This window comes from Quercus robur, chromosome 5, assembly GCF_932294415.1.
Source record: "Quercus robur chromosome 5, dhQueRobu3.1, whole genome shotgun sequence".
Lineage (NCBI taxonomy): Eukaryota > Viridiplantae > Streptophyta > Magnoliopsida > Fagales > Fagaceae > Quercus > Quercus robur.
The window spans coordinates 70041823-70097232 of NC_065538.1; the positions used below are offsets into that span (position 1 = coordinate 70041823).

Consider the following 55410-nt stretch of genomic DNA (forward strand, 5'->3'; position numbering starts at 1 on the left):
ATAAGCAAAAAGCAAAAATGTCCCACATTTCATAATACATTTTATGAAAAATATATTACATTTTTTTGGTTATTGAGAATACTTTTAACTTTAGCAAGTCAATTTTCAAACTTGTGCACACAGCACTGCAGTGACGGAACCAAAGCTTGCTCAAGCGGGCCCAGATAAATATATAAATAATTTTTAAATCCACAAAATAACACTTTTTTTTTTTTTTAGAATCCACAAAATAACACTTATACATTGTTCATAAAAAAAAAATAAAAAATAACACGTACACTCACCCTATATATGTTTGACATAAAGTGTGTATTTACCATGATTGGTCATACCATTCAAAAAAAAACATACATGATTGACCGTATGTATTATTTTCTTAAATATAAGAAAATTTCATCAAGTTAATTATGTAATTCGTGACAAGTATTTTATATCATTAAAAAGTCATGTGAAAATCATCCATTTAAATGATGGAAGATGTCAACTGAGTTATAAGACTTTTGACAAATATGAAATGAATTGAATCATTAAATAAAATTTACACAAATTTTTATTAGTAAAATGGAGGGTGATGGGAGGAATTAGAAAAGTCAGGGAGCATTGGCCCCACGTCCACCCCTATCATGTAGGGTCTATTTGGATACTATTTATTGCTGAAAACATTGTAGCAAAATAATTTTTAAATGATAAATAGTACCTATGGGTCCCATGAACAGTTTTTAAATGATGAATAATTTGTATTTTTCCATACAGCTGGATCCCATGAACAATGCACGGGACCCAGCTACTGAACGCAAACGCTAGACGTGATGAGTTTGGAATGAAATCCAAACTCACACGTAGTATGAAAAATTAAGATAGATTACAATATAAACAATACAATTATAGAATTTGTAGAAGAATAAAATTTAAGTACAATACCTTAGGTACTATTCATTAGGTTTCCCTTTTAAGAATTAGTCATGTGACTATTTAATTAAAAAATACACTTCCATCCCATGTGAAAAATCCACATGATAGAATTTTAAGAAAGGAACCTAAAAGCATCTCCAATCAGAAATGTCATCCCATCTTATTTTACCATTCCAAAAAACTACTTTATCAATTATATCATACTATTTTCTAATACTTCCAATATCCCAACTTTTATTTTACAATATTAAACACTAAAATAATATAAATTATACAATAAAATAATATTTAAAGGTTATCTATCACTCCTCTCTCTTCATCCTTGTGCCTGCCTCTCTGAGTCTCTATCCCTTTCTCAATAACCAAACAACTCAATCATCACCACACCACCACCACCATGCCTACCATGCCACCATGTCCACTGCCCACCAAAATCCCATTGGAACCAAAAACCCAAATTCGAGGAAAAAAAAAAAAAAACCACAAGATCACTGCCACATCCAACCCATCTGAACTCAAAAGATAAAAATCAATCCATGCCTCACTGCAAAACACACACAAAACCCACACAAAACACAGATCGGCGAAACCACAAAACCCAGATTGGCGAAACCATTTGACCCACGGTGCCACTAGATCAACGCCGCCACCAATGCTGCCAACAGCACACCACATCCAGCCCATCATCAGTGATCTTGAGCAACCCATCATCGACGACATTAGCAACCCACCAATCTGCACCGATCCAAACCCACACCACCACCTGACCTATGATACACCGATCCACCGATCTCCATGTCGTGACCACGAACCAAACCCAGCTCCAATGCAAGCCTTGAACGAGAAAGAGAGATTTGAGATGAGAGAAAGAGTGAGGAAGGAATCCATAACAAACCCATCGGAATCCATAGCAAACTGAAATGAGATAGAGAGGAAGGAAGTGCTGAAATTGTATGGGTTTTGAGTTTGAAGAGGAAAGAGCAAAATAAAGTAGAGAGAAATTTGAGAGAGAAAGTGAAATGAAATGAGAGAGAGGAGAGAGAAGAAGCATCAGACAAATAAAAAACTAATTTTTATTATACAATACTGATGCAGTACCATCTTACACATAAGATGGTACTGTAGCAAGATTGTAAATTTTTTTGCAACGGGATGATTTTGTAAGTCCGGTTGTTGGGGCTTTTAAGGCTTAGATGCTAAATACTAGTGGCATATGGCATTTGCAAGTCCCACCGTTGATGCTCTAAAGAACAACACTTAAGTATTATACCTAAGTCTTTTCCTTTGTAGAATATGTGTAAAAAAAATTATAATTTTTTTTATGAAAAAAAAAATTATAATTAAGACATAGTATTTGTTACAGGAAACTAATATGTCTTAGTGTCTAAATTATTATAAAATAAATAAATTATAATTCATACAGGTATAGAAAAAATAAATAAATTATATGTATAATTTTATTTAGGGAGTTTCAACCTATGGCGTCTGCTCCTGATAATAGCTCTTTATTATCAGACCAAGACATCAAATCGGTTTTTTGGTGTAGGCGGGGATTGAATCTCAAATCTCTTATTCAACTATCAGAGATTTTACTAGTTGGGCTAACTGGAACCCATAATTATATGTAAATTTAAATATATATCAATATATATACACACACTAGTCTCATCACACGCTCTTTACGCGTGCGATGAACTTTTTTTTTTTGTCTAATGTCATAATTTTCCTTTTTAAAAAGAAAATGAATTTGGTTAAGTTTATTTTGAAAACATGGATTAGTATGAGAGTGTCCTATTTTGTAGGCATTTTAAGTAAAGTTGGAGTTATATTTTTACCAGGTTGTTCTCAAGTTTTTTTTCCTATTAAATATAAGGTTTAGGGGTATTTTTGAACCACAAATCCAGTCCAAAGAGAGGAATCTTCTTATAAATAGTACTGATATATACACACTCAAATTTGGGGCGAAGGGGGGTGAGTAAAACCTGTCCTTATCCCATCACTTTTTCAGAGCTAGTGTTGGTTTGGATAGCACTTAAACGTGCTGCGTTTGCGTTTTCTCTTTTTTTTTTTTTTTTTAATTTTTTTTTAGTCGCAACTGTTGACCCGGTCTTTTGTGAACAGTGCACTTATGCATTGTTCACGGGTCCACAAACTCCACTTTTTATTAACTTTTTCATTAAAAATGGGTCCTACGGTACTATTTACACATTTAAAAATTATTTTGCTACAATATTTTCAATTTTCAGTTTTCAGTTTCAGCAAAATAAATTCTATCCAAACAGACCCTTAGTAAAGTCCGTGTGGAATGGAGCAAGACATGGCAAGTTAGGCGGGGACATTTTTGCCATTTTGATTTATAAAATTTGCTCCTAGTATTTTCTCATTCCTTGGAAATGTGAATACCCATTTATTTTCAAAGGAATATTTCCACAAATGTGAGAATTGAGATTATTTGGAAATGCTTATGAATTCTTTTAGAACTTCCAAGAATCTTAAAAGATTGCTCATACCAAAATTCAGAGCATATTTCCTGATTAGAACTTGATTTAATTATATCCACTACTGTTCATTCTCTCATTTGCTACTTTGATCGCATTCAAATTTATTAGTTACTTCCAATCTTCACAAATGAAAGTTTTTCTAGCACCATTCAAAGCAAAGAACACAATATTGTACTTTGTATGATACAAGCCACTCAACACTACCATTATTCACCTTCTTAAATTCATCCAATTGCATTACATTCTTTTTTTTAATAGGTAAATTCCCTTCTTATAATTTTTTATTTTCCAATTGTAATTGTTACAAGATATTTTTATTTTTGATCCAACACCACCAAACCATTAACCCTATACAAGCTCTACATGTATAACAAACTAACACATGATCATGTAATAAGGGAACGAGAGAGTATAAATGACACTTGCAAGACAAGATTTAGCCAAAATAGATACTTGAAAGAAAGCATATTATTTGTTACACTTATATATTTAACAAATCCAACAAATCATTTTTTTTACTGTTTTGAAATTGTGTCAAACTTTTCTTTTCACAGGTCCGGCTATCTTATTATCAAACTAAATCTAATTTTGTATGATATAATTTTAAAATCATGCTTGAAATTAAATCTTAAAATCAACTTCAGAAAATTAAAACATTCTACTCTCCGTTAAATTCCTTAAAAAGTTGAAAGTACAGTTCCTACTCTCCCCATAATCACAACAATTCAGACTTAGTCCTAAAATTTTAGAGTCAGTTATGAATTCTCAATAGACCAATTAGGATTAGCATGTGTATTCTTTTTCGTCATTCTATTAAATCCAAAGTCATATTTTTTGTTACCTCCTTAATTGATAAATCATTTTTTTCCCAATATTAAAATTAAACTTAGCCTAAACTTTCATTTCCTCGACAACTTGAGGGTCTCTTCCAAAAAATGGAGTAATTAACTTGAGTTCTCCACTGTGTACTCCAATAATCAAGCATAATTATAGTACTTACACTTGTTGTTTTTCGATGCTATATTGAATTTCCCATTGGTTATGCTAATAAGAGGACAGGATGAGTAGTATTCGACCATTATGCAGTCATGCAATCACTGTGGCCTACTGGCCTTGCCATTGTCATTTTAACCCTATACTATGTGCTGCTAGCACAATATCCTTCTTTTACAACTTCACTGCATGCTTAATTGAGAGAACTCTTTCTTAAGTTACTTATGGTCTATCCCAAGTCAGGATGTCATACAAACCTTTTGTATATTGGGACTGCTAGATACATTTGAAAGGAGAAATGAAGGGTAGGGTGATTTTTCTTTCATTCTCTTTTCCAGTTTGGGTTATTTGTTGGTCCAGACTGCCAAATTATAGAAGTGGTGGTTAACTAATTAGAGATTGTGCTCCTCTCTCTCTTTCTAGGTGCTGAAGAAAATGTCCACTGAAAATTCTATGATCATGAAATTGCTTGCCCTTGTTTCTTTTTATTGAATTACTGTATTTTTTTTTTTTTCTGATAAACGGTCAGAAATGAATTACTGTAATTGATATATATACTAAGACAATATCCTACATATGGTTCTTACAATCAATCATGCCTAAAATAATCTGATTGTGTACATATGTGGAATCTTGAGCAAAGCGTGAACTTGTAAACTATCATAATTCAAGCAGATTCAATGTGGTCAAATCCTAAAACTCACAAACCAGAGGTGCAACTATACAACACAAGCATCAGAGCTGCAAAATTACAGACAACAAAGCAGTTCACATGCACAGTAAATGGAACTTTCCACAAACTACATAGGACCCTGTTTTGAACAGAATATCTTATGTTTCTACCCAACATCCTGCCTGATAGCTCAAACAAATAACATGACTAGATGAGAAAGCAAGTCTTTGCACAAGTGTTGACATGCTTCAAACCATCGAATAAACCAGAAATTCTGAAATCCAATCAATAAAAATAAATAAACAAAACTCACCATTACTAATTGCAAACTGAAACATCCAAACCATAAATTCTGAAATCCAAATAATAAAAAAACTCAAGAAAAAGAACTCAAAAGTCAAATTAAGTACTATGCACACTGCACACCATTTAAGTATCTAATGCAACTAGACTTTTTCAACCAAAAAACAAGTTGATTTCATATTACTAGCTAGTTGCTTCTCCAACAAGCTAACAGTTAGTCGATCCAGACTTCTTTTGGTGTCTTATCTCTTTAAACATATATTTAAGTTTCTTACATTCTACCAATCCATCCAGAATCTTATCTTCTAAGACTTTAGGTGAGATTTTCTGCTGATCATCACTCTGACTCGAAGAAGAGAATAGTAACTCAGACAACATGTCTTTCTCAAATTGTAGATTATACTTTTCCTCTTCCTCTGCCCCGGAAGCAATAAGATGATAGATGTACACAACTTTTCTCTGCCCAAGCCTATATGCACGACATACTGCTTGCCTTTCCACTGCTGGATTCCATACCACATCCAGTAAAACAACCCTTGAAGCCCCAACCAGACTTATACCTTCAGAACAAGCCCTTGTTGATGCAAATAATACCTTTGCTTCACTGATTGGATCATTGAAAACGTTAATTGAAGATTGCCGCTGCATAATTTCCATCTTTCCATCCATATACAATACCTCATTCCCTTCAGTCCAACCAAAGTGAGATTGAAGTTGGTCCATTATTAATGATAATGGCTCAAGATGTTGACTAAAAACCAAAACTTTTTCTTTCAAAGCCATAGAAAGCCGGATGAATTCAATTAAAAATTTTGTTTTGACTCCAACCTCAGCATTCAATCTAAGTCTTTCTAACTTCTTTTGCTTGTTAGAAGGAAACTCTTCTTTACCACACTTGAGCAATAGTGAAGGATGGACAGAGATTAAAGATTTATAATGATCATATTTTAAATGGTTCTTTGTAGTACCATAGTCATTCTTGAGATCTTGCAAGAGACTCTTCTGCAGCTGGGTTGGGTGTAATATAACCAAAGAGTCCCTCAATCCAGGAAGTTTTTCTTGTAGTATGGAACCTTTGTGCACATGCACAAATGGGTCAATCATATCTCTTACCCTCTTCAGCTTCTCTTTTTTCACATTTTCATTAGTGATGTTGGTGAAAGAACTTGTAAGAGCATCCCATTTACCTTTTTCGCGTGAAAACTTTGGCCTTGCCAGGCAGAGTGAATTATATAGCTCCTCAAAATTATTTTGGAAAGGAGTTCCAGAAAGGATGATGCGCTTCTCTGTTTTGATATTTGACAAAACCTGAAAGATAAGACTGTTCTCATTGCGAGGGATGTGACCTTCATCAAGGACTACAAGACCAGGATCATCAAGAAGTATTTTCCTGAAATTGTAGTCACGTGCGGTAAGTTCTTCATATAGTGTGTAACTCATCCACAAGATGCTTTTTTCATGTTTCCAAGAATTCATCATTGACTTACGAATATCATCTTTGCCAGACAACTTAGGGTGACTCAGATTGTGAAATGGTATATCAAACTCCCATTTCTTAAACTCATTTTCCCAGGTTTGGAACATGTTACAAGGAGCAATAATGAGTGGTCTGCATGTAGGGTATAGTTTCAAATATGTTCGAAGAAAAGAAATGGTTAAACAAGTTTTTCCTGTCCCAGGAGCATGTGATATAATGCATCCGCTTGCACCAGCAAATGTTGTTTGGTTTTTAAACTTTTCAAGATGGATTCCTCCCGCTATATTCTTCCAAATAAACTCAAAACCTTCACATTGATGTGGATACATATAGGTTTTTAAATTAGGAATGATGTCCCACACAGTGCCTTCAGCAGGAACCTCAGGATCACAACCAGAATTGAAAGCAGATCCCGAATCTTGAGACTTTAACTCATCAGAGTGGGAGCGGTTCATTTCACGTGAGTCTCTCCAGCCCAATTTTCTAAGACAAAAATTACTCTGCAATATGCAAAACCAAGTTTAAAGAAAAGAAAAAACAGATGATAGTTTATACAAAACTCCTCCATTATCAAATTAATTGGTATGGATTTCCAGAACTGAGAGATGTGTAAAAAAGTAGACTATGATCTTAAAACAGTAAAATTAAATAAGCAACTAAACTCAACTAAGCCTTAACCAAAATTTGGTTTGACATAAATCACCAACCGTTCAGCTAAGTGGAAGAGAGAGATAGAAAGAAAGTAACATAAAAAAATGTCGATTAATTTAAATGGGAATAAGACAAAGTTGCATGACTTACAGAAGGTAATGTGATATCCTTAATCTCTTGTGCCACATAATTGCAATATCTACATATACGTCCGATTTGTTCATCAAGAATTAAGTCATGATCCCCTCTGAATGGACAAAGGGTAGCTCTGTCAACTTTCTCATTGTCTTCAACCTATTGATCAACATTAAACAATAAAGTTTCACCAAAAACAAGTGCACACACATAAGTAATAAGTTGCTAACTATGTGAGGCAGATGTGTTAACAATACCTTAAAGAAATAAAAATACATTGAATGCATCCAATCCATTTTGTTCACCAAAAGACCTTACAAACGGGTAATTATTGGATACTTCTAGAGTATTATAAATGCATACTCCCTCCTCTCACATAACTGTGAGTCCCATTAATTAAATTTATGGTAGGACCCACAATTTATATGAAAGAGGGGAGTATGCATTTATGGTACTCCCGGAGAATTTAATAATTTTCCCTTACAATAACAACTCTAAATTTAAAGAAACTTGCAATTTTAGGTTTTATAGTTAATGCTTATTACACATATTTATATACATGTCATGCACATATAAGACAGCAAGTTACTGCTCTCCTCTGTGAGTACTTGAAACCAATATGGTCAAAACTGCAAGATTTGAATTAATTATGTACCACCGTCCAAGTTCAAGGATCGAAAATACAAGCAAAATGATATTTAAACAGACATTAAGCAAAAATATAGGCTAAAATTTGCTCTAAAGATAATAAAAAATTAATGGATCAATTTGCAATTAATCAATACATGAATTTAATTGCATCCCCCTTCTTTCAATTAGAAACTGTTACATGCATAATAAATGCTATAAACATATTTCTTCAAACTCATTGAATTATGTAAAACAATTATTCCAATTTTGATATAAAAAAACCTAATAATTGAAACTCGGCTATTTATTAAGTGTGGTTTAATTATTGTCCATTAAATTTATAAGACATTTGGTTATTAGAATTTAGAACTTGATAGGCAAGTTTTATTCCTATATATTTCAACAAAACACTACAAACTTATAGTCTTTGACTTTTGGGCTCCTCAAAGCAACAAAGTTAAGCAAGAGCACAATCAAAATGGGATACTCAAATTTACAATTTCAGCAAAACTGAAGATTCTTTTACAAATAATACTTGACAATTCCAGTTTCTAAAATATGTAAATTTTCAAAAATTGATCATAAGATAAATTTTAAGGCAAAATAGACAGAAAACAGAAGTCACTGGACGTGGCTCACACACAGCTTTGAAGCATGAAAAGCTTTAAACCAACATACCTTATCAGGATCATCTGAATCAATTTCAGTCAATCTAAGACAATAATCAAGCTCATCCCAAAGTCTATCCAGTTCTTTCTCCTCTTCCGTTTTCTCCGGTGGCTCTGGCTCTTCTTCGACGCCAAAGGTGAACTTCAAAGGCAGAGTCATCTCAGCAGCCGGTGGATTGCTGTCAGCATCTCTAGAAGGAGCTGACTCTTGAATAGGATTCTCTCCCTTATCATCAATCTTTTCCGCTCGCTTTCCTTTGCTTTTGTTTGTCTGTAATTTCTTTCCAGTTGAAACCACTTTGAAATCACCAACATCATCACTAATATCATCACCTTCATCACTATTATTTTCCTTAGATGCTTCCTCCTCATCAACAATAATTGGACAACTTAAAGTTCCCAACTTCGTTTCCTTCTTATCCCATTTTGAATGAAAATGTGAGCGGGTTCTTTGTGATGCACATCTAAGATTTGCATTGTCATCAACAAAATCTAAGTTAATCCACATGTCCAATCCGTCTATCCTCCTTTTCACTCCAAATACAGCTCCTTTTGGTCTACCACTTCCTCTATTCATATCCACATTTTCCACATCTTCTCGCCCACCATCATGAACATCCTTAGCTTCTTCTCCCAAATCAGCCACCGCATCCGAATCATCACAAAGAAGTTTGTCAGCTCTATCAGAATTCAGAACACAGCTTTCCTTCAAATCTTTCTCATCACTCAAATCATCTTTTTCATTACCATCAATACAAATAAAATTTGTATCACTACTCTCCGCCCCCAATCTCAGCACTTTATATTTTTTCCTATTCCTACCAGCCCAGTCAACCCCATTAATCTCCTTCCTTTTCTTCCTCTCGCTTTTCAGAACTTGCCTGTTCCGGGTTCTGGTTCTGGTGGATATAGGCAACCCAAGTGCTTGCTTTTGCCTGGTTCTGCTTGCTATGGTGTCCATTACTCGTCCAAGTCCCAATCTAAAAAAAAGACAAAGAAATAAAAAAACCAGTACACAAAAAAACACACACATATACATATAACAATTCAGAAAACATTCTAAAAAAACACGTACCAAAAGTAGTCCTAATCTTTCTAAAAAAAGACAAAGAAATAAATAAATAAAAAACCAGTAAAAAAAACACACGCACGTATAGAGACTGCTTCAGAGAAAAAAAAAAGTTAGCATTCAATATTGAATGCGAGTTGCTGCAATAACTTATATAGCGAGAGGAAGGAAAGAGAAAAGTGACGAAACTGCTTTTGCTGCAGGTATTTATTGTAGGTAAAGGAGAAGAGGAAAACAATCAGAGTATTTTTCTTAATCTTCTAGTTGTTTAGGATTCAGTCTGTCTACTAGTTAGATCTTTTTGGTTTTTGCTCTACTTCTGATAACCAAGTTTACCGACTTCGTAGTTCGAATAAAATAATATTAAAAAAAAATAATTGAAATACTTATCATAAAAGATATGCATGGAAGGTATAATTTTTTTTTTTTTAATTTTTTATAAATGTTTGAGATACATTAGCTCAATAGCATAGCTCAAACTTAATTATACTTTGTGTGCAAACCAAGTCTCCTATTTATATTAGAAGTCTATTAGTTTAAGGTTTAGTCTTATATATATATATATATATATTAAAGATTTAGCCCTTTAGAGTTTCCTCCCTAAACGTAGTTTGTAAGACTAAACCAGGTAACTCTCATGTTCTTGTATTCCTGTTTAGAAGTTACATTAGTTATACTTCCAATCTAATTATATATACTCAGTCATATATATACTTCTTCTAACCTAAACTAATCAGTAATGTTTTAGGGAGTTAGGGACCCTATTTTTTATTTTTGATGCCCACAGAATGTGACATCTGAGGGTTTATGAAAAATAATGTACAACTTTTACTACATGGAGCTTACAAATTAATATGTTACCAATTACCATAAATATTACCATATTAGTTTGCAAGCCTTATATAGTACAATTTGTAGTAACTTAATGGTGAAATGTTTACAAGTTGATGTAAATTTAGGGTTTTGTGTCTTTCGCTTTAATTTCAGTTATGATTTTTATTTGTGCTATATGTTTTGTTGCATAGTAAGCATAGGATGTGGATGAGCAGAACTAATGTCGATGGAAAGTTGCAAAACTAACAACCCAATGAATACCACTTTTTCATAAGTACCACAATTTAAATAAATAAATAAAAAAGTTCTTTCAGTCATTCTACTCTTTTCACCTTATAAAAAATATAGAAACATTGAAAGGCACTATAGCCAATTAGCCATTCTGCTAATTGGTAAGCTTGATTAGTTTGAATTACAATGCACTTTTACATGTTTGAAATCTTGAATTTTATCTCAACACAAAAATTTGTTATCTGTTGCTTATGTAACAATCTCGAATTCTACCTTAACACCTAAATAACAATTTTTTTTTTTTTTTTTTGAGAACAGATAGAATTTTATTGATTGTAAGTGTAACCGTATACAACAAGGTAAAAAACAAGCCAACTATGCTTGTTTCAGAGAGACAGTAGCAAGCTCATAAAACGCAAGAAACAAAAACAGAGGATGCACATTTCAAATTGCTTCTTGAGTTGCAGAGACCCGCTTGTAAGTTTCATGTTCGTGTTTCGTATATGGCCATCGCCCCTTCCAAAATCACATTTGGATGTGTTTGGAGTTTCTCAAAGTAGAACTTATTTCTTGCATTCCAAATTGACCACGACAGCACTGCCCATTGCAGCATTGCTCAAGCTCCATCTAATTAACAAAACCTTAACACCTAAAAATTTGTTATTGGACTACTTCACGATGAGTTTAGACAACCAAATATAGATTAGTTATCAATATGTAATTAAGAAATTATAATTATTTTAATTTATTGAGAAATGCATGTCTACAAGATTTACATAACTCACAACAAATCTTAGGCAATAGATTATTGTGGGAGGAGTAAGATCCGAGCACAGAATAGAGCCCGTGGACCTTGTCTAAGGAGAGGGAAGGACCCACCCGCATGTCAGTCTTGGTTCGACACGTAGATGGGAATCCAAGGAGGAAAGGTGAAGAGGCCAATCCCTCCCCCGAGGAGCCCGAAGACCGAGCGTTTCTTGGGAAGGGTCGAGCAGGCTACTTGCACCAAAAGACAAAGTACTAAATAAGAAGGTAGATATGTGCAAGCAAAGAATAAAGGAAATGTCCTGATAAATTACTCATGACCTTCGCATTCAATGCACTGCACCAACTCAATTGGCCACATTAATGGTGGAATGACTCTGAACAGTACCCTCATAGCTTTTAACACCTTCAGCAGAGCCCTAATGGGACAAGTATCCAAAGAAAAATTAGTAACTGTACGAATGGAGGGTTGGGATGTAATTCAGCTGGATGTATAAAGAGAGAAACCCCTCTAGAGTGGGGGACAAAAAAGGGAAAAAAGGAATACTGAAATTGTATAGCACTATCCTGTGACTTGAACAATATATGAACAACTGCTCTTTGGTCAAGCTCGAGAAAGTGTTAATTCCAAAAATTTGTTCTTCTCTCTCGAATTATCTAACTTTTTCCCATCCATTAAGATTAAATCATATTAGTATATTAAAGTTGACATTGGAAGCCCACCCTCTAACAAATTAATTGTATTGGGCGATCTAACCTAAATCTACTATTCTAAGTGGGCTTAGCCTATTGGACCCACTTACAATTATTATTGACTAACTGCTATTAGTGGATAAAAAAGTAATTTCAGTAGTGAATTTAAATTTGAACTAATAACAACTTATCACCTAGGATTTTTTTTGTGAAAATACACTTTTCCAATTCATTAGCTATGTTAGAATTTAAACATGAATTTTCAATGAGTTAAAAGGTAAAATTCAACTCACCAGAAGTAGAATTTATCGTCAAAGACAAACAATATATTTTAAAAAATAAACCAATACTTATACCAATCCAAACTTTTTTTAATAATCCAAACTAATTTATTAGGCATTATTCATTCGCTATATAATAATTTATTCATGAATTTTAAATGAAAATCTATAATTATGATAGTCATTATTAGGCATTTATTATGATTGTATTTGTATATGGATTATATATTCTAAAATTAAAATAAAATATGATATGCCAAGATTTTAATGGAGATTTAAAATATAAAATGAAATTTAAATTCAGTTAATATATATATTGTGGGGTCCCATTTCTAAACAAAGTGAATGCGACTAATTAAAATTAGGCACATGTAATAGTAAAGAGCCATGCATGGTGACACATGTTCAGTACATTAATAGCACAGAATTCCTTGAACATTTACAACCACAGGGTTCTCTATAAAAGGGGGAGAGACCATTTGGAAAAGAAGATGCTCTCTCATTCTTTTTAATTCTCTTAGAGTTTTGAACCTTTGAGGGATTATCTCCCTTTGGCTAAGGAGATTTTCCGGAACACTTTCTCAGGCCCTCTCAACTTTAGCATTCCTGTGAAACTCTTCTAACAATAGAACCTCTTCCTCTCGTACTTCATTGTTTGAAGAGGACGCCCTTGCTTGCTTTTCTTTGCCCTTAGCATCCACGCAGGCATACCACTCTTTTAAAAGCTGCTTCTTGTCTTCCCTGGTAGTCTTAGCATCACTCAACATTTCTCTCATCAATTTGACTGGGTAATGGCGTTTGAGTTTCTGAAACTTGTGTGTATTTTGAGGTCGAAAAAATTCTCCGAAACAACAATTATCTTTGCAAGTACTCTCTTTGACTTGGTTGAGGTGCATCAGGCTAAGGACTCCCTTTGGCTGATGAAAGTCTCATCTTTGCCCCTAATCTCATCTCATTCACACTAACAAGCCCTTTATAGTTCTTCTTATTCCTACCAGCCCTGTCAACCCCTTTAGTCTCCTTCCTTTTAGTCTCCTTCCTTTTCTTCCTCTATAAGAGAATAAAGGGAAAAGAAGCTAAGCTATCACAGAGAAAATGAGAGAGAGAGGTATAGAAATTTCTGAATTGATTGAATAAATGAATCTGTACACAAAACAGAGTTATATACAGTAATCCCTAACCTCTGGACCTAAACGTCCATAACAGAGTATAACTAATTAACTAACTATCCTAATTATGAGGAAATTAGTTACAGCACGTGCAAGGATTAGTAACAACACGTGTGACTCATCTGCTACTGAAAACAATGCCTAAACTACTTGTAGCTTTGGCTATTCATTTAACATTCTCCAGCTGCTGTGTCGTTCTGTTCTTCATTCCTTTCTTCTTATTTTCTGACTTCTGATTCTTCTGATTCATGTCTGCCTGATATTCCCCTTCAAGATGAGACTCGCTGCTGTGTATGTTCAACACATTCATCTTGGAAATTAGGAATCTCAACTGCTGACTACTAATAGCTTTAGTAAACAAGTCAGCTAGCTGTGTATGTGTAGGAGTGAAGAACAAATGTATCACCTTGTCTTGTACTTTATCTCTAACCAAATGGCAATCTACCTCTATGTGTTTTGTCCTCTCATGAAAGACAGGGTTCTCTCCAATGTAAATTGCAGCCTGGTTGTCACAGAAAAGCATGCCAGGTTGTGGATGTTCAACTTCTAAATCCTTCAATAATGACAGTAGCCAAGTCATTTCACACACTGTTAAAGCCATCGCCCTGTACTCAGCTTCAGCTGAGGATCTAGAAACTATAGATTGTTTCTTAGATTTCCATGAGACCAATGAATCTCCTAAGAACACACAAAAACCTGTGGTAGATCTTCTAGTGTCTACACAAGAAGCCCAATCCGCATCTGTGTAAGCTTTTAAGTGCAAATCTGATTTTGATGATAAGAGAATGCCTTGACCAGGGCATCCTTTAATGTACTGCCATACTTTGTAGGCTGCATCAAGATGTGGTTTTCTAGGCTTAGCCATGAATTGACTAAGTTTGTGGACAGTATACATGATGTCTGGTCTTGTTATAGTTAGATAGAGCAGCCTCCCAACTAGTCTTCTATAGACACCAGGATCAGGCAACAAATCCCCTTGAAACTTACTCAATTTCAAGTTTTGTTCCATTGGCACTTTGCTGGGTTTACAACCAGTCATGCCAGCATCTTTAAGAACCTCTATAGCATACTTTCTTTGGCATAATGAAATCCCCCTTTCTGATCTAGCCACCTCAAGACCAAGAAAGTATTTCAAAGTTCCAAGATCTTTCAACTTGAAGTCATGATTCAAAGAACTTTTGAGATCTTCTACTGCCTGAATATTGTTACTTGCAATTAGGATATCATCAACATACACCAGCAATGCTATAAAAATCTGATCATACTTCTTAGTGAACAAGGAGTAATCGGATTTAGATTGCTTGAATCCATACTTCAAAATGGTGGAAGAGAATTTGGAGTACCACTGCCTTGATGCCTGTTTGAGACCATACAAAGACTTGTTAAGCTTGCAAACTAAGTTCATCCCCTTGCTGTGAAAGCCTTGAGGCAATTGCATATAAACCTCTTCATGGAGATCACCATTTAGAAAGGCATTGTTCACATCAAGTTGAACTAAATGCCAGCCTCTCACAGCAGAAATAGCAAGCAAAGTCTTGACAGTGGTGAGCTTAGCAACAGGAGAGAAGGTGTCAGTGAAGTCCAGACCAGATTGTTGGGTGAAGCCCTTGGCAACAAGCCTAGCTTTGTATCTGTCCAAGGAGCCATCAGCATTGTACTTAACCCTATAAACCCATTTACACCCAATAGCCCTTTTCTTAGCAGGTAATGGAGTAATATCCCAGGTCTGATTTGCTTCCAAAGCAGCAATTTCAGATGCCATAGCAGCCTGCCAATTAGGATCCTTGACTGCTTCTTGGTAAGATGTAGGCTCAAGGATGACAGAAATGAGAGAACAAAAATGGGCATAATTGGAGGAGAGTTTGGAGGAGTTAAGGTAAGTGGATAAGGGGTAGTGTGTACTTGACTTGTTGGCAGAAGAAGTGAGAGGATCACTGACAATTGTGCTGCACTTAAAATCATCCAAGTAAGCAGGTGTTTTATGTACCCGAGAAGACTTCCTCAAAGGAGCAGATGGAACAATGGTGGGATGAGGAATAGGTGAAATAGAAGGAGGTGGATTATGGGTTGATAAGTCAGCAGAAATGACAGTAGGTAAATCTGCAGAAGACTGAATAGAGTGAGAAGGAATAAGGGCTGATGAATCTGCAGAAGTATGAGTAGGTAAATTGGCAGAAGCTTCAATAGGGGAAGATGAATTATCTAAGGGAAGAATGTGATTAGGTGGAGTATCAGAATGAGGAACTTGTGGCAGGGAAGAAGCAGGGTTAGAGAGAGGAAAATCAAACAAAGAGGTAGATGGTTGAGCCACTGATGGGAAAAGGTGAGGTAAAGGTATGTTAGTGTGAGGAGAGAAAGAATGAGAAGATGAGACAAAAGGAAACACTGTTTCAAGAAAGTGAACATCCCTAGATATAAAAATCCTTTTGGTAGTTAAATCAAGCAACTTGTAACCTTTAACACCAAATGGATAACAAAGGAAAACACAAGAGGAGGATCTCGGGTCAAATTTTGATCTGTTGTGAGATAGAGTAGATGCAAAACATAGGGAACCAAAGACTCTCAAATGAGCATAGGAAGGAGGTTTACCATAAAGCTTTGTAAAAGGAGTTTGTTGTTTCAGAATTTTGGAAGGCAGCTTATTGATGATATGGACAGCAATTAAGACACACTCACCCCAATAAGAGATAGGAACATTAGATTGAAACTTTAATGCCCTTGCAATGCCCAAAATGTGTTGGTGTTTCCTCTCCACAACTGAATTTTGTTGTGGAGTGGCAACACATGAATGTTGGTGGATAATGCCATGATTGGCATAAAAATCTTTTAAGAAAAATTCATGAGCATTGTCAGTTCTAATGCTCTTGATACTTACATGAAATTGTGTTTTAATCATGTTATAGAATGAAATCAATAGAGGTCTAGTATCAGTCTTTGATTTCATAAGATATACCCAAGTGGACCTAGTTGCATCATCTACAATGGTAAGAAAATATCTATAACCATCATGAGTAAATTTTGCAAAAGGACCCCAGATATCACAGTGAATTAAATCAAAGGCATTGTCTGAAATATGATTAAAAGAAGGGAAAGGTAATCTTTTCTGTTTAGCAATTGGACAAAGAATACAATTTTTATTGCTGTGAAAGGCATGTACATCAGGAATATAGCTGTGTAAAGCATGCAGCTTATTATCAGATACATGTCCTAATCTCATATGCCACAGGTATGGCTTAGTAACACTAGGAATGGACATAGACTCTGACACAGAATTAACAAAGGAATGAAAAACAGACTCAAGAATTGAGGAAGCTTCTGAAGCAGACTTGCAAGATGAAGTTGTATGCAGTAGATACAAATTGTCATGTAATTCACCCATTCCAATCGTTTTCCAACAAGTAAGGTCCTGGATAAAGCATAAATTTGAGAGAAAGACAAGGCAACAGGATAAGGTTTTGGTTAATTGACTCACAGAAATCAAATTAAAATTGAATGTAGGAACACATAGGACATTTTCAAGCTTCAAGGTTGAAGTAACTTGAATTGTTCCTATATGTGTGACAGTGACCTTTTCACCATTAGGTAGTTGAACAAAGGTTGAAATTGAGCTAGTGATATGTGTAAATAAGGATAGGGAATGGACTATGTGGTCTGTGGCTCCAGTGTCAAGAATCCATACATTATTACCATAAGCATTTTTGTTGACAGGGTTAATAGCAAAAACTGAATGATGCAAATCTAAGGAAACATGATCAGACCAAGTATTACAGACATTACCTGAAAGAGCAGAATTTGCTGAGTGTAAAGCATCATTGGCACCACCAGATGTAGATGCCTGAGAGCTGAGCATTGAAAGCAGCTGTTGATACTGCTCTGAAGTGAATGGGAAAGAATTAATCTGCTGAGTACCAGAATTGGTTTGATCATCTTCAACCAAGATTTGATTTGCCATAGCTACTCTTCCTTTTTGCTTGTAGCCAGGAGGAAATCCTACCAGTTTGTAGCATTTCTCCATGATGTGATCGAGCCTCCCACAGTGACTACACATAGTCCTCCCTTTTGCATTACTTCCTTTGAAGTTCTTACTGTTGTTCCCTTGGAACGAATTTCCTTGGTTGAATCCTTGATTCTTGACTGCAAGAGCAGTTGATTCAACAGAAGGAATAGCAGGAAAACCTAAGCACCTTTGCCTTTCTTCTTGAATCACTAAGGAAAAAGCCTTATCAATGGAAGGACTAGGCTCCATCATAAGGATTTGAGTTCTGACCTGAGAGTAAGAATCATTCAAGCCATTCAGAAATTGCATGAGAGAATCTTGATGTTGAAAAGATGCAATTTTATCATTTACTCCACAGGTGCATTTTCCACATGAGCAACACGGTAAAGGCCTGAAATTCAACAATTGATCCCATGCAGCTTGAAGATCAGTGAAAAATCCTGTTACAGTAGCAGCACCTTGCAACATAGTTGTGATTTGCTTCTGAAGCTGAGAGATCCTTGGTCCATTTGCTTGAGAGAATCGTTTCTTGAGAGTATTCCATACCTCAAATGCAGTGTCTCTGTAAATCACACTAGCAGTAAGGTGAGGAGAAACGGAATTCAAGATCCAGGATGAGATCATTGAATTGCACTTGGACCAAGCTTGCTTCTCTAATGGCGTGACTACCATGGAAGCATTGACAGTGCCATCAACAAATCCAAGTTTGCTCTTGGCATCCAAAGCCATTCTCATTGCTCTGGACCACATAGGGTAGTTATCCTCAGTTAGTGGCTGAGTAACCAGAATCGCACCTGGTGTTTCACCATGGTGCAAGAAGAATGGGCTTCGTGGATCTTCCATTGGAGTCAGCTCTCGCTGAGAGGAGGAAGATGAACTGGTCTGTGTAGCTTGAGTATTCGGCGCCATTGATGAGGGCTCGAGCTCTGATACCATATAAGAGAATAAAGGGAAAAGAAGCTAAGCTATCACAGAGAAAATGAGAGAGAGAGGTATAGAAATTTCTGAATTGATTGAATAAATGAATCTGTACACAAAACAGAGTTATATACAGTAATCCCCAACCTGTGGACCTAAACGTCCGTAACAGAGTATAACTAATTAACTAACTATCCTAATTATGAGGAAATTAGTTATAGCACGTGCAAGGATTAGTAACAACACGTGTGACTCATCTGCTACTAAAAACAATGCCTAAACTACTTGTAGCTTTGGCTATTCATTTAACATTCTCCAGCTGCTGTGTCGTTCTGTTCTTCATTCCTTTCTTCTTATTTTCTGACTTCTGATTCTTCTGATTCATGTCTGCCTGATATCCTCTTATCCTCCTCAACCACAAGAAACTCGTTTTTTCAGAACTTGATGTTCCGGGTTTGGTGGAAATCGGCAACCACAGTGCTTGCCTTTGCTTAGTTCTACTTGCTATGGTGTCCATCAGTCCCAATCTTTCTAAAAAAAAAAACACAGAAATAAAAACCAGTACAAAAAAAAAGTACCAAAAGTTAGAGAAAAACCAGTACAAAAAAATAGTACCAAAAGTTAGAGACGGCTTTAGAGACAAAAATAGTTAGTATTCAATATTGAACATTGGTTGAGTTGCTGCACTAATTTAGAGACAAAAATAGTTAGCATTCAATATTGAACACTGGTTGAGTTTCTACACTAACATATATTGCGAGAGAAAGGAAAGACAAAAGTGATGAGACTGCTTTTTAGGTGTTTATGTAGGCAAAGGAGAAGAGGAACAACGACCAAAGTATTTCTCTTAATCTCTATTACGTATGTAGGTTTATCAAATTCTAGTTGTATTAGGATTCCAGTTAGTTGCAACTTGCTGCTAGCTAGCTCTTTTTGGTTTTCTACTATACTTCTGATAATTATTAGTTATTTCTCCAACCAAATAAAAGTCATTTAGTCCAAACTCTTTTTGGTATCTAATCTCTTTAAACATATGATTTAAGTTTCTTATGTTAAATTCATCTAAAATCTTATCTTCTAAAACAGATTTTATGCTAATCACCCTATACATCCTTCTTAACTTGTCAATTATACTTTTCCTCTTTTACTAATCATAGATGTACATGCGATCAATTATATTCAAAATCTTGAGTACCAATATTGGAATTAGATTTTGAATGTTGATGCTTTAACTTAGGAGCTCTCCAGCTTGTTTTTTTGAGACGAAAACTACTATGCAATATTGAGAACCAAGTTTAAAGAAAATAAAAAACAAATACTAGATAGTTTATACAAACGTACTCTATTATCAAATTAATTAGTACTATTTTAGTTCTCGCACGGGGTGAGGTGCATTTTGTTGTTAGTTTCCTCCAATATTTCAATAATTTTCCTTGTAAAAAATCTTAATATATAGTGCTCCATTTTATAGACATAGAAAGACCATAAGAGTGGTGTAGAGATTTGATCTTACTATATGTGTTTACAATTTGAAATTTGCATGATATAATTACTGATATAAATAGGCATATTTCATACCTACTCAAGAATGCAAATATTGTTTTGATGGTGTGTTATTAAATTTATTTATTTTTCTTTTGTTAGACTTTGTTTTAACTATTGCAAAAACAACTAATTTGAGCAAAAATACCATATTTCAAATCAATTTTTTCGCATATAAATCTTAACAAGAAGACATCAAAATTTCGTTATATTTAAATAATTAAGGCATCACTTAAAAAAAAAAAAATCTAATAAAATGAATGTATTTATTCTATTAGTAATCTTTTTAATTAAGTGAATTCATTTTTATATATATCACAGTATAAATTATAGATTACAGATTATTATAGATGATATATTATGACATGATGTGTTAATTTTTTTAATAAAAAAATCGAAATACAAACTTTTGATGTATGATGTCAAGAGCCTTGTAATTCAACTAGTTGACACATTCTGGTATTTTCAAATGAAAACATCCAGTGTTCATATAAATTTTAAATTTCTTGATAGTTTTGTTTAAGGGAGGCGAAATCCGACACAAACTATGAACATTACACGACATGACACGAAGTTAGCAAATAATAGGTTAAGGCTTAATGAGTTTGTATTATATTCGGGTTGATATGACTGACTTATTTAATAAATGTCTCGTTTTTTAATGTTAATTATTATTATTATTTTTTAAAACCATTGTACACACAAAATACATGCAATGAAACTCTTTTTTTTTTTTAATAATAATTCAATAGTTTTTTGAGTTGAAATAATTGGATAGTTACAATGCAATGAAGTTAGTCTACTTCATAATGAAAGTAAAAATCTTTGTTTGGGGGGGGGGGGGGGGAGGGAGAGAACTAGGAATGACAATGGGTCGGGTTCAGGTCAAGTATTTTGATACTCAGACCCGACCCGCGGGCCCTCCCCTATTACCTGAATCTGGCCCGTTTAATAAAAGGGTTTTTTTTTAGCCCCAAACTCGGCCCTTCAGGTCTCCGCGGGCCCCGTCCAGCCCCTTTTAGGCCTAGTCCGTGGCCTAATTTGACCCAATCTTATTTAAAAAAAAACAAAAACAAAAACTCAAACACAAATAGCAACACAAATCAATCAACATTGTTATCAGTCTTGTTGAAATGAGATTCTTAGACAGAAAATAAATAATAAATAAACACAAAAAATAGAAGAAACAAAACTTCATTTATCATTTATGGACCGATAATCACAAAACTTCGATCATCACATCTCCGATCATCACAAAACTCCAATAACAAAACTCCTCTATTATCAAATTAATTAGTACTATTTTAGTTCTTGCACGGGTAAGGTGCATGTAAAATATCTTAATATATAGTTCTCTATTTTATTGACATAGAAAGACAACAAGAGAGGTGTAGAGATTTGATCTTACTACATGTGTTTACAATTTGAAATTTGCATGATATAATTATTGAAATAAATATGTATGTTTCATACCCACTCAGAAATGCAAATATCATTTTGATGGTGTATTATTAAATTTATTTATTTTTCTTTTGCTAGACTTTGTTTCAACTATTGCAAAAATAACTAATTTGAGCAAAAATACCATATTTCAAATCAATTTTTTATCGTATAAATCTTAACAAAATAACATCAAAATTTCGTTATATTTAAATAATTAAGGCATCGCTTAAAATAAAAAATATAACAAAATGAATGTATTTATTCTATTAGTCATCTTTTTAATTAAGTGAATTCATTTTTATATATATCACAGTATAAATTATAGATTATAGATTATTATAGATGATTGATGTGTTAATTGTTTTTTAAAATCGAAATAAAAACTTTTGATGCATGATGTCAAGAGCCTTGTAACTTAACTGGTTGATACATTTTGGTATTTTCAAATGAAAACATTTAGTGTTCATATAAATTTTAAATTTCTTGATAGTTTTGTTTAGGGGTAGCTAACTTTGACACGACCTATGAACATTACATGACACGACACGAAGTTAGCAGGTAATAGGTTGAGGCTTAACAAGTTTGTATCATATTCGGGTCGATATGACTGACTTATTTAATAAACGTGTCGTTTTTGAATGTTAATTAATATTTTTTTTAAACCATTGTACACTCAAAATACATGAAATGAAACTCTTATTTTTTTTGAAAATAATAATAATTTAATAATTTTTTGAGTTGAAATAATTCGATAGTTGCAATGCAATGAAGTTAGTCTACTTCATAATGAAAGTAAAATCTTTATTGTATCTTTAACAGGGTTGAGTTTGTAGGCCCAAAGGCCAATTGGGAGAGCCTGATAAATAAAGGCCTGACTAATTTGAGTAGAGTAGGTCCGACCTTGAAGAACCTCGAAGACACACCAAGGGGGAAAGAGATAAAGGCATAATCATCTAAAGGTCGACCACTCTCAACGAATCTCAAAGGATCACCTTATCCTTTGTTGCATGTCAAGAACCCCCCCCCCCCCCCCCCCCTCTCCCCCTTCATGATGGCAACGAGAAGGCAAACAAAGGATTGTATGAGTTAAATAGTGAACAAATCTAGAGGCCTAAAGAAAAAAGCATTTGAGCTAAGCAACCATCCCCTCCACATTAAATGCGATCCACCCACTAGCAAAGCTATATTTATTATTGAATGATCATCATAACAGGGCCAGACACCCCATTTTCCACCTAGTTTTACCTTAAAAGAATGGGGAGAGAAGTAGGGAATGAGACAAGTATCTACCCTACGCCATATACACCCTATAGGTGGATGGTAAATGATGAATAGATCCTAGTATAAATAGGGGCAAACTCCCTGTGAACAAGGGCCCGAAAATTTTGAGTAAAAAATGTTAAGTGTAATATCAAGTGAGAGGGAAAAGTTGTATTGATCATATTCATATCCATTCTCGGGACTTCCAAGGGTATATTTTTTAACCAAATATTAGTCTTTTTCATCATTTCTATTGTACATTTTGTCTCAATCCATTGAGCTTTCTTTTACTGGTTAAACTCTTAACCCATACTTACTAAATTAATTCTAACGGTTATTTAAGTAATTCTTCCTAAAAGGTATTTTTTTGACCCACACATTTATTTATTGAAAAATTATATGGTAGCTCTCTGTTATATATTTTTAAGTGATTTAAGCTCCATTATTTCTTATCATTGATTACATAAATAAGGATAAAGTTTAGTTATAAAATTGATTGTAGTTTTAAACTACAACTTTACTCAATAAAATAAAAATTAATATAAATAATTAGTTTAGCAATTAGTTTACTTCTCAAAAAAAAATTGTAGTTAAATTTTATCCTATAAATAAAAGGAATTTATTTTTATTAAAAAAATTAAAACATTAATATAAATAAACGAGAACAATAGTAATGGATCCAAATTTGGTCTTAAGAAAAGGGAGGAAAAAAAGAATAAAAAAAAAAAGCGCATGAGGACGACGTCGTTCCACTCTTTTCCTTGTCATTCGATTTCCCAAAGAAACGTTAGTGCCCTAACCCCAAACACACTCGCGTTCAAACACAGAGAAAAGAGAACAACACTAATCAGAGCAACAATGGAGGCCACGCAAAATGACGAAAATGCCCTCTCACAACCACAACCACAACCACAAACTCTCTCGAAGAACGCTCAGAAGAAGCTGCTGAAGCAGCAGAGGTACGAAGCGAAGAAGGCAGAGAAGAAAGCGCAAGAGAAGCGGCAGAAGAAGGAAGACGCGGAGCGGAAGAGGAAGGAGTGGGAGGAGACTCTGGCGAGCGTCACGGAGGAGGAGCGAGCGAAGCTGATAGAGTCGCGGCGGAGCTTGAGGAAAGAGAGGATGGAGAAGCGGTCGGAGGAGAAGGAGAAGAAGATGGAGAGGCTGAATAAAGCGATGCAGTGCGGACACAAGATCGTCGTCGACCTCGACTTCGCTCACCTCATGACTCCTTCTGAGATTCAAAGCCTCGTTCAACAGGTCCCTCTCTCTCTCTCTCTAATACGCTGTCGTTTTTAGCAGTAGGTTTTATAATTCGCTGTCGTTTCATTTTTTGCTGTGGTTATTCATGAGACGTAATGCTAAAGTTATCACCAATTGTAAAAAGTTTACAAATTGCTTTTTTTGTTTTGTGTTTAAAAAATGAACACACTAGTTTGTACTGCTTATGTAGTAAAAATCATATTTGTAATTTTGTAGAATGAGGGGTGCATTTGGTTAGTTTCCAAGGGCTTATGAATTTTTATTTTATTAATCATTTGTTACCTATATATGAATTTTTCATGTGATTTTCTAGCTCAAAACAAGTTCTTTTAATTGCTGTTTATCGCGTTCACTATCGTTATTTGAAGTTCCTTATATTTGTTTTTATTTTTTATTTTATTTAAATTTTGGTTCATCATTGAAATTTAGTGCAGGTTTGATTTCTATCCTTTAAATTTAAGAAGGTGCAATTTTTTTATTAAAAAAGAAAAATAGAACTTGTTAATTTTTCTCACATAATGAAAGGTATGTTAGTGATGGGTCTATGTGGAAGTAATGTGTCATGCCAACTCTAGTTTTCTCACATAAGCAATTCCTTTAATGACGATAAACGAAAGGGCGAAAATTGCATCTTTTCAATTTTACAAGGATGAGAATTGCAGCTTTTTAAGGAACAGAAATTGAAACTGGACGAAATTTAGTTTTGGTTGAATCTTTGTTCAAAATTAATAATCTTACATAAGGGTCTCTAATAGTTGAGGTCCAACCTTATCTCTTGGATGTCTTACATATACTGATATCATAGCGCAGAGGGTCACTCCTTTTGTAATTGAATCCTTGCAACTTAGAATTGATATTTGTACTGATCTCATTGTCAGCCTCTGGTCATAAATCAGTGCATTCTTCTTTAATGTTATTGGTCCTGTTAATGGGTGATTTGTTTTGTTGTGGAACAGTTCAATATTATTATGTTTTTTTTGGTAATTTATGGAATAACTTTATTATTGATGAAACCTGCAGATTATGTATTGTTATGCGGTGAATGGAAGATGTGCTAGCCCTTGTCATCTCTGGTTGACTGGATGTGAGGGAGAAATGGGAAGCCAATTGAAAAGACTCCCAGGGTTTGATAATTGGATAATTGAGAAAGAAAATCGACCATATATTGAAGCATTGCTAGAGCAAAAGGAAAATCTGGTATATCTCACAGCAGATGCAGAAACTGTTCTGGAGGAACTTGATCTGAAGAAAATATATATTGTTGGTGGATTGGTGGACCGTAATAGGTGGAAAGGGATTACCATGAAGAAAGCAAAAGAGCAAGGAATCCAAACGGCGAAGCTCCCAATTGGGAATTACTTGAAGATGTCAAGTTCCCAGGTATAGTTAGTCTCAAACTCTCAATACTTGTTTTTTCATTCTCTTGGAAGGTTGACTACCATAGCACTAGCGCTTGTTATAATAGAAATATAATTTGCAAGGATTAAGTTTCAGTCAATCTGGAATTGGCATATTGACAGCAAACATTTGTTACTGTTCCAGTTTCTATGGGGGAGTATATTCATAATTTGAGAAGTACTCTCTGTGTCAATTTATGGTCATTACTTAGCTATGAAATTAGGAAATATGCATTGGCAGATATGTTCATCCAAAACTGCATATTTGGTTCTTATAGGAGTTATTCAAATACTCTCTCTCTCTCTCTCTCTCTCTCTCTTGTGGTGTGTGTAAAATCTGATGTGTTGAATTATGAACATGATGAGAGTAATGCATGAGTGATGATCTACATCATGTGATTACGATCTTGCTACTTTCTTTTTGATTCTTGTTTCTGAATCTTTTTAATTGTTTCCTTTTATTTTATTAAATTGTTAAACTTATAAGAAAAGGGAGTATTTCAAATTATGGTGTATCATTTAGCTAAAGTGACCTATGTCTCAACCTTACAATTAAACTGGGGTTTATCATGTTCTCTTTCAAATTTATTTGTAGTAGAACTTATGAAATATTGCCATTACATAATGTTTGGCTACAACCTGTTGGTCAATTCTTATGTTGCCTCTAGCAAGTTTGTGATTGTTTTCCTTCTCTCAAATCTCAACACTTCACATCTTGTTTATTTGAGTGCAGGTCCTTACTGTGAACCAAGTGATGGAGATACTCCTCAAGTTTATTGAAACAAAGGATTGGAAAGTTTCTTTCTTTCAAGTGATTCCTCAAAGGAAAAGACCTGAAGCTGATCCAGAAGGATGTCAAGTAGAAGGGGAAGAAAATGAAGGGAAAGATGATCAATTGGATAGCAAAAAGAAGTGTGTTGAAGTACCTTCTCAAAGGAAAAGACCTGAAGCTGATCCAGAAGGATGTCAAGAAGTAGAAGGGGAAGAAAATGAAGGGAAAGATGATCAATTGGATAGAAAAAAGAAGTGTATCGAAGTCCCTTCCCATGGATAGAACTTGAATGGGTCCAAGTTCCCATTAATGTGTTGAATTTGTAAAAGGGAAAAGAAAAATTTTGTCACATAATTGATTTTTCAACCAGAGCTTCACACTTTGCTAGCACATACCATATCTTTTGCACTTTTACTGTAATCACGAGTGCTAGAAGCAGTAGACAGTAGCTTGTTGGTTTTAGTTGCCTTTGTTTGAATGCGCATGCACACCAACGCTGTTTTGTTGTACAGTCCTTGTGCAAGAAAACAACTAATCATGTGCATCAAGCACTGGAAGTTTGAGGCCCTTATATCATTCTTAATGATATTGGCCTATTGCTGCTCCTGCTTAAACCAGGGATCTCTACGCCTCCACCCTATTAGTCTATTACACTAACATCTCCTAGGCTAATGCCCTTTATCAGAGGTAATTTGCAGGCTAGCATAGAGAGGGGAAATAATATAATAAGTTAACGGGCATTTGGAAGAATTTTGCAAACTAGCATCTCGAGTTTTGTAGACTTGATTTCAGTCAACAACTCGAGGCCTAAAAACTCAATTCCCACTTGCTGAGTTGGAAGTATGATGCCACATAGATCTTGAGTCTTATAGACTCAAGTTCTAAAAGCAAAACCGAGTATTTGAGACTCGATTTTTGTCAGGAAAGAACAGATCTGAAGACTTGAAGAAGAACAAAGGAAGAGGGAAAATTATCTGAAACGATTTGGAACTCCGAAGAACAAAGGAAGGCAATTTGGTTGGAGAAGAACAGACTCTAGGTGGACGATCTGCAGCGCCAAAGAAGAACAAGGAGATGTTGGGTGGGCGCTAGCTGGAGAAGAACTCTGGGTGGATGAAGAAGAACGAACAAACATGAGGAAGAAGATGGGAAATAAAAATGGTGGAACTCGAGTCTTAAAAACTCGAGTTCCATGTGGAATTTTTTCCACGTCAGCTGCCATCACTTACTAATCGAGACTTAAAAACTTGAGTTTTATCTTAGAACTCGAGTTTAAACACTCGAGATGCTAGTTTTTCAAATTGTTTTGAAACATGACAACTAACGAAATTGTTTGATATTTAAAGTTAAGTGGAAAAAAAATTCCCCTTTATTATCTCAGTGTGAAGGCATGCTAGATGGCTGTGTGGAACCTCCCCTATTTACAAATAATTTTCTGCATTTCAGTTTACTCGTTTTCTCTAAAGTTAAGCCAAATTATCCACTCATGAGATTGGTTCTGTAATTTTAGCTGGCATTCGGGATATCAACCTATTGATGAAAAGCAATAATGTTAGCTTATCATAGCTGATTCACTATAAACATAAAGAACTGGTGCTTCTTGTAGAATTTGAGTGTTGTTAAGGAAAAAAGAAAAAAAGACGAGGAATCTTGTTTGGATGTTGGCCAAAAAGTTTCAGTGTTGTTAAGGAAAAAAGAAAAAAAGACGAGGAATCTTGTTTGGATGTTGGCCAAAAAGTTTCAAATTTCAATTATAGCACACTCTAAAGTTTGTACAACAATTAACAATTACCAACAGTGTACAAGATGTGAGAGAGAAGGTACAGTTGTAGTCCTTGCATTGGGTAAGAATTTAAAAGTGTTAAATAATAATTGTCTCCAGGACCACCAACAGCGTGGCTTCCATAGCATAGTGGTAGTGCGTTCGCTTCGTAAGCGAAAGGTCGCGAGTTCGATCCTCGCTGGGAGCTCACCATTTCTATTTTTCCGTAACTTTCCTTTACTCGATTGTCGTTTTTCATAGGCCCTTCAATAGTAGTCGTCTACTGATACCATTTGTCGTTTTAGGCAACATTTTCAGTATGTATCAATTTCACCTATTCTATCCTTGCTGGTGTTGCCATTTCCATTTCAGAATTCTAGTCAATTTATTTATCATAAAAAAAAAACCAATTGGCTTTGTTACCTCAAAATTTTAGTTTATTCCAATCCATTAATTCTTGTTAGGTTGGCATTTTTCCTTTCCTTATTCATACTTTTTTTTTTTTTTCCAAGAGAATTTTAACTTATGACGTTAGTTTTTTATAATAGTTCTATATCATCAGATTAAGAGACCAATAATTTTTTATATAAGTGGAGATTAAATCTCAAATCTCTTATTTAACCATAAAAAACTTTACCATTTAAATTAACTGGAATCCACTTATTCATACATCTATAATAACTTTGGACGTATAATTTTTTCCTAGTTCTTTAAAAAACACATGGATATTATTATATTTTCTTTTTCTTAGAAATTAAGCACCTGAAAATTGCAAACTAAAATTAAGCAATACCTCAATATAGAAACCATGTTATTCACTTTTATTCCACTGCATGATAGGTTCAAAGTTTCAAACCCCCAAATGTCTCTACGTTAGTGCATTACATAATCATAATTATCATCATACCATAGCATATATATATGCATCGATCCATGCACACACACATATAGATATATATATTAAATTTCGGGTGATCTTATCTCACTTATACTGCCCAAGTGCTTCACCACTGGCCACAGCAGCCTGAGCCGAAGGTCCAGCCACATTTCCACCAGGTGCATCCTTCAAGTTCCACCCACCCATTGCAGCACCAAAAAACCCATGGTGATGCCCCATATGAAAAGCTGGTGCAAATGCAGCAACCCCAAGTGCCCCAAAGTCAACACTGCCACCGCTACCCCTTTTTCCTAGCGGTTCACCTCTAATGGAGCCACGGTCACCTTCCATCTCGCGGTAGCGGTGGAGGTACAATGTGAGTGGCTCAATGTAGTCATCGAACCCGAGCTTGCTCATGGCCCAAAGCACATCCTCGGCAGTGATAGTCTTGCGTTGCTCGCGCTGGCAGCGCTCGTTGGCTTCCCCAGTGATGAAGCTGATGTACTCAGACACACATTCTTGGATGGTCTCTTTGGCATCATCAGAGATCTTGGCGTGTGGAGGGAGGATCTTGCGCATGATCCTTATCACGTTCGCGATCGGCATGAACCTGTCTTGTTCTCTCACCGTGCATTCGTTGTCATCCGTGGTGGTTGTGGCGGTGGTGATGGTGGTGTGGTTCATCTCTGCTAGCTGCCTCATGCTGATGTTTGTTAGCTTCAGGCCTGGGACAATGTTAGAAAAGCAACAATATAGCTTATGTTACAACTGTTGGAAATATTTTTTTCTTTAAGTAAATAAATAAGTTTTGAGAGATCGTGGTTTGTTTGGTTACGTTGTTCTAGTAAAGTTGTTTGTATTTTTTGAAAATATGTATTTATAAAAAAGTATATAGAAATATGTGTAATGTTATTTAAACACTGAAAATTATTGTTCAAAATATGCTATCAAACAACATCTAACACTAGCTTAAGAAATATATATGTTTAAAGTGCGTGCGAGACAAATGTTAAAACTGTTATCAATTTTATTACAAAAATACTGTGACATTACAAAAAAGGCACATTATAATGCAGTAAGGCGAGCATCTCAAACCGATCAACAGAAAAGTTAAGGTGATGACATGAGCATCCTCTTTATTTAAGTTTGAGAATGGCAATGTGCACAATTTAGGCATGGCAAATAGAAACTCAATATTTTAATTTAATTGAATGTGCTGTGTAACTGTGTAACGTGTAAACTACATTATTGTGTGGAAACTATAGCTTCAATGGGCCCCCCCACATAAGAAATATGACACGCAAGGTTGGGCATAAATGTGATGTGGCTTTTTTAGAGGGAGACCAAGTGGCCCTTTTATTCTCCGCATAAGCATATATGAATGAACAACAAATCTAATATTTAATTGGGCGACTCTGCAAATAATAATAAATAAATAAATATATTATTTATGTTTTTAATAAATAAAAATAATAATAAAAAAATCTAATATCTAATAAACTACATTATTCATGTGTTTTTTTGTATTCATCTATCATAACTTAAAACGCACCTCGAGAGCTTTTGTAGGTCTTCTGAGCAAACGAGTTAAGAGCATCTTAACTCTGCTAGCTCAGCTCCTAACTAAATCTAAAATTTATAAGCATAATACAGAAATTTATGAGATAACTAGTTTATAATAACAATTAACGATACTATATTTTAAGAAAATGATATATCTACAATATTTTTACAATCTTTTTATAATAAATCTTAAGTGGTAGATTGTTTTTAGTTATTATTGGTGGAAAAAAAAATTAAGTTGTAGATTCAAATTAAAACTAATAATAATTTATCATTTATGATTTGTTGTAAAAATTAATACTATGAATGTAGCATTTCTTACGTTTAAAGTAATTTTTATCGATCACAACTTAATATGTTAATAAGTTGGAAAAAAAGAAGAAGAAATTTTTTGTGTCTCTTAATTTTGACTCAAGTCTAAACTATCTCTAAATGAAACTTAATTGATTAATTGGAGACCCAAGAGCAAAAAGAGTATGAGTGTTGGTATTAATTGTTATGTGAAAATTTTAAATTAATTCCTAATTTTGTTAAAAAGATTTACAAATTGATGTGATAATAAATATAATTATATTATTTTTTTAAAACAACGTTTAAAATTGGAAATTTGAAATATTTTGCAATGGGTAACACGTTGGTTTATAAAAAGTATGCAGAAAAGTTATAACATCCCTAGCATATTCATTGAAGGTTGCAGTAGGTGGAGAATAAAGTGGGGGTCCCACTTATGCTTGCTTATGCATGAAAGACACATGGTGTTGTGGGGTCCTAGATTGCATGCATGATACATGCCACTTGTACAACAAACCCTATTTCAAAGTTTCATCAGCTGTTACCTTTCCACCAACATCTTATAGTCCACAACACTCAGATGACAAATACTAAGTCACGTCTGTATAATAGTGTGTGTAAAGCATTGTGTGCAATATATTTCCCCCTATTATTATTGAAGTGTAAGGTATCAAAGCAACAGATCAATCAAATAATAATAAGTATCTTTGTTGCAGATGATCAGATATATTTAGCCCACTGTAAGTGAATAGATAGTCGGAACATCCTGCAGAATTTAATTATGGAGAGAGAGAGAGAGAGCAAGAAACAGTTTATCTGCATATTACTGTAGAGAACTAAAACTTTCCCAAAAGCAAAAAAGAGTTACACAAGCAAATATAGTTGCATGAATTGAAAGATCAATAGAGAAACCCATTGAAGTGAAAATAGAGGGAAAAATTATGCTAAAATATCAAATAATTAAAGAGCTTGAGGGTTATTAAGCTTGAAGGTCCTTGCTTTAAGGTCTGTTTAGATTGAAGTGGAGGGAGGGAGAGTGAAGGAGCGAAGAGTATAAAGTTGGCTTAAATTAGACCAACTCTATTCTACTTCTCCTCCTTCTCCCTCAATCCAAATGGACCTTTAGGGATTTGTGTTCAAATCGTGGTGCCAATTAGGGGTTTGTATTCAAATCGTGGTGCCAAGAATTTGTCACATGAAAAGGTCGATCTGGATTTGAAAGCTTAAACTGCAGCTAACCTATTACTTTGCTAGCTAGCTAAGAGGGGCTAAGCTTGATGATACATTCCTTTGTAATATTCATCAAAAATGATTTAATTAAAAAAAAAAAAAAAAAAAGAAGAAGAAGAAGGAAAGGAAGAAAGAAAAATACATTTGCATGCAAGAGAAGATGAACATTAAGATAATTGCTTTCATGCAAGAATAAAAAGTAAGATCTTCGAGAAAGAGAAGGTCAAAAAAGATCACAGATAACAGAAAATGTAAGCATATTATAAAATGTACACAACACACACACATATATAAAAAATGTACAACACATATAGCTATAGCAAGAATATATATATAAGAAAAATAAAAATTACAGTGACAAGTAGTTGTGTTCGTGTAAATATTGAGTTTACCAGAGTTTGTGTTGGGGATCTTGCGGTAGCCATGGAAGCCTCCACGTTCCATTTCTGATATCCCCACTAAAGCTAGCTCCTTCTCTCTCTGAAAATTTTTGATCAATCTGTGGTAGCTAGTGGCGTGAGAGCGAAGTTGAAGCTAATAGTACTTGGCAAGTGTCAAGTTATATAGTGCCAAATTAAGTATATAAAACGTCTATCAAAAAAAAAAATTAAGTATATAAAACGTGCCAGAGGCGACGTGAACGAGGAACCCCCTTGTAACCGGTCGCATTAACAAGACAGCACTCAGTAGTCAGTAGAGGCAAGTTGATATGACCGGCACTCGCAGGTTGCTCCCGCATCCTCAACCTACACTTGCACAACCCCACAATTCTGTCACGTGTGTGAGGCTCACTTACATAGAAGCAGGCCTTTCAACTTGGACCACCCCATCTTATGGGGCCGTGGGCTCGTGTCAAAAGTGGGGACTCCAAATTCTAGAAAAAAGTATTTGAATAATTAAAAAAGCAATATGTTTTTGTCAACAAAGTCTAAAATTCTAAAAAAAAAAAAAAAATACCTTTCGTATATGTTCTCCTCATAGTTAGTGGGTTTTATTAAAAAGTGAGATCTATCAATATTTTAGTCAATAAAGTCTAAAATTCATAAAAATATACCCTCCATCAGGTATGTATTTCTTCTCTCTCATAGCTTGTGGATCCTATTGAGAAGTGAGACTCACCAACTCTGAGTGAGGAGTAATGTATACTCGATGCAGGTTATACATTCTCCTAAAATTCATCCACATATCAGGTTATGTATAATTGTATAAAAATATATATTTATTATAGTAATTGTGTAAATTTACATTGACATTATTTATTAAATAATGTCATTTAAAGGGGTTATTTTACATTTAGTTATTTCAATTCAGCCATTTAAAGGGGTTTTTTTAAAATAAAAAAAAAATCTTTTCTAATATAGTTGGGGGGGGGGGGGGGTTGTAAAAGATCAGTAGGCCCATGTCAATGTCTATATTGGGCCAAAGGCCCAGACAAGGGAAAAATCCATTTTCGGTCGCGGGAAGGAAAAGCCCTTCCTTGGTCACGGGGAGAGCTCTCCTCGGTACATTATAGCCGAGGATGGAAGAAGTAACCCGCCACCGGCAGTGACACTTTCTATCATCCCACGAAGCGGAAAGAGTACTAAAGCAGGAAAGGACAACAAAAATGTTTAAAGGAGAGGCTGCCATTATCGCATTCAGTGCCTTGCGCCTGACACGGCCATACTTTTCTGTCCTTATAACTACTCCCAACAACTAGAGGGAAGGGCTGATGGGACAAGTACCTACCCTAGGGACCCCATTTAGGAGGAATGAAACTACTATAAAAAGGGAGTAAAGAGAGACAAAGGAGAGGGGGTGGAGACCCCCCAACACAACAGAGCCATCAAAAAAGGCTCCCCAGACCGTGGCGAGGATCAATCCTCTCTGATGAATCCGAACCGCCTCAATCTGATCGTAAAGAGCACCATGATGATCGTTGTTCATACGCTAAAACCTAGCTCTTTGGCCCATTCCCTACAAATTCATTGTACCGGGCTCACAGGTCTAAGATCTCATTCATTTTGGGCCTGACTTGAAAAACGTGTCCCTACAATTGGCGTCATCTGTGGGAAGAGTTTGTGCATTGGCGAAATATGACGGCTAGTCACGATCAAGCTACTATCAACAAGAGTCCCTCGGGAGGACCATTTTGACAGTGGTGCAAGCTGCGCGAAAGCCCCCCCCCCATCATTTCCAGGAACACACCACCATTATCATAGCTCAGCCTTCGTTTTGGGTCACGCTTCGAAATGTTCATTACGAGGGAAGGATTGCTAGACAGTGCAGCTTTGGACGTCAGATATGCGCCCCCATGCACCTGTCAAGGGGCTAACTCTTGAGACCCCTAATATTCCGGTCCGCCGAATCCCCTACGGACAGGGGAACCGAGGGCTAAACTAGAATCTCGCTAAATGTTAAATAGAACTAAGGTCTTGCATGGTCCTCGGACTCAAACCTATGGAGAAACTAGACACTCCAAAGGGCCTAAGTGCTAGACAGAATCAAGGTTTTGCATGGTCTTCAGACTCAAACCTATGGGGAAAACTAGACACTCCAAAGGACCTAAGTGCTAGACAGAACCAAGGTCTTGCATGGTCCTCAGACTCAAACCTATGGGGAAACTAGACACTTCAAAGAGCCTAAGTGTTAGACAGAACCAAGGTCATGCATGGTCCTCAGACTCAAACCTATGGGGAAACTAGACATTCCAAAGAGCCTAAGTGCTAGACAGAACCAAGGTCTTGCATGGTCCTTGGACTCAAACCTATGGGGAAACTAGACACTTCAAAGAGCCTAAGTGCTAGACAGAACCAAGGTCTTGCATGGTCTTCAGACTTAAACCTATGGGGAAACTAGACACTCTAAAGAGCCTAAGTGCTAGACAGAACCAAGGTCTTGCATGGTCCTCGAACTCAAACCTATGGGGAAACTAGACACTCCAAAGGGCCTCAGTGCTAGATAGAATCAAGGTCTTGCATGGTCCTCAGACCCAAACCTATGGGGAAACTAGACACTCTAAAGAGCCTAAGTGCTAGACAGAACCAAGGTTTTGCATGGTCCTCGGACTCAAACCTATGGGGAAACTAGACACTCCAAAGAGCCTAAGTGCTAGACAGAACCAAGGTCTTGCATGGTCCTCGGACTCAAACCTATAGGGAAACTAGACACTCCAAAGAGCCTAAGTGCTAGATAGAACCAAGGTCTTGCATGGTCCTCGGACTCAAACCTATGGGGAAACTAGACACTCCAAAGAGCCTAAGTGCTATATAGAATCAAGGTCTTACATGGTCCTCGGACTCAAACCTATGGGGAAACTAGACACTCTAAAGGGCCTAAGTGCTAGACAGAATTAAGGTCTTGTATGGTTCTCAGACTCAAACCTATGAGGAAACTAGATACTCCAAAGGGCTTAAGTGCTAGACAGAATCAAGGTCTTGTATGGTCCTCGGCCTCAAACCTGTGGGGAAACTAGACACTCCAAAAAGCCTAAGTGCTAGACAGAATCAAGGTCTTGCATGGTCCTCGAACTCAAACCTATGAGGAAACTAGCAACTTCAAGAAAGGCCTAAGCCCTAGGCGGAATGGAGGTCTCGTATGGTCCTCGGCCCCCAGACCTTATGGGAGTTAACATACAAGGGTGCCTTTCTGAGTGTTTAGACTAGGTACAGTCATGCCTCGGTCCTCGGACCAGACACCTAAAGCAAGTTAAAGCTACGAATATCATCGGAAAAGTGGAAAAGAACCCTAGTACCCAGCGACCCCTTCTGGCAGTTTATTTTAGATTATATGTCCTAAAGCAGTCACCCCGTTTGTAATACAAAACGTGCGGCTGTTATCTCGGTTGGTCTTGTATAGTTAACTTATTTAAAGTCGGCATTGTTGTGCCCGTGGGTTTCGATAAGTTCAAAGTAATAACTCTTTACCGACAAGGGCTTCAGTTCTAAGTACGGATCAAAAGAAAAGACACCAGCACATCCATTCACAAAATAATTATTGCAGAAGAGAAAGGATATATAAAATGCGATAAAATCATCTTTTATTAGATAACGAGGTAGTACAATATACATAAAAGGGCTTAGACAAGCCTATATCATAAGCTAACTATAAAAAAGAAAAAAAATGGGAATACATGGGGACGATAGATCCTTCAATTTTGCTCTAGCAGCGATTAAGCAAGTCTGGATGGCCCTAGTGATGGAAGAGAAGAAGAAGCAGAGGCACCTGGTCCACAACCTTGCTCTAGCAGCGACTGGGCAAGCCTGGATGGCACCAGTGATGAAAGAGAAGAAGAAGCAGAGGCACCTGGTCCACAACCTTGCTCTAGCAGCGACTAGGCAAGTCTGGATGGCACTAGTGATGGAAGAGAGGAAGAAGCGGGGACACCAAATTCCCATACCTGCTCTAGCAGCAACCGAGCAAGTATCGTTCTAGCAGCAATCGAGCAAGCACAGATGGTACCGGTGATGGGAAATCCAAGCCCTCACGTGCATGGCACACGGCACCAGATAGAGGTCCCAGTGCTGTCGCACCAAAAATGTGATGCGATCTCCACTCGCTTCGGATTTTGGCTGAAGGAAGAAGAGGCTCATTTCTTGCCTTATCGAGGAGAAAAAATGCCTTGAGCCTTTGTCTCCCTTGCCCTGATCGGGCCATTCTGAATCTTGAAGATACCGAAGGCTTTTGAAGAGGGTGTGGTTCCTTCACCCTCACCCTAGCTTTGACCATTTCACCTCCTAAAGCTTAGTCACACTGGTAATGGGGACTTTGGGAACAACTGGAGGGTTATGAATTTGAAAAGCTCAAAGGGTCTGCAAATAAAGGGAATGACCCTCCACCGTGCTTCTTATATAGGAGGCATACCTGGTGGCAGTTAATTCACCCAAATCTCCAAAAAGGAATTACAAGCGAAATAAATCTCGCTCAATTTCCAAAGTGATCTTCAACCGGTGAATTTATGTCACCTCGTGAAGGGACCCTCATTAAAGCACGCCTCGTATACCGAAACGATAGGAACGCAACTTGGATAGATTAAAAGAATGTCCCACAGCCGGGAACGCGCCTTGGGCAAACGAAGAGACCCTGGCCTTTAGTGGAGGGCCTGACGTGGCAGGCCAAGACAGAGACTCTATATCACCAAAACCCTCATCTCTGCCTGAGGAGCCGGACAACAGGATTTTGAGGGGTTATTTTGGGGGAGGGTAAAAGATCAGTAAGCCCATGTCGATGTCTATATTGGGCCAAAGGCCTAGACTAAGAGAAAAATCCCTTCTCGGTCGCGGGAAGGAAAGCCCTTCCTCGGTCACGGGGAGAGCTCTCCTCGGTACATTGTAGCCGAGGATGGAAGAAGTAACCCGCCACCGGCAGTGACACTCTCTATCATCCCATGAAGCGGGAAGAGTACTAAAACAAGAAAGGACAATGAAAGTGTTTAAAGGAGAGGCTGCCATTATCACATTCAGTGCCTTGCGCCTGACACGGCCATACTTTTCTGTCCTTATAACCACTCTCAACAACTGGAGGGAAGGGCTAATGGGACAAGTACCTACCCTAGGGGCCCCATTCAGGAGGAAGGAAACTATTATAAAAAGAGAGTAAAGAGAGACAGAAGAGAGGGGGCGGAGACCCCCAGCACAACAGAGCCATCAAAAAAGGCTCCCTAGACCATGACGAGGATCAATCCCCTTTGATGAATCCGATTCACCTCAATCTGATCATAAAGAGCACCATGGTGATCGTTAGTCATACGCTAAAACCTAGGTCATTGGCCCATTCTTTACAAATTCATTGTACCGAGGTCACAAATCTAAGGTTCTATTCATTTTGGGCCTAGCTTGAAAAACGTGACTCTACAATAGTCTTTTTTCATTCACTTCACATTATTAAATTTATCAAAATGATGTTGTTTTGAAAATAAGATTTGTTAAAATTAATAGTGAGATTGAATGAAATTAGATAGAATAACTAGATGAAAAATAGACTAAAATTAAACAAAGGAAGTGGAAAAATAAAAACTTAAGTATTGAATTAAAAATAGGTTAATGTTAGATAGTGTGGTTTGTAAATGTATCCAAAATGCTTTTATTTTTTAATTCTAATTTACTCTAAAAGAGTAATGATGGAGACAAAAACTTTTACTTTTGTTAAGGTGATAAGTTTTGATTGGAAGTTATTTTTACGTGGCTCCATTATTGACATAAATTTTTTTCCTTGATAAAATTGACACCAATTTTATTATGTTTTGTTAAAAAAATATAATAATCTTAACAAGTCATTTTTGTAGCTCTAAAAATTTTTGTGTCACTAGAAATTATTGAAGACTAAAATTCACTTTATACCCTCCATATAAGTTTAGAGTCACTCCTAAATCGATTTCTCAACTTTCAAACTTACAATTTACACTATCTAAAATTACAATGAAGTCAATGCACCTCTTTTGTTATGGTTTGTCTCATTTTCTTTGTTAACCTGACTAAAAGCAACTCTTTTTTTTTTTGGTCTAAGAAAATATTGTTTTTGTGTGAATTAATGATGAGATTCTAACAAATTTTGACATAAGGGCACATTTTATATTATTGTAATTGTAATAGTTGACCGTTTAAAAATAATTATATATATATTTTTCAAGTACCTTTTTTTTTTGGCAAGTCAGGTTATTCATATGAACACTGTGAACTCAACATAAAGCCGCCCATAAATCTAACAAACACATTATAAAATTCTCATTATTTTGCCTCTTTTTTTATTTATTTATTAATCATGTTTAGAAAATCTATCTTTTTAAGGGACATTATTAAATGCCTTATCCTACACCTAAAAATGGAAAAACTTTTCAAAAACTTACCAAAATGAATCTAATGAAAAAGGTTTTTTTTTTTTTTTTAATGAAGAAAAAGCTAGGAAAGTCATTGATATTTTGTGGATGATTTTTTTTTTCTTCTAAAAAGATGATATTTTAAGACACTTTAAAAAAATGAAATCAAATAACCAATAAAGTGGACCGAATAAATTAACAATATTTTCTATTTGTACAATGCATCATCCTTTAAACTAAAAAAAAAAAAAAAAAAAAAAAAAAAAAAAAAAAAAAACCTAGAACGGGCCTTTGATTTATTTATTTTATATAGCAATATTATTCATGTCTTTTATAAAAATAAAAATAAAAATAAAAAATATTCATGTCTTGTTAGCGTCAAACCTTTGTTGTTTTGATACATGTTCCGAACCCCATGGAATTAGCATATCTGTCCCATATGATATATAATCTCAATTCAAAAGTAAAACTTTGGCCGAAACGTCATGTTGGCCGTACAATTTCAAAAACTTAGCATATATGCAAACTAAGCCAACCGTTGTGACCCCCTGCCAAGCAACACCATGCAAACTATTTGTATATATATATATATATATATATATATATATTCATACGCCCAAAGATTGCCTAAATCTGCATGTGACTCCACCACACATTTTTACACAACCCATTTTGCTAATCTTATTGACATTAACCGTTCTAATATTCAAGGTTTTGTGAGGGACTGAACAAGAAGTTTTGATCAAGATGGAAGAGTTTGGTTGGGGCATTGGTTCGATAGTGGCGATGTTGGTGGTGGCCGCGGTGGTTTTCTTTTTCCCATTGGTGATGGGTCCATTGCATCCGCCTTCTGCTTCTGTACTCCTTATCTTCCCCGTCGTGTTGGTCGCGGTTTTCATTTTCCTTCGTCAAGCCTCTAAGTGATGCATATGTCTTTTTTATTTTTGTTCTTTTTAATTAGTGTGTTTTGTGGTTAATTAATTAATGAATTTTGTGATACACATTTTCGGTTTTTTGGTTGATGAGAAGAGTGTGTAATGTAACATTTGGAATAGTTTGTGTCCCTTTATTATGAAATGTACTTGAAGCCCTTTATATATAATCATAATTAAATTCTTTTTTTTTGAATATTAACTACTTTTTCTAATGTTCGGTTTCTTTTTTCTTAAATTTATTCTTTCATTTGAATATTTTTGTCAATATTAACTGTTTTCTAATGTTCTGTTTATCTGATTCTTTGTTTGATTAAGGCTTATTGGAGTATTGTAAATTATTGAAATAAATAATCGTAGTGGACTTACGATGTTAAATCTACAACCCAAAAAGAAAAGGTCCGTGTGGATTTTAGATACATCTGGTGGTTAATTTAATTCAATAATATGATACTTGCGATCTTTAATTATTGGACAATGAAATTTTACATGTTTGTTAGGTTTACATGAATGAATACTTTTATGTACAAATTGTGAAAAACTGAATGCAAATCAATTTCAATGAGCATTCAAGACTTTTGAATTATAATAAGACATGGTGTACTTTGAGTTGCTCTTTTTTTTTTTGGTGAGAAAAAGGTTTTCTGTACATCTATTAGTTATTGCAAATATGTTACCCAAAGAATTTGTAGAGGCAAAAATAAATGTGTTTGTATAATGTACGTACATACAATTTTTTTTTTTTTTTCCCTTATAAAACTATAAAAGAGGTTATTGAAGTGTCTTGCTTAGAGACGGCTTGATGTATTTGGAGCCTAAAGCAAAAACTAAATTGAGGTATTTATATTTAATGACTTAAAAAAAACTAAATATTTCTTAAACTCTATAATCTTATTTTAGATGCAAATTACTAATTAAACATGAACCACAAAATTTTATTTTAGAAAATTTAGACAAAAAATTTGATAAAATTTTTCACATTTGTCGATGTGGCAGATTGATAATAGTAAGTAAAAAAGTGATATTAGTGGTGAGACCTAGATAAGAACTAGTAAAAGTTTGCCAACTCAATTGTTGTTAAAAATTGTTGTGAATTTTTTTGTATTTTGATCTTTTTTTTAGAAGTGTTATATTTACAATATTTTCACAACAAATCTTAGATTTTAAATTGTTATTGGTTTTAATTTGAACTTACCACTGAAATTACTTTTTTTGCTCGCCAATAACAACTAGCTAGTAATAATCTACTACTTAGAATTTATTATGAAAGTGTTGTGGAAAAATGTTTTAGAGGTAACATTTCTTTCTTTATATTTTTCTTGCTTTTCATTTGAAAAAAAAATGTTATTTTATTTATTGACTATTACTAATTTGAGTTTAATTAATACTATTACAATAGAAGAAATAACTCTATTAGTTAAAATTTGAGAAGAGCCAACCCTAGTCTTGCTAGAAGACCTTACCAAAAGTTTTGTAAAGTTGGTTGTGTCGATTTAATAACAGAAAATATTGACACGGGTAAAACTCCACCTTCAATTTAGCACACTGTTCATAAAAATTTCTTCTTCTTCTTTTTCCTTTTTATTAAAAAAAAAAAAAAATTTAATCACAATTTTTAATAATTACAAGGTGAACAACAATTGAGATTTTTGTTCAATGTTTTTCCATGTAAAACTCATGATATTGTTCTAAATCTAACCATTACACCGATTGTTTGGCACATGTCTTATTATAAAAAGCTATGTAGTCTCTGATAATGTTTATAATGTGCGGTGCATGTATGTCATCTTAAACAAGCAACTGACTTCTAATCGAATGCACTTGTAAAATGTTAATACCATTGGTCAAATCACTTGATAAATGCAGAAAAACATAAAAGTAAATAAACATATTTTGGTGTGCTGTATTTAGGTCAACTAATAAAAGATGGTAGATTTGAATCTATCTTATATCAAAAAGAAACCAGTGGATATTCATGATAATCACGACTTAAAGTATCTAATACCCATTAATTAACAGTATGTCGTAAAAGAATTATTATTTTTTATTAATATTAAATTAAACACAGTAGACCAGTGATAAGAGTATCTGCATTGGATTGGGCAATTTTGAGCCAAATTTAACTTTAAAAAGTCATTTTTTCTGTTTTGTCTAGTACATTTCATATTTCTACTAGCATTAAACTATCTATCTTTTTTACTAGTCTATTTAAATATTATTTATCATTTATATTTTATTCACACAAAAAAATTGGACAACATATATCTTTCGCATGATTTGATAGCCCAAGACCAAGATCGATCACTCAATGGCCAAGATATGACACCCCACGACCAACTCGACCCATTCAAGCCCAACTGGACACCCAACAATGAACTTGCTCCCACCAGAGTTAGGATTAGTCACTTACAACCTAGATCAATAACTCAATGGCTAAGATTGGCCATCTCACAATAGATCAATCCAAAGGAATTGATTGAGAATTGTAAGGGAATCGACTTGATTTGAGATAGTTATCATTCAAAGATTTAAGAGGGAAAAACATTAAATCAATCTAAAGGAATTGATTGAGAATTGTAAGGAAATCGACTTGATTCGAGATAGTCACCATTCAAAGATTTAAGAGAGAAAAAAATAGAAAGAATTAGCTAGAATAGTGAGATTTAACCTACATTTAGATTGCATTGAAAATATTTTAGTGCCTGCGGTTGGTGTTTTTAGTGAGTCTTGTGTACTGTTTACAGGACCTACAAGTGTTTTTTTCACTAAAAACAACTTTAAAACTGGGTCCTATGACACTATTCACACATTTAAAAATTATTTTCGTTATAAGTGTTTTCAGTTTTCAACAATAAAAGGTATCCAAATAGACCCTTAGTATGCATAACGTACACTAGCAAAGCCATAAAAGAGGCTATCAAAGTATAAGTACTAAACTCTTCTTAAAATGAAAGAAAGCTAAACACGTGTTTTAATTCAAAAAAACGTTTTGACTTTGAATTCTTATAAGCCTGCGTCATTACACAGTTCAACAGAAGGAAACTTCAACCCAGCAAAAGAAAACAGAAGGAAACTTCAACCCAGCAAAAGAAAACAGAAGGAAACTTCAGGGAGTTACGTCAACTTCCAAGTTCTCTTGAATTTAGTGTCTATTTTTGCCCGCGCTTTAAATGCAAAATTCATGCACTTGGAACATATTTTTGCTCATACATTGCATGTACCAATCAATCTTAAAATAGTATTGCAAACTGAATTTTATGAATACATTTTACTTAATCTGACTTTCCGATTTCTCAAAAAAAAAAAATTGACTTTCGGCATCATCAATATATTTAGTGAAAACCCAATGCTCTCTCCATTCCATGTTCTACCCTCATTCTTCTGAGAATAAGGATGAGCAGAGACGGTGAAAATAAAAGTTGTGCTTCGCTCTTCATGGGGTTGCTCCTGATATCATCGTTGCTTATGTTCCCATACTACATGAAGCCTGAGCCACCTCTTGTACCGTTATTGTTATTTTCAGCCATCCCTATCTTCATCTTTGTCTATTTCCTCATTTTAGCTGTGTTTAAATGGTGATGACGAGTTGCAATTCATGCTTTTTTATGTTGAATGTAGCTCTAGACACCTTAGCAGATCCTCCGCTTCCGCAGGCCCGGGCTTAGAGGGTAAAGTGCCACGATAGTCACGTTCAGGTGGAAGATGCTTACTCAAGTCGTTCCCATTTTTTTTCCATAAAAATAAAGAGACCTCAGCTTATCAACTTTAGTCCATGTACAAATCGGACCAACTTTCCCTTCTACTTATTATTTTTTTGTATTATTGATATTATTTTATTGTGTTGAGAGTTAAAATAAAATCACTGATGTTGGATGATTTGTAAAGTGAGAAGGTAAGATAAATAAAGTAACTTTTGGTAGAGCCAAATAGCTAAAATTATGGCTCACCAATGTAGATGCCCTTACATGAGCCCAATGGAAAGAGCAACTTTGTGGCTAACCACATAAAAAATTGTACACTAGTTTATGCTGGAATTGCCAGCAGCAGTTGTGAGAAAAAAATTTTGAACGTTTTTTTGATAATCAAGAAAAAATTTAGAACATCTTCATATTGTACCTAATCTAACTATGAAAAGCAAAAATAGAATAAAGAATCAAGCCCTCACATAATATTAATGAGAACTCTTGTTCGGCAATTCTTGCTGACAAAACTGCACACTTGGTATAGGCACTAAATTCAGCATCCACCAAACCCAAATAAATCTGAAGATGATTTAAACATCTTTGAGCTAGCATGCCAAATCATATTGTCAATTGCCTACAAAAACAAGAATGATAAATATGTACTGTGGGCGAAGGATAAGAGAAGACATGAGGAAGCATAAAATGGAACACCAACTTCAGATCAGCACTGGACTTCAGCCTAACTGCATCCCTTCATCTGTTTCAGTTGGACAAGAAACAGCATAAAACACTGCCCTCATACAACCAAATTAAAAACAATATCATAGGCATATATCTAAAAGTTCAATGCTAATATATACAAGAAAGCTCCACTGAAAACATTGACAAAAAAGGGTATCAAGGCCCATAATATTTAGCTCTCAGCTGCTTCTTCAAAGTCTAAAAAAAAAGCTTTTCCAACATTTACTACTTTTCACTCTTGGCCTCATTCTCAGTAACATTATTTCCTGGATTAATGATTCCATTTCCATACAGGATGTTCAAGTCATGAAAATATTGGCATGCCTTACCATTTGCAGCATGCTTCTTCCCACTTTCCATTGACCTTCTGAAGTATTTGTTCATGTTATCCCATTTCTCTTTACACTTCTTTGCAGATCGGTTGTAGCCCATATTGTACAACTCAACAGATATCTCCTCCCATATAGATCCTCTGGAGCCTGTTGGGCGAAACTTATGTTCCAAAGTAGTTCGAAGTGCTATCAGTGCTTGTACTTCAGCTTCTAGCCATTTTTTATTATTTGGATCGCACTTGACCTCATTCAGCATGCCAATTTCACCTCCATCTTCTTCCTTGCATCGGGTAATTAATGGTTGGGGAACTTGAATTTCGTCACCCAAAATATTCTGTATCAAGGAAATGAGGGCTAGGCTACGAGACATCTCTTGGGTTCTTACCTCCTCTTCCCTTTTCATTCTTTCCATCTCCTGCTGCCTCCAAGCTTCTTCTCTGGTTCTTCTCTCCTGCTCCCTCTTTTCTATTACCTCCATCAACTCCTTATGCATCCGTTCTTGCCTCTCCATTACTTTACCTACCAAACTTTCCAGAAAACCCTTAAGTTTTTTACTTGGTTTTCTCTTTCTCTTCCGGTTTATAGGTTCATTGATGTTTGCCGATGTATAATCATCATCGTCATCCTCATCCGAAGAAGTGCTGACAGCAGAAAGGAATCCATTAAATTGGTTAAACATGTCATACAAGTTTCAATGTCCTAATATCCAAAGACTATGACTTGAAACACAAAAAAATCAGCCACCTATAGTTGATGGGATGATGTTACTTCAAATAAAACACTTCAATAAAGCTATTGAATAGTGCATAAACAAACCAAAAGGGTCCAATTACAAAATCCAAATGTGTCCCTTCTGACCCTACACATAACAACAACAACAAAAAAAGTAGTTAACACTTTTAATCTACATCACCTGCCTATGCCCTTATCACACCACAAGAACCCTTCTCAATCCCAAACCTAATTCCACCAGCCATTATTATCCCAAAAAATCCCATCACCACCAACATCCAAGATCCCCCATTACAACAAAATTGCAAACTCATCATGCACATACATTATTATAGTTCACTACAACCCAAAAAACAAAAAAACTAATACAAACTCATACAACCATTGCCATTTCAAACACAACCACACATACCCATCTAACAATTTCATCTTAAATTTTCATCACATTTCTACTACACCAAAAGTCCAACATTCCCCACCTCATAGTGTGAAAGAAAAACCATAAAATTCAGCTTATTTTCTCCATACGTAAAAAAAATTTAACAGTCTAATTTATTATTTGGGTGCAAAACTTAACTTTTTCCAATAAACAATACCAAAGGGACCCTCACAATAATTGTAAATCCAAATTGAATAGTGAAAACCAACAACAACAAAAAAAAAAACTCATTTTTTATAACAAAAGAAAGCTTTTTTAAGAGAAAAATTATATAAAAAGCATCAAAAGCTCACCTAAATTCTGCTTCAAGTTCATCCAAGACCCGAACCTCATCATTCGGACCCCAGCAACAAGTACCCGACCCGACCCGCTTCGGAGTCTCAAAACACTCGTCATCACCGTCGCCGACCACTCTATTTACAGCACAGACCTCCTTACCGGCGGCCAGAAACCCCGCGTCCTCCTCTTCCGCCGAGAAAGTCGCTAGGGTTCCGGCAAGCGTCTGTTCCGGAAGCTCGGAACTCTCCGGCGGAGACCGCCTGATCGGGCGGAGCTTCTGCGGCGGAAGGCTATGGCGTTGAGGGATCAACTCCACGGGAGAAAAGTTAATCGCAGGCGGCGGATTGGCGTAAATCAGTTCAGCGGTATCCGGAAATGGCGCCACGTGGCCATGGAAAGGCTCCTCCGGACTCGGAATTTCACCGTCGCCGGTGAAACCCTCCATTAGAGTAGAAAGAAAAAGCGTTTAAAAGTAAAAGGTAAAAAATAAACGAATGAAATTTATGCGGCGGGGAAGTGAGGGTTCGTTTCTTTCTTTCTTTTTTTTTCCTTTTCTTTTTTAAGTTTGGTGAAATTGGGGTTAGTAAATAAGAGTAAAAACTTACAAAACTACAAAAGAGTTTGGAAAGTCCCAAATAGGTTTTTTTCTTTGCACATATTTACCTTCCTGTCCTCCTAGCTGACGTGTCACTTTGTCACCATGCCATATTTCCATTTATTATTATTATTATTATTATTTTTTAGATATTTATTTCCTCATTCTCTGGCGTATGGTATAGGGTTTTTTCTTGCACTTAAAAAAAAAAAAAATTTTATTATTATTTTTTTTTAGGGTTTTCAAAGCAAAATATTTTAACCGCGTGCATTTCATGCAAGCTACGCTTTCTTGCAATGCTTCTTATGCATGGGCACGATGTTGTTGAAAGAGGTTCTAATCAAAGAATTTTCATTAATAATAAAAAGGACGAATTTTTCATATTGGAGAATAGGTAAAGTTAAGACATGGCATGATAGGTGGATTCCTGAATTTTGTCATGTCTCCATGCATGATTTTGCCAAACGATGCTCAATGAATGCTCTTATTGATCATGAAATCATTTTAGGAAATTTTTTTTATTTCTCATGATTCATGAAACATGAATGGTTAGTGGTATCCCTTTAAGTTCTAGGGCAACAAAAAATGTTTTCATTTTGGTTGGGATGAAGTTTGGCCAATTTGTGTTGAGGAGTGCTTACTACATGTTGATAAAGGTTTGGGATTAAAATATATTGAGACAAACTCTCACACACGTGCGCCAAAAAAAAATTCAATATTTTCTATCAAAACTATGCTTTATAACTGTGGGTGTCCGAGGATCGAAGAGGGATCTAAAGGGTTGCAGTATTACTATGAGGATGTCACAATCCATGGGCCCAAGGAGGAAAGACGCCCGAGGAAGGAAGGAGATGAACTAAAGTATTCTAAGGGGTTCCAAGTGGCTACGAGGTTCTGGAGAGAGAGAAAGAGAATTAGTGGCTATAGGGGAAGTTTCTAGCTTGGGGTAGCTTGTTTCCTCCGCATTAAATGGTGGGTAACAGTTTTAGCAGCTGCATTGATGAGGAAGTGACCTGAACAGTGCAAGTCACAGTTAAGTAAGTTCCTTCTACCATCTTCTTCTAATGTAGAAAAAGACAAGTGTCAGGAGAGGAAGCTAGTTAGTTAGGTAGGGATGGACGGTTAAGATAGAAAGAAGGGAGACGTATATAAGAAAAGGGGGTGTTGATAGAAAGAGGGATCAAGACACAAGTACCAAAAAAGAAAAGAATAGAGATAAAAAGAAGACAGAGAGAAGAGAGTAGAGGGTGCCATTTTTTATGTGTAATATTGCCTTCCTTGGGCCAACTTAGAAGAAGAGACTGGTTTATCTATTGAATAAGATCAGCCCTCTCCCCTTATTTTTCATCCTCAGGTTGAACCCTCTTCTTATTGTTTGTTTCCCTCTCTTACAAAATTCATTGATTTGGGCCAAGGCTGGACTATACAACTCACTAATCAAAGTGGGCTTGGGCTGTTGGTTATTTCGGTCCTTACAATTGGCGCCGCCTGTGGGAATAACAAGTTGTGGTGGATCCGTCCTGAGTACTTATGGCTAACGTAGGCCAGGATAGGGAGGAGTTAGTTGGCTCCTTGAGGGAGAACCAGCTTGTTAACCTGGAGCATAGGAGAGATAGGCAATATAAACCAAGCATAGTGGTGGAGTCTTACCACACTGAGCGTTCTAAGCGGAGTCATTCAAAGTCTAAGAGTCATGACTTACATGATATGGAGACGCGGAAGTTACAGCAGGAAATAGACTACCTACGTAGCAAGTTGAGGTGCAAGGAACGTAAAAGGAGAAGCCCCTCTCCCTCACCAAGCGATGGTTCCAGAGGAAGCAGGGACAGTTGTTATCACCGCAGGTCTGGCACTCCATCTAGCGAGTCCTATTCAGCTTCTTCGCGCGAGGATAAGTGGGAAAAAAGCAGTCATGAACATAAGAAAAGGGCTTCCCACCGTGGCTTAGGGAACGATGCAATGAGTAAGGCCCTACAGCAGATCTCTAAATCAACCTTCGTTAGAAGGATCAACAGGGCCAAGCTCTCTCATCGGTTTTCTCAACTGACGTTTGCCATTTACAATGAACGGACTGATTCCGTGGAACACGTCAGCCACTTTAATCAGAAGATGGCGGTTCATGCTAACAATGAGGCCCTTAGGTGCAATGTTTTCCCCTCCAGTCTCGGACCCGTGGTAATGCATTGGTTTGATGCCTTAAGGGAAGGGTCAGTAGGGTCTTTCGAGGAGCTGACAAGGGCGTTTGGGGCTAGATTTATAACATGCAGTAGGGTCCCTAAACCACTAGACTCGTTGCTGTTTATGTCAATGAGGGAGGGAGAAACCCTCAAGACTTACTCAAACAGATATTGGAAAACATATAATGAAGTTGATGGAAGCTTTGAGGATGTAGCAGTGAGGACTTTTAAGGTTGGGCTCCCCGTCGAGCACAAGTTGAGGAAGTTGTTGACGATGAAATCCGCTTTGAACATGCGCCAATTCATGAATTGCATAGATAAGTATAAGTGGGTGGAAGAAGACTAGGTGTAGGGAATAGGGAAGGCTAAGATATTCTCGGAGAAGAGGGATCCTCGGGAAGGTGGATACTAAGGTAATCGCCCCTAAAGGGAGTTTTCTAATCAAATGTCACCCTCGAGAACTCAGTTGGTCAACTCATTGTTTAAAGAATTAGTATATCACATATTGGAGAAAATTAAGAATGAGCCTTATTTCAAATGGCCCAATAAGATGGGTGGGGACCCGTCTAGAAGAAACCAAAGCCTCTACTGCCATTACCACCAAGACCGAGGGCATACTATGGAGGATTCCAAAACCCTGCGAGATCACTTAAGCTAGTTGGCGAGAGTAGGGAAGCTCAACCGGTTTCTGCATTAACCTACAGGGTAGTTTAGCCACCTAGGAGTTGAATTTCATAAGGGTGGCTCCCCTTCACTAGCATGGGGCACTATCAATGTAATTCTTGCCAGGCCAGGAAACAATGGGACCTCAGGCATTGGGGTTATGTCAGTAGGTATGGGTTGTGACATGGAGGTTGATGATCACGCTCCCAAAAGAGCAAGGGTGATGGTCACCCCTACCCTGGATTTTTCAAGGAAGATAAGCAGGGAACTCTTTAACCATATGATGACGTTCTAATGGTTACTGTTAGAATTGGGGACTACAATGTGAAGAGAGTACTAGTTAACCGGGGAAGTGGAGTAGAGATCATGTACCTAGATTTGTACCAGGGGCTAAACTTGAGGCCCGAGGACCTGGACAGGTATGATTCATCGCTGATGGGTTTTGATGACAAAATGGTGGTCCCCCGAGGAATGATAAGACTGCCCGTACAGGTTGGTGATGTGGAGGTCCAGGTTAATTCAATAGTAGTAGAAGCGTTCTCCCCATACACAGCTATCTTAACTAGACCCTGGCTTCATGTCGTGGGTGTCATGCCCTCAACATTACATTTGAAGGTCAAGTACCCTACTCGAGGGAGAGTTGGTAGGTGATCAAGCCATGGCTAGGTAGTGCTTGGTGTTAGTAATAACGTAGCGGCCTTCAGGTCCTACCGTGGTGACTGAAGATCCAGTCCCATAGCAATTAAAGGGGCCTGCGAGGGGCAGCAAACCGAGACATCAGGTGAATTATCTGAGGAGCTAGAAAAGGTGATAATAGGTTTGGATCAGGAGCAGTATTTCCAAGTGGGCTCCCAGTTGCCACCAATAGAAAAGGCAGAGTTAGTGAAGTTTCTAAAGGCAAACATTGATGTTTTTGCATGAAATGCTTACGACATTCCAGGAATTGATCCCGGGTTGGCATGTCACCAGCTGAACGTAAATCCTGAGACTGTGCCGCGTAAACAGCCTCCTCAGCGGTCATCCAAAGATCACGCCAACGCAATTAGGACAGAGGTAAATAAGTTGAAACAGACTGGGGCCATTAAGGAGATTTTCTACCCCGAGTGGCTAGCCAACACAGTATTGGTTAAAAAGAAAAAGGGAAATGACGAGTGTGTGTGGACTTCATTGACTTGAATAAAGTTTGCCCAAAAGACACCTTCCCCATTCCTAGAATTGACCAACTGGTGGACACTATGGTGGGACATCCTCGGATGAGTTTCCTAGATGTATTTCAGGGTTACCATTAGATACCTCTATCATTGTTCGACCAGGAGAAAACGGCATTTCGTGCTCCTAATGTAACTATCATTATCGAGTAATGCCTTTTGGCCTAAAAAATGTAGGATCCACGTATCAGAGAATGGTGATGCGCATGTTTGAATCGCAGATTGGGAGGAACATGGAAGCATACATTGATGACATAGTGGTCAAGAGAAGATAGGTAGAAGAGCATTTGGCCGATTTGGGGGAGATTTTTCAGTTTTGAGAGAGCATAAACTATGCTTGAATGCACCTAAGTGTTCTTTTGGGGTCAATTCGGGCAAATTTTTGAGTTACATGATTACTCACCGTGGAATTGAAGTCAATCCAGAGCAGATTAAAGCTATTAATAGTTTGCATCCTCCTCGGAATCCCAATGAGGTGCAGAGGTTGACTGGGATGGCAGTAGCCTTAAACAGGTTTATCTCTTGGTTTGCGGGTAGGTGTCATCCTTTTTTCCAGCTGCTTCACAGGTGAAAGGATTTTTGATGGACTGAGGAGTTTGTAACGACTTTCGAGGACCTCAAACAATACTTGTCCAACCCACCAAAACTTTCCAGCCCCGATAAGAAGGAAGTGTTGTATGCATACCTAGTAGTCACAAACTACGCTGTTAGCCTCGTCCTAGTTAGAAACGAGGATGGAACTTAGAAGCTTGTCTACTTGTTAGCAAATCCCTACAGGAGGCTGAGACGCGCTATCTTCCCTTGGAAAAGGCAATGTTGGCCATAGTGCATGCCACTAGGAAACTTCCTCTTTACTTCCAAACCCATATCGTTGTAGTGCTCACCTAGCTCCCATTGCAAGCTCTATTAAGGAAATCAGATTATATTGGCAAAATTGCTAAATGGGGAACAAAGCTGGGAGCCTATGATGTCAAGTACATGCCTCAGACAGTCATAAAATGACAGATCCTAACAGACTTTGTAGCAGAGTTCATCAAGGGTGCTCTTGAGAAGGAGGAGGCAGTTTTGGGGATATTGATCATGTCGGCCACTATTGTTCCCCCATGGAAAGTTTATATGGATGGAGCTTCCAACTGAAAAGGAGTAGGAATAGAGATCGTGTTGGTCACCCTGAGAATCTGATAATAGAGAAATCATTACGACTGGGATTCTTAGCCACCAATAATGAAGCCGAGTACGAGGCCCTGCCAACAAGAGTAGCTATGGTCAGGCAGCTAAGAGGAGAAATGGTTGAGTTGTATTCTAATTCTAGACTGGTCGTGGGCCAAGTCAATGGAGAATTTGAAGTTCGGGATAAGAGGATGCAAGGGTACCTTGCTAAAGTGTAAAACGTCCTGTCCAAGCTCAATTTAGGGGTTTTGTATTGAAGAAAATCCCTAGGGGACGGAATTCTCATGCAGATTCTCTAGCAATGCTGGCCACTTCTCTAGGTTCAAGTCTTCCTTGGGTTGTTGTTGTTGAAGACATGAATAGCTCAAGTCTCACAAAGGTATCCTCAGTTGGGGTGTATAGCATCCACGTGGGGACGAGCTGGATGGACCCCATTGTGACCTTTCTAAAGAAGGGAGTGCTGCCCGAGGACAAGCATAAGGCAGAGAAGATGCGTAAAAGTGCTCCTCACTATTGGTTATCTGAGGAGTAGAAGTTGTACAAGCGTTGTTACTTGGGGACATATTTGTTGTGTCTGCACCCTGAGGCAGTGAAGCCTTTGTTGAAAGAACTACATGAAGGCATATGTGGGAGTCATATGAGAGGTAGGTCGTTGGCCCATAGGGCCCTCACCTAGGGATACTGGTGGCTTAGCATGCAGAAAACCTCCCAGGATTATGTGAAGAAGTGTGATCAGTGTTAAAGGTATGCCCCAAACATTCATCAACCTGAGAGAGTCCTGAATCCATTATCTAGCCTTTGGCTGTTTGCTCAGTGGGGCTTGAATATAGTAGGACCATTTCCCCGAGTTATAGGAAACTAAAGATGGCTCATCGTCGGCACAGACTATTTTACCAAGTGGGTGGAAGCTGAGCCCCTTGCCAACTTAGAAGAGTAGAGGGTGCCATTTTTTTTGTGTAATATTGCCTTCCTCGGGCCAACTTAGAAAAGGAGATCGATTTATCCATTGAATAAGATCAACCCTTTCCCCTTATTTTTCATCCTCAGGCTAAGCTCCCCTCTTGTTGTTTGTTTCTCTCTCTTACAAAATTCATTGATTTGGGCCAATGTTGGATTGTACAACTCACTAATCAAAGTGGGCTTGGGCTTTTGGTTATTTCGGTCCTTACAATAACAATTTTTCATAAAATAAAATTCATCTTTAACCATTTTAATAGTGAAATTTTTAAAATTTTCATTTTCAATATAAATTACCAAATTGTTTACCAAAGTGAGTAAATTTTTTTAATTAATCTAAATAAAGTGGCTTCTCTATAACTATTAAACCAATTAACCAATTCTTCTTTTAAGAGCATCATTGGACAAACTCGAATATTTTTGGGGGTGGGGAGGATTCCTATTTTTGTAGACTAAAATTTTCAATTGTTAAATATTTGGAAAAAAAAAGGGGGGGGGGGGGTGGTGTTGTGAATTGTGTGGTAAGGAAGTTGAAATGGCCTCTTATGTCTTTGGGAGGTGTCAATATTCTATTGATGTTTCAAGTGCTTCGATAGTGCATTTTCCTACTATCATGGATGTTGCAAAGGAGTTTAAAGATGTCGCATCTTAAGTTCAGGATGAACATGCTGGGATGGATAAAGCCATTTTCTGTACAACTGCGTGGTTGATTTGGTGGAGTCGAAATGATCTCTAGTTGATTTTTTTGTTGGGGGGGGGGGGGGGGGGGGGGGTGTGTGTGCAAATGAAGGGCCATGGATTTGATGGTTAAGGCTTGTGAATATGGGAGTTTAAGGAGTTGTAGACTATTCAAAATAAAATAATTTTTTTTATTAAAAAATAAAAATAATAAAATTGGCACCAACCTTGGAATCCTTTCTCCAATCATTTCCAATTTTCCATGGGGCAGGAATTTGGTGGTTGCGGAGATTGATTGTCAATTGGGGATACGGATGGCTTTCAACAATGGGGAAGCCGACGAGATGTCACTTGTCAGCTTGCTGATTAGGCATTTCCATGGGTAAGTCATGAGTGAGTTTGCCAATTGTGTTTGCTGATCAAGGGTAGAGGGTTCTGGTGGGATATGTGGGTTTAGGCCATGCTTAATGGTGGTACAGGTCTTGATTTTGTTGACAACATGACATTTTGGGTGAATTGCTTCTTCTTCTTTTTTTTTTTTTTTTTTTTTTAAATTTTATATATATATATATTAATTTTATTGTATTGAATTTGTGATTCAATTATGATGTTATGGTGTTTGTTGTAACATTGATTTTGTTTCGTGGTGATTTAGGCTTGAAAATTGGCATTTCGTTTCTTTGGTCAATCAAGTGTTTATCAAAATGTCTATACCCATTTGTAAGCAAAATAATTTTAGTTATTAAAAGTTTTTATAACATCAATTTTTTAAAAATTGTTTTTGATTCATATCATACCAATCACATTATTTATTTGAAAACAACAGCTATATTTTTGTTTTGAATCTTCAAAACAAGTTTTTTTATGCTTTTAAAAACAATTTTGAAAATGCAAATTAAATGTGTGTGGGGATTGTGTTGGAGGGGTTTTTCAATCCAATCTAAGCTTGTTGGGTTGAGAAATCTCCCACCTATCACTTGCGTATAGGGACAGAGTTAGAACTTAGAGTTAAGGAGAGCGGCTTTGTTGCTAGTTGTGTATAGTGACTTCGATCGTCCCTGACTTTGCCGTTGCTTAGCTACTAAGAGGGTTTTTTTTTTTTTTTTTTTTTTTTTTTTTTTTTTTTTTTTTTTTTACTATTGGTAATTTTTTTGGGCTGGTATATTTTGTTTTAGATTTTAGATCTATAATTTTTTTTTTTATAGTCTTTAAAATAAGGAAAATGGTAGAGCTACAAATTTTTTTACAAACTATTGATGTGATGAACGATTATTGGTAAGTAAAAAAATAATGTAAGTAGTAAGCCCAAATGCGAATTAATAAGAATTTGCTACCTTAACATTTTGTATAAATATTGCAGAAAAAATTTGTGACTATATAATAATATATTTGGATAAAAGTGTAATTTTATAAAACAAAATTAATAAAATTAGTAACAATATATATAATAGTATTTTTTAAAAAAAAATTGGGGGCAAGTCCAACCATTCCTCTGTCCATGCTTGCGTAGAAAACCTACCCAACCCAATTGGTATATATGTTAGGTTGAGTTAGATTAAATTGAATTTGTGATTCAATTATGATGTTATAGAGTTTGTTGTAGCTTTGATTATGTTTCGTTGGTAATTTGGGCATGTACACACTCATTTTTTTTTTTACTTTGGTCAATCTGAGTGTTTATCAAAATGTCCGCACCCATCTATCTGTAAGCAAAATAATTTTGGTCATCAAAAG

The 55410-nt window shown here is 36.2% G+C and overlaps 5 protein-coding genes and 1 non-coding gene across 7 annotated transcripts; 3 read left to right on the forward strand and 3 right to left on the reverse strand.

The window, feature by feature from the left end:
- Positions 1-5435: 5435 nt before the first annotated feature.
- Positions 5436-9904, reverse strand: LOC126728629 (SNF2 domain-containing protein CLASSY 3-like). Its single transcript, XM_050434423.1, has 3 exons — positions 8954-9904; positions 7661-7804; positions 5436-7359 (listed from the first exon to the last, which is right to left on the reverse strand). The coding sequence occupies exons 1-3, from the start codon at positions 9902-9904 to the stop codon at positions 5590-5592; spliced, it is 2865 nt and encodes a 954-aa protein (XP_050290380.1). The 3' UTR covers positions 5436-5589.
- A 13961-nt stretch (positions 9905-23865) lies between these two features.
- On the forward strand, positions 23866-26964 carry LOC126726885 (tRNA (guanine(9)-N1)-methyltransferase). Its single transcript, XM_050432292.1, has 3 exons — positions 23866-24402; positions 25426-25785; positions 26536-26964. The coding sequence occupies exons 1-3, from the start codon at positions 23878-23880 to the stop codon at positions 26854-26856; spliced, it is 1206 nt and encodes a 401-aa protein (XP_050288249.1). The 5' UTR covers positions 23866-23877; the 3' UTR covers positions 26857-26964.
- A 1508-nt stretch (positions 26965-28472) lies between these two features.
- On the forward strand, positions 28473-28544 carry TRNAT-CGU (transfer RNA threonine (anticodon CGU)). Its single transcript has one exon. It is a non-coding gene; the product is annotated as a tRNA-Thr (tRNA).
- A 574-nt stretch (positions 28545-29118) lies between these two features.
- On the reverse strand, positions 29119-32837 carry LOC126729167 (nuclear transcription factor Y subunit B-1). Its single transcript, XM_050434857.1, has 2 exons — positions 32690-32837; positions 29119-29938 (listed from the first exon to the last, which is right to left on the reverse strand). Exons 1-2 carry the CDS (start codon positions 32739-32741, stop codon positions 29319-29321), a joined length of 672 nt encoding a protein of 223 aa, XP_050290814.1. The 5' UTR covers positions 32742-32837; the 3' UTR covers positions 29119-29318.
- A 7000-nt stretch (positions 32838-39837) lies between these two features.
- LOC126728630 (uncharacterized) lies at positions 39838-40014 on the forward strand. The gene has a single exon (XM_050434424.1). It carries the CDS (start codon positions 39838-39840, stop codon positions 40012-40014), a length of 177 nt encoding a protein of 58 aa, XP_050290381.1.
- A 4149-nt stretch (positions 40015-44163) lies between these two features.
- Positions 44164-46808, reverse strand: LOC126726886 (trihelix transcription factor GTL1). 2 transcript variants are annotated; one of them, XM_050432295.1, is made up of 3 exons: positions 46243-46808; positions 44776-45419; positions 44164-44462 (listed from the first exon to the last, which is right to left on the reverse strand). In XM_050432295.1, exons 1-3 carry the CDS (start codon positions 46671-46673, stop codon positions 44440-44442), a joined length of 1098 nt encoding a protein of 365 aa, XP_050288252.1. In that variant the 5' UTR covers positions 46674-46808; the 3' UTR covers positions 44164-44439. The 2 variants fall into 2 exon arrangements, with proteins under 2 accessions (XP_050288252.1, XP_050288251.1); XM_050432294.1 differs by having other exon boundaries at positions 44434-45419; positions 46243-46807.
- Positions 46809-55410: the final 8602 nt, after the last annotated feature.

What these genes read in the sequence shown, in the direction of transcription:
- LOC126728629 (XM_050434423.1), bottom strand. Translation starts at nt 9,904, where the DNA reads ATGGACACCATAGCAAGCAGAACCAGGCAAAAGCAAGCACTTGGGTTG. An exon ending in ATTCAGATGATCCTGATAAG is followed by an intron (nt 7,805 to 8,953) that starts GTATGTTGGTTT and finishes GTTGATCAATAG; the next exon opens with GTTGAAGACAATGAGAAAGT. An exon ending in AGGATATCACATTACCTTCT is followed by an intron (nt 7,360 to 7,660) that starts GTAAGTCATGCA and finishes TGCATATTGCAG; the next exon opens with AGTAATTTTTGTCTTAGAAA.
- LOC126726885 (XM_050432292.1), top strand. Translation starts at nt 23,878, where the DNA reads ATGAGGACGACGTCGTTCCACTCTTTTCCTTGTCATTCGATTTCCCAA. An exon ending in TTCAAAGCCTCGTTCAACAG is followed by an intron (nt 24,403 to 25,425) that starts GTCCCTCTCTCT and finishes TGAAACCTGCAG; the next exon opens with ATTATGTATTGTTATGCGGT. An exon ending in TGAAGATGTCAAGTTCCCAG is followed by an intron (nt 25,786 to 26,535) that starts GTATAGTTAGTC and finishes ATTTGAGTGCAG; the next exon opens with GTCCTTACTGTGAACCAAGT.
- LOC126729167 (XM_050434857.1), bottom strand. Translation starts at nt 32,741, where the DNA reads ATGGAACGTGGAGGCTTCCATGGCTACCGCAAGATCCCCAACACAAAC. An exon ending in GATCCCCAACACAAACTCTG is followed by an intron (nt 29,939 to 32,689) that starts GTAAACTCAATA and finishes ACATTGTCCCAG; the next exon opens with GCCTGAAGCTAACAAACATC.
- LOC126728630 (XM_050434424.1), top strand. Translation starts at nt 39,838, where the DNA reads ATGGAAGAGTTTGGTTGGGGCATTGGTTCGATAGTGGCGATGTTGGTG.
- LOC126726886 (XM_050432294.1), bottom strand. Translation starts at nt 46,673, where the DNA reads ATGGAGGGTTTCACCGGCGACGGTGAAATTCCGAGTCCGGAGGAGCCT. An exon ending in GAACTTGAAGCAGAATTTAG is followed by an intron (nt 45,420 to 46,242) that starts GTGAGCTTTTGA and finishes TTCTGCTGTCAG; the next exon opens with CACTTCTTCGGATGAGGATG.